Source organism: Sabethes cyaneus, chromosome 2 (assembly GCF_943734655.1).
Source record: "Sabethes cyaneus chromosome 2, idSabCyanKW18_F2, whole genome shotgun sequence".
Classification (NCBI taxonomy): Eukaryota; Metazoa; Arthropoda; class Insecta; order Diptera; family Culicidae; genus Sabethes; species Sabethes cyaneus.
In genome coordinates this window covers 9,829,994-9,902,082 of record NC_071354.1, presented here as the reverse complement: position 1 = coordinate 9,902,082, position 72,089 = coordinate 9,829,994, and the positions used below count along the sequence as shown (strand labels likewise).

Below are 72,089 nucleotides of genomic sequence, written 5' to 3'. Positions count from 1 at the left end.
CCCGCACACCAGGATGAGAAGCAGAATGTAGTTTGCGAATAATCTGTGTACGGAACTCTTTCGGGACAAATGGCCGGATTGAATTTGTCGAAATATCACAATAAATTGGAATCGGGCAGAGTGGGGATTTTAGCGATTTCAGTTTCACTCCTGTGTTGAGCGGTGGTGCATCTAGGAATGACTGAAGATCGGGATCACCTTGTTGGTGTTTGGCCAAAAGCTCGAAATCAATGACGTCATCGGTGTTGGTGATCGCTTCGATGCGGCTCAGCATGTCGGCTACTTTATTCGCTTCACCGGGCACATGCCGAATATCGGTTGTATATTCACTTATGAAAGCAAGTCGACGCTGTTGTGTAGGAGTGGCCTTTTCTGGACGTTGTTGGAAGGCCACGGCGAGAGGTTTGTGATCGGTGGAAATGCAAAAGGTACGGGCATCCAAAGCATACTTGAAATGTTTAACTGCTGCATACATTGCGTACAACTCTCTGTCATACGTGCTGGCTTTCCGGAGGCAATCACTTAATTTGCTGGAGAAAAATCCTAGTGGTTGACGTCCTTTTTCGACGAACTGGTGCAGAACTGCGCCGACGGCCGTGGCTGATGCGTCGACTTCCAAAGCAAGGGAAGCATTTGCACAAGGGTGTGCCAACATACTGGCGTTTGCTAAATCCAGTTTACACTTTTCGAAGGCAGCATATGTCGAATCATCCCAGGTGAGCGGTGTCTGGTCGTTTCGGATGTTTCCCGGAATCATGGACTGCAGAAGTTGTTGACTGTCGGCGGCATTCGGAATGAACCGCTGATAAAAAATTATGCTGCCCAAAAACCTTTTCAGTTCCTTGGAGACAGTAGGCCGAGGAATTCGCAAAATTGCCTCTACCTTGTCTGGTTTGGGCTTGATGCCATCTGAAGTGATGAGATGTCCCAGGAAATTGACCTCAGGTAAGCCAATCTGGCATTTGCCGACGTTGATCGTGAGGCCGTTCTCTCTAAGTCGTTGAAATACTGCGCGCAGGTGCTGTTCATGTTGGGTGATGTTTTCCGATGCGATGCATAAATCGTCGACATAAGGAAACACGTAGTCCAGGTCGCTCAAGATGTCATGAAGAAGTCTCTGCAACGTTTGACCGGCTTTCCGCAGACCAAACGTCATGAATTTGAACTCGAACAACCCGAAAGGCGTCGTAATAGCCGTTTTCGGGATGTCTTCCGGTGCCACGGGAATCTGATGATATGCACGTTGCAGATCAATACAGGAAAAAATTGTCTTACCGTGCAAGATACTAGAGAAGTCCTGTATATGTGGGACGGGATAGCGATCAGGAACAGTGATGGCGTTGAGGTTTCTATAATCACCGCACGGACGCCATTTTCCGTCTGGTTTTCTGACCATATGGAGCGGGCTGGCCCAGCAACTTTTTGAAGGCTGGCATATTCCCTGCTCCATGAGAAAACGAAATTCTGCTTTGGCTTCATTCAACTTGTCTACGGGAAGCCGGCGGGGGCGACAAAACACTGGCTGGCCTGTTGTGATTATCTGGTGCACGGTTTGCGTTCTTGTTGGTCGATGGTTCATGTCGAGGATAGTGATGTCCTTGAATTCCTTCAGGATACTTCAGGAAAGGTGAATTGACGTTGTACGTGGTTATAGCTGGTTCAGCAACTACCTGGATGTCGTTGATTTCAAAATTCGTTGTGTTGTCGATAAGCTTGTTTCTCCGCAGATCTACAAGCAAATCGTAGTGACGCAAAAAGTCTGCTCCGATGATCGGCGATTTGACGTCAGCGATGGTAAAAATCCAAACAAATGACCGACGAAGTCCAATATCGAGAGTCAAACGTTTAGTGCAGTATGTCCTAATAGAGCTGCCGTTAGCTGCAAAAAGCTGTTTCGCATTTGATGCATGAAGTTGTTCTCGGAGTGAGGGTGGAATAACCGAAATGTCCGCACCGGTGTCGATGAGAAACTTCGTAGATGTGTGGTGGTCATGAACGTGTATACGTAGGATGTTGGAGGGTTGGTTCAATTCGGTTCTGGTCGGCTTTTGTACTGGTTCAACAGGTGGTGTCGCTGGTGGTAAGGTGACTATGAATCCCTCGGTCGGGTGTACACCTGAATGTTCCCGTCGAAAAAAATACACGGGATGCTCGGGTTATCTCCTTTCTGCTTTTCGCACTTGCGGGCCTGGGCACCGTGGCGGTAATGAAACCAACAAATCCATCTACGCGGGGTGCGGGGCTGCGATGGTGTTGCTGAGCGCCGGCTAGATGAACGATGCCGAGATGGGTCCCTGGTTCGTTCGCGGCCGCGGAAGCTGCCTGACAAGACTTCATCCAGCCTACGGGAAAGAGCTTCTATGCGCTGTTTCAAACTTGAAACGGATGATCCGGATTCGGCACTACTAACTGCCGAGATGTCACTCCTTGGGGCTTCCATTATTTTATCAGCGACGCTGGCTTGTCCATCGAGAGATGCAGTTGGTATGACAGCGATAATCGAGCGAACGGTATCTGGTAATGCACGTAACCACAAATTGGAAAGGACGCTATCGCTGCAGCCAGCTCCTCCTAGGCGTCTCATTTCCGATAGAAGTACGCTGGGTTTTTGATCGCCTAATATCATCCCGGACAATAAGCTAGTGAGTCGCTGTGTCTCCGATGGCCGAAAATGAGCGATAACAGCGGCTTTAATTGTCTTATACTTGTCGTTGTTGGAAGACGCGTTGCAATTAGCGATGACGGTATGTACAAATTTGGCGCGCGAGCCGAGCGCAACGATGACAGCGTTGTACTTAAATTTGTCGTTTTTCACTGAATTCGCGCTGAACGCGGCTTCTAGACATAGAAACCACGTGTCTATGTCGTCTGGGTCGAAATCCGGGTAGTTAATTTTTGCAATGATGGCGGTTTCTTTACCCGCGCCATCTTCACTTTTCACAGGGCTATTGTTTTCCGTACGTGTGTCTTCCGTACGTGTATTTTCCGTAGCCATTGGGTAATGGTTTCACTTTGGCGTGGTTTTTTCGTACGAAACGGTGTTTTTTCGGGACAATTTTCTATAACGCGGTACGCGGATAACTTTTACGCGGTTTTGGAACTATTTTTGACCTGTTCGGTCGGAGTCACCAATATATGGGGGTACGTTTGTTCTCCAAAATGGATTTCGGATAGCGCTGTAACGATTGAACGCGGAGGCGACTATCGTGATCGAGTGTCTATATTAAACTAAAATTCTTTGTACAACTTTTTGTGGTAAATACCTATTGTGTCACTATATAGTATGATCGAGACGAGTGCCGAGTAGTGTGATCGGATTGAGTGCTTGCGTATGTGGTACAGATTGATTGTGGTCTAAGGGTAAAGTTGCCTGATGTCGCCACAATACCATAAACTCTGAGTTCTTAGCCAGCAGTTTGCCGTACAGCTTTCGAGCCCTCGGATTCACGAATTCAACATGTCTGATGCTTCGTTTTGGCTGTTTCTGCTGCTACGGGTCTACAGGCCCATTTTCCTTTTGGCACGCATATGGTTAATCGCTGAGGTTGTACCTAGTGTTTCGCTACATCTCGTATTGTTGCCGTAGGAAGGCGCTTGTACTAGTTCCATTACCTGTACATAGTAGGGCTGGCTAAACCAGATTTTCTACCACACCTCGGGGAATCTTCGAAAGTGCACTATTTTTCATACTTCCTCAACGCGGTTTGAACAGCTCCAATGCTCACACCTTCGTCCCAAGCTAGTTTTTTTGATCGAAGGACCACTCACGGTTCCCCATTTTTGCACAATCTGTTTTCCAGGCTTCCGCATGGGTGTAAAAAACAGGACTCAGCCAAAATTTGGCTGAAAACTGCACGATATTATTTTACTTTTTCTTCTTCTTCAGCAGCATAGAGCCGGGGTGGCTCGTGCTGTTTCAAGCACTCGTCTCCATTCAACTCGGTCTTGGGCCACTCGTCGCCAATTTCCTAGTCGTCTCAGAAGTCGCAAATCGCTTTCGACCTGGTCGAGCCATCGTGCACGTTGGGCCCCCCTGTTCCTGGTGCCGGTGGGGTTGTTGAAGAGGACCGTTTTCGTCGCACTGTCGTCCGGCATCCTTACGACGTGTCCGGCCCACCGTAGCCTGCTAACTTTCGCTAGATGTACGATGGGAGTCTCCCCAAGCAGTGCCTGTAGCTCGTGATTCATACGCCTCCGCCACTCTCCGCTTTCAGTTTGTACTCCGCCAAATATCGTCCGCAGCACTTTCCGCTCAAACACGGCAAGGGCGCGTATGTCCTCCGTAAGCAGCGTCACGGCTTCAAGTCCATAAAGAACTACCGGTCTAATAATGGTTTTGTACATTGTTAGCTTCGTGCGGCGGCGTATGCTTCCTGATCGTAGCGTTTTACGAAGGGCAAAGTAGGCCCGATTTCCCGCTTGGATGCGCCGCTGGATCTCCTTACTAGTGTTGTTGTCCGCGGTCACCAGCGATCCCAAATACACGAACTCTTCTACCACTTCTAGTTCGTCGCCGTCAACGGTTACCGTCCGTGGGAGGCGCGCATTTGTTTCCTTTGAGCCTCTTCCTTTCATGTATTTGGTCTTCGACGCATTTATTTTTAGCCCAATTCTCCTAGACTCCGCTTTCAGTCTGGCGTAGATTGCCTCCGCCGTCGCAAAGTTCCTGGCTATGATATCGAAGTCATCTGCAAAGCCTAGAAGTTGGCTACTCTTGGTAAAAATCGTGCCTCTCGTTTCAATGCCCGCTCGTCGGATCACCCCCTCAAGAGCGATGTTGAACAGCATGCAGGATAGACCGTCACCTTGTCTCAACCCTCGTCGCGTCTCGAAGGGACTCGAGAGTGTCCCAGAGATGCGTACGAAACACATCACTCGATCCAATGTAGCTCTGATCAGTCGCGTCAGTTTGTCCGGAAAACCGTATTCGTGCATTATCTGCCATAGCTTGTCTCGATCGACTGTGTCGTATGCTGCTTTGAAATCGATAAAGATGTGATGCGTGGGCACGTTGTACTCCCGACATTTCTGCAAGATCTGTCGGATAGTAAATATTTGGTCCGTAGTTGCGCGAGCCCCCATGAAACCCGCCTGATAATTCCCTACGAAACCTTGTGCTATCGGTGACAGCCGGCGTAACAGGATCTGGGAGAGTACCTTGTAGGCGGCGTTTACCAACGTAATACCACGATAGTTGCAGCAGTCTAGCCGATCACCCTTTTTGTAGATGGGACAAACCACTCCTTCCATCCATTCCTCCGGTAGCTTTTCCTCCTCCCAAATCCTCGAAATAACCCAGTGTAGAGCCTTTGCTAGCGTTTCCCCGCCATGTTTATAAAGCTCTGCCGGTAGGCGGTCCTTCCCAGCGGCTTTATTGGTCTTCAGCAACCTGATTTCTCGTTTGACTTCTTGGAGATCAGGTGCTAGGACATCACTATCTTCCATGGGCGCTCCTAGGTTAATTTCCGTTCCGCCTCCTTCTGCGACTTCGCCATTGAGGTGTTCATCGAAGAACTGCTTCCACCTGTCGACCACCTCGCGCTCGTTTGTAATTAGATTCCCTCCCTCGTCCCTACACATGTCAGGTTTCGGTGTGTAGCCCTTCCGAGTTTGGTTCACCTTCTCATAAAACTTGCGCGTGTCATTAGCTCGGAATAGTTGTTCTAATTCTTCACGATCTCTGTCCTCCTTTTGGCGCTTTTTTCTCCTCAGGATCGTGGTCAACTGGTTCCTAGCTCGTCGGTACTTGGCCAGGTTCTCTCTAGTGGCAATACTTAGATAATTTTTCCAAGCGTTTTTTTTCTCCTCCACCGCTTGTTGGCATTCCCCATCAAACCAATCATTTTGTGTACTCCGAGGCTCAATACCTAGTGCCGCGGTAGCGGCCTCTCCGATGGCCGAGCGTATTCTGCCCCAACCGTCTTCGAGGTTTGAAGCACCTAACTCTTCGGAAGAAGGCAGTGCCTCATTCAGTACTCGCGCGTAGTTCTCGGCAACTTGTGGGTTATCTAGCTGCCTGATGTTCAGCCGAGGAGGGCGGGTTTGACGTGTCCGATATACGGTGGACAGCTTTGAGCGCACATGTACTGCTACTAGGTAATGGTCAGAATCAATATCCGCACCCCGACGGGAGCGTACGTTCGTGATGTTAGAGAAGAACCGGCCCTCTATGAGAACGTGGTCAATTTGGTTCATTGTACGTTGGTCAGGTGATCTCCAGGTGGCTTTGTGGATATCCTTGCGCGGGAAAAAGGTACTTCGGATCACCAGGCCTCGGGAAGCTGCGAAGTTTATACATCGTTGGCCGTTATCGTTTGTGTCGGTGTGCAGGCTATGGGGTCCTACCACCGGTCTATACATTTCTTCCCTACCGACCTGGGCGTTCATATCCCCGATGACGATCTTGATGTCCCGTGACGAGCAGCTGTCGTACGTAGCCTCCAGCCTCGCGTAGAACGCTTCTTTCTCATCGTCGGGTCTACCTTCGTGCGGGCAGTGCACGTTAATGATGCTATAATTGAAGAAACGGCCCTTTATCCTCAATACACACATTCTCTCGTTGATCGCCTTCCAATCTATCACGCGATCCTGCATTCCGCCCAGCACTACAAAGCCCGTTCCCAGTTCGTTGGTAGCGCCACCGCTCTGGTAAAACTGGGCCTTTCCGCCACGTATCTTCCATACCTTCTCTCCTTTGCGACAGATTTCCTGCAGAGCTACGATGCCGAGTTTGCGGGGTTCCAGCTGTTCAATCAGCACCCGCTCGCAACCTGCGAAATTTAGCGATCTGCAGTTCCAAGTCCCGAGTCTCCATTCGTCGTCCTTATTTCGTCGCCTAGGTCGATGCCGAATATTCCGCTCCGAATATGCTTGAATGTTGTTAGTTTGTGTTGTTTAGGTGTGTAGCCGTACTGGGGCAACACAACCGAGTCTCGTGATGGGGCTGCCATCTTATAGTGCCGAGACTCACTACCTCCTTCCCGGTTAGTATACGACCTTAGTTTCCACCGGGGTTGGTTACCCGATCTCCGCTAAGGTTGCTCGTATTCCGGCTGGTACCACGAGGAGGTCGGGATCGGAGTTGCTGGATAAGAGGCTAACGACCACTATGGGGTCTATATTCCGCATTATCTAGCCGTTTACCAACCATTTTTTACTTTTTATTGGTTACTTTTTATTGTATCTATAATAATCGGAACGGTCTATAAAATTTGTTCCACAGAACATGAAACCCCCTAATTATCAGTTAATTCGACCATTTGAAGAATTTTGCGCAATCACAAAGGCACATTTTAGGACACATGCCTTGGGTGTAAACGTCCTGTTGAGAACTTGACCCTTCATTATCGACTTTCTCCGCAGCCGGTTATTAAAGTACAGGACAATTACGGGGCTAGTGCAACGATCCTACTGACTCTATAGCAGCACCTCCCAGCCGAGATTGGAAGATACGACGACTGGCTTGTTAAGCCAGTATCGTACCCCGAAGCAAAGTGGGCGGACCCTTAAGAAATTAATAATTTGAAAAAAAAAAAAACTCAAAAAAAGTATCAAAACTTATCATTAAGAAGTCTGTGCTGAACTTTGTAAAGAACGTTCGCAAGAATGTGCGGCAGCTTGCATACAATCGATAGATTAGAAATTAACCATCAACTGAGAATACTGACCTGTTGTTTTAATCTTATTTTGATTATTAATATAAACTGAATTTCTAGCTATTTAGTTTTATTTTTACTAAAAACTTAGTGCGTCCATACTTTCTGGGATAGTCTTTATTACTCAACTAGTCAACTTTGGAATGGATCGGAGTCATAGTCCAAAGCTTTATTAAGTACTCCACCGAAGTGTGACCAACTTTAATTGAAAGTTGTTGGATCCACACAGTCGATGTGCATATATTTGGAATATGGTATAATCTAAATTTCGTGAAATTAGTGCTCGCAGATCGTCCAGAATAGAAATTCCTCACCATTATTATTATTCAAGAGATCGAGAGATTCAAGAGATGTTTTAAATTTCGGATTGATTCGAAAGTAACAAAAAATGAACGAAGCTGGGCAGATTTACATTGTGATTGCATGTTTCGTCATTCTCAAACAAACCTTAGAAAGAATGCCAGTTTTGTTTATTTGTCGTAAACATGTTATACTAAAATTTTATAATGCTTTCTTAATAGTTTTATCACAAGCGCTCCTCTACTGTTTATTTATAGGGGAAAAACAGAAATTAGGCGTAGACCATTTTCCTACTCAGCATAATCGATGCACACAAATCAAAGTGTGCCTGGCGTTTCCTCGTACGCGTACATCAGCATTTGGGTTGTGGAATCAAAACCGCTTCCGTCATGGTTTGGCGATAAACGCCAGACACACACGCACAGTGTGCCAGTGTTGGTTGGACAAAATTGACGAAAATAGAATTTGCATGAACATATAATTTGAAAGTTGATTTTTGCGTTAGTCAATTTAAATGATATTTTCAGCAGATATTATTAAAGGTGTTCACAGGATTGTATAACATTTTGCCGAATGCGATTTCGTGGAAACCTAATTCGTGGCTGTATACTGTTGGGAATATACTATTTCAGGGAAAGTTTCCGTTTCCAGGAAAAATATTTTCGCGGAAAAAACTTTTTAGTGGAAAACAAACCTGAGGTGGTTTCTGCGTGAGGACTAACAACGGCCGAAAGAAGAGCGACCTAAGTTTTCAAACGAAACTGTAACCTTTCCTCCAGAGATGTTGGAATAAAATTGGGAATATCACGTAAAACAATGTAAGGAGAGCCACCAGTCGAGCCGGACTGTCAGCATTAATTAAAGAGCGCGTAAGTTGTACGTAGCACTATTGACAAAGTATGATGGCGTAATAATGGGTAATGAACCATATGCCAGGGTGAATTTCCCAGAACTCCCAAGACAGGTCCAGAGTTTTACATCGCTACCACAAAAGGAAAAATTGGAGATAATTCATTTTGTTTATCAATTCCTCCTCAGTTTTCGCGACAAAATTGTTGGAGTAGATCTTAGGCTTCAGGTTTGTCCAGAAATTCTCGATAGGACGCAGCTGGGGGACGTTGGGCGGGTTTGCCGACTTCGATGTTCAACCGCTCCATCTCCTCCAACAATCGCTTCGAATACCGTGGACCCCCGTTCGTTTGACCGTTTTTAATCTGAACACTTTTTAATTTGAACCCCGTTGGTTTGCACGACGTGCAAATTAAAAATGGTTCAAACGTCATTCTCAATATGACATCATTTGCTTATGCAGACAATGCACATAAACATGATTCTTTTGTGCTGATCTACGTGCTTAATCTGTTTCACATTGCTTTTTCCCAACGATTATGGTAGAAATCCGATCGGAGAATGAAATATTCGCTGCTTGCAATTGCCAACTGAATCAAACCACCAAACAATAACAAAGAGTAGGGCAGCCAGTTTACACAAGTTCCAGCATATTTAGGGCTACCAGTTGTTCAAATTAAAAACTAACCCCGTTAGTTTGCATGAGGAATCGTTCAAACGAACGGGGGTCCACTGTAGTGGGCCAACACCAGATCTGGCCAGAACACCGCGTCTTCGCCCTTATGGTATTTCTTGATGAACGACGCAACTTCCGGCAGGCACTTCGTACTATAAATTTCCCCGTTCACGGCCAGTCCGGAGCGAAAGAAGCGCGGCTTTCACATCCCCTACTCGCTGATTGTTAGCCACAGTAGCACCTCCTTGGGGAACTGGGTGTGTGAAACGAATTTCACATCGGAGCTTACTTCCTTCGGGGGGGAAGTAAAATACGAATTGCCCTGCCAGCCGTTGCCATCCAGGGTGAGAGAGGTCTCGTCATCCATCGCCACCGCCACGTCGCGATTCGCCGGGAAAATCGTCTGTCTGTCCTAGTGGCCTTTTAGCCTAATACCCTTCTGGCGTACAAAAAACACACACAATGCAATAGGTTCATTTCGCCCAAACTCAATACGATGAAAACATTATTTTTTTTCAGATCGCGACTCTCTAAGGTTCTCTAGCCGTAGCGTGGGGTTGGCCAGACTGGCCCCCGCCAAGGGCGCAAGCTCTTAGGGGCGCCAAAAAGGGTCTGCATTTCAGTAAAGCATTAGCAATAACGTATGCATTAAAAACTACACTAAGTTTAGCACGTTATCAGTTGATTTGCAGTTAATTTGGCTACTGCAGTAGCCACGATGAAAACCGTCAAACAACTACGCTCGATGCTTTGTTCGTATTTCCAGCTCCACCCCGTCGCGAAGAAGTAACATGATGAAGCACTTCGTATCCGCCGAATAAAGCGGTCTAACATTCGCAACATCTTCTCCCGCGGGAAAGGCGAAAGTGCTTTCGCAACATCTTCTTCCGTGCCTTGGGCCGGGAGGTCGGAGAAACCGGCTAAACGGTGAAGAAGTACCGTCAAACGGGGTAACTTGCAACACTTCTCAAATATGAGTGCAAGTGAAAACTTATCTGTAGTACATTTGAGGACATTTAATTAATACATAGTTATTAGGTCTAGCATAGAACAATTTCACATATTGAGAAAAAATATGCTATCAATATTGGCTGTTGTAGAATTTTTTAACTAATTTGTTACTGGTAACCCCTTAAACGGGGTAACTTGCAACAAGCAACATTTTTTGGAAATTGAACGAATTTAAAGATTTGTATGAGTTTCTTTTGACTTGGATATGCAAATGATAATCGAACTTGCGATTTTTAATGCTTTTGCTACGAATATACGCTTAAATGTCCTATGTGACGTTGGTGAAAAAAAATTATGAGTCCCGTAACGGAAATTACAGAAATAACTTTTTGTATTATTCATGCAGTTAATATTCCTTGCCTGGATCCTTTAGAGCTGCCTTCTTTAAGGACCTTTCACATATTACGTAACGCACTTAAGCTAGCGGGAGTTGTGTGACGCATTACACGTCGTACATCCACTATGCAAAATTGCGTCATGAAGTGGAGCGGGAGAGTTAAAAATCATCGATATCTTGGTTATGTAATATATGAATGTTCATTACGTTACGAGTGATCGTAATTAGACACAGTCATATTGCTGGTCGATTCTCTCAGTGAGGTTATTTTCTTTTTGGCCTCTTCTATGGCCATTTTAGGTATATCCAGAGAAAAACTGGCATATTTCCGGCTTACCTAAAGTATCTTACACACTTCAGGTGTGCTTTAGTATTGTTTGATGCAAAATTAAATGTTAACTTGCCTCTTGAAGCTAACGGAACCTAGCTTTTTATATCTACCAGCTGTTGCAAGTTACCCCGTTTACGTACTTGTTTTACGAATAATGTGGTAACAAGTAAGGTAATCAAAACTAGTCATCATAAATCGATTATTTTGTTTCCTTATTGCTCATTTTGTCATAAAAAATGTATGTTAGGCTTTTTTTATTTAAAGTGCCTGTAGGCGACACAAACGTTTTACTGACGAAAAATTGATGCTGAATTAGACACCATCTTGTGGATTTTTTTAAAAATCACCAAAACAGCAGAAAATCAACATAACAGTATATATGGCTTCTTTGAACTGTTAACAACAAGATTCAGTGACTGATATAGATTAAAAATTGAAGTAATAGATCAAAAAGTACAGTAAATTGGATGGATATAGTGTTGTTGCATGTTACCCCGCTGTTGCAAGTTACCGCGTTTGACGGTACTTGGCCAAAATAGACCATTTTATGCGGAAGCGTCAGTCGAGGCTGGCCGGGTCTGAGTAGCAGGCAATCACCCGCCTAGGCGTAAGATTTTGTTGAGCAGTATGCGATGATTGATGCGGTCAAATTCGGCTTTTAAAATATCTAAATATTATTGGAAATTGTTTTAAATAACTGGTTTCTTCATCTTCTGCACGGTTTTGTGTTATGAAATGCATATTTATATTTTTCGACCTAGAATTAATTTCCAATCGACTGTCGAAATGTGGTCATTTCCTTGAATAAGTCGCCAGTACCGTCTAAGCCCATTTTGGAATGACCGAAACTATACCACCGTGGATGTGGAATTTTAAAGTTTTACAATCATACAATTTGACACCAATATTGGTATGATTTCGGAAATATCCTTAAATGAGCACTTCCGCTGGGGTACTTACCGTGTGGCCATAGCAAATCGTAGTTTGACACCCATTCTGATATAGTTTTGGTCATGTGCAAAATAAGAGATAGAGGTTACTGATTTCAAGTAAATTGCCTTTGTGATTAAGCTTTCTGTAACTAAATGTTCATGGAAAGAACCGATCCGTTTATTTTTACGATGCTGCCTGTTAGAGGGTTAAAAAACCTATATTTTCAATGGCAACCTGATTTTACATTTTTATATATCATGACGGATTAGTCATTTCAAACTCATAAAATACCTACATATGAAAACGAAATCGTTTGAAATGTCTAAACTGGCTGTATAAACCATAAACAATAATTTAAATATTTTGTCCGCGTGTGCAGAGCACACACCGCACTGTGCACCGTCACCAGCATGAAAACATGCCGACGGTGTGATGGATGGGTTGTCGTGGTTTCCCCAATGCCTGCCCGGACGGACTACTGCGATGTTCGCTTATAATTTATTACCGTCAACCAAAATCACAAGAAATTCTTAGCTTGAATGTAGAACTAAGAGGTCAAATATATAAAAATAAGAATAAGCAATGTAAAACACTTTTCCCGACTCGTTCCTGCTGTGTGCTGTGCGGCTGAACTACTTTAGATGCTACTCGACAAAAGCCCTTGAGATCGGCAAACGGCTCAGGCGTTAGGAGGTAGCACTGCTTGGCAATCTAAATTTACTGCCCACTTCTCCTACCACTTAACTGCGTATAAATTTAATCACTCCCATCTTAATAGTGTTGTGATTCCTGCCACGTTCCAATCGGGTCGTAAATTTGGCAGCGTGTGAAGTGGGGAAAAAATCTGTTTCGAATTTCCCACCACAATTCACCGCCGCACTACCCGGCAGGGCACGGCAGGAATTGGATCCCAGAAGCCGAACATGTCACTTCATTGACAGACGTGTTAATTACCCGTCCCGTCGGTTGGGTGTACAGTTTAACCCGACACCCGGGTGGGAGCTGTCACTCATCTTTGAGCAGCTAAGGAAATAGATAATCTTTCCTTGCGAAGTGTTCCACCTGCTCAGTCAGCGTAATCTTGATGGTTGAGTAAGTGAAGTGAATGAATCCTGCGGCTAGCCTGCCAGCACGTCAGCTAATTAATTTATTCATATTATTTCCGTACATAAATTTTGCTCGGCTTGCTGCAATGTATACGCACTAGCTATACGGTACATGCCTGCTAAGCAGTTGGCGATAAATTTGAAGTCAAGTAACCATGCACCAAGCATGGCACGGCACGGGTTGAACGGGCCAAAATCTTACGCCTCAAAGGAATTCTGATTAATCGTGCACAATTTGATTAACAAATTTCTTGTCCTAACTGCTCGGTGCTGTCCAGCAGCCGACGTACGGGGCGACGAAAAACGTTTAATCGTGTGAGGCCGCTTTTGGTGTGCATCTCGCTGAGCGGGATCCCGGCCTGCTGTCATCGTCAGCATCAGAAGTGCGGTCGTCAATCGACACTGGTACGATAATTAGCATCGAAAGCGAACAATTCTCGTTGAACATGACAGCGGACAAGTATCCGGTGTTGGCAGCCAATTCGCTTGTCAAAACGTGGGTTTTTTTACAGTGGCACCTTCCTCACAAGTTTGCAACAAAATTTTTAATTAAATTTAATTTGAATATCCAGCAGAGTTTGCATTAGTGTCGATTTTTTTTTGCGCAAACGTTGACAACTTTCGTTGGTACAGTGCAGAATAAATGGATCACTTGGATGATTGTTGGTATTGGCATATGTCACACTTGAACTGCAGTTGACTGACAGGCCGCACAACGTTGCTATTCTAATGTTTGTAGCAATCTGATGATGATGATGGAATTTTCGACGACTGCACCCTCCGAACGTTCATATGCAAATAATTGCGCATGCACCGATTTCACGCTCACCCATCGGATGTGGGTTAGCGCGCGAACCTGCAACAATAAGGAGAAAATTAGATTTCGTGAATCATGTGGTCAAAAGTAGAACATTTGTAGTGTGTTCAGGATACACACAAAATGGGTTGAATCGCGATTTTGATTATTTTCAGCGTCCTCTCACCAGTTATGCCGTTTAAAAACAAATGTTTGGCGAGCTTACAGATGTGAATAGTTTTGCGTTGGAGTGTAATGTGGCGGGTGATGAAATATTAAAATCGCTGCCGGGAGATAGTATTGTGTCACGTGTTGTAAAATCTGCGCATGTCCTCCAGGGAAAAAGTTTTCCACAGCAGCATGGTGCCCTTTTCCTGTGCTGTGTTCCAGTTGCCGAAAACAACAACACGTGATGGTATGTACGCCAATATGGACAGAGAAATAATCTCATCTATCATGTATGGGAGGTGGTACTATCTTGGGATCAAATAAGGTTAAATCAAATAATATTTTTTTTATCAAAATAATGTAAATTCAAACCCAAAAATAGATTATAAGCTATTCATAGCTTAGTTTTCATTGTACAAGTGGAAACAGTTTAAAGAGACCCGTTAAATCTTTACTTTCAATTTGATTTTTTTTATTTTTCAACTTTTGTGAATAAGTTTACTATGATAAAAATCTGGTCGAGGGAAGTCACTTAAACTGAGAATCTGTGCATCACTTAAATGAACCAGAGTATGAACTACAAGCCAAATTAATTAAAAAACCTTTCTGCCGTGACATAGGTCATGGAAGCAATTGTTCTACTCTGAAATCGTTCTGGGAATCAACTTGATATTGAACAACTCATCGTCAATTTCCCATTCATCTCAGAAGTCACCATTCGCATTCGACCTGGTTGAGTCACCTCACCCGTTGGTACTAAGGGGGAGGAGGCCATTTTCGCCGAGCTGTCGTTCGGAATCTTTACGACATGTCCAGCCCACGGTAACCTACCTGCTTGCATTAGATTTACGCTGGGAATCTCTCCAAGTACTGCTTTAGCTGAACTCCACTTTCAGTTTGTACTCCCCTAAAAATCATTCGCAGTACCTTCCGTTTGAATACTCGAAAGCAGGTGTGTTTTCTGTGCGTAAGTCTATAAAAACTACTGGTGTAATAAGGGTTTTGTACATATTTCCGCCTGTTTTCCGAACAAACTGACTCGGCCGGTCGCTATTGAAGGTGTGATCCAGCGAGCGGGCAACGAAACGAGTGGAACGACCTTCAGCAAGCGTAGCCAACTCCCACCTCCTAACCTTTGCAGACGACCTCGACATCATTACTAGAAACCTTGGGACGGCGGAAGCAGTCTACGCCAGACAATAATTTTGTCTAGGAAGATTGGGTTACAAGTCAATGTGTCGAAAGCCAAATGGTAGGAAGAGGTTCCAGAGAAAACCATGTTTGCCTCTCACGGAAAGTGACTATTAACGACGATGAACTGGAAGTGGTTGATGAGCATATTTAGGATCTCTGGTCATCGTCGACAATAATACAAGTAGGGGAATTCAATGACGCATTCAAACTGGAAGTCGAGCCTATTTTCCCCTCCGTAAGATGATTCAATCAAGGAGCATACGCTGCTGCACAAAACTGACGATGTACAAAACGCTAGTAGTCCTCTACAGACTTGAGAAAGTAATTTTGCTTGCGAAAAACATACCTGCACTTGCCGTATTTGAATAAAAGGTGTTGCAGACTGTCTTTGGTGAAGCATAAATGAAACGGATAGCGAACGGCCTCCAGATATGGAGGTTTGGTGTGAATAGACTGAATAAGCATTCCCGGACAAGCAGCAGGAGCTCGTTAGGGCCGGGTGAGGCATAGTGGGCTCTACAAGTCTCCCCTGACAGCTTCTTAAAAGCGAATAAGTGCCGCCATAAGCGCGCTTGTTCTCCAGCGGCCCAAACAGCGTCTGTACTTCAGAGAGAAGCGGCTGAGTTTCGAAACGCTGTTTCTCGTCGCTGTTACACACCAGGTAGCGCAGCCTTGGTAAGGCGGCTCATTGAATAACCACCAAACAACTCAAAAAAGTGAAATTAGGAAATTCACCTCGCGTCAAGTCCTTGACAAGGATGGTAAATCGCTGAATAATGCGCTCCAGAACCACCGAGAGATTCCACAGCCTCTTATTCAGCAACTCCTATCTCGACCTTCTCGTGGTACCATCCGGGTACGTTCCTTAGTGGAAATCGGGCAACCGGTGGAAACTAGGGTCGTATGCGGACAGAGAAGGGGGCACTCATGCGAAGGCTGAAGTGCAGGACGGTTCTCTTGACTCCCAGGAACCATGGGATGGTTGTAATAGCTGTAATCCATGGCTATTATGTAAAAACTTGAATGGATAAACCCCTAATCCTAGGTGTGACACGATCCGTGCCGAGGGATGAATGGTGGAGGGGGTTCTATAAATTCTCTCGCCGCAACGGAGCCTGTAGAGCACCAGGGCGCCCTTCACAGCAATTTGCCCTTGCTACATCAAGCCGGTCGCTGATGCAGTGGACGATTTCTTACCGTGCAAGCTCTCTCTGCCGAAAAACAAAGAAACGAATAAGAGGAGAGTAGGGGAGGAGCAGGACTTGAACGATGCGCTAGCAGAGGTTCAGCCCTGATTCTCGCCTATCCTCAACACGCCGACTCGTGGTGAGTCGACAAACGAAGATGTGGCTCCAACTCTCTACTCACGGGTCGAGATTCACTCTGCCAGGATCTCTGACTGTGTGCTGGAGGGTGGGCTGAAACAAAAGGAGAGCCGAACAGTTATGGCCAGTAGGATGGCTGTACAATCGCTCAAACAATCTATAAAAAAATATATAACGTCGATCTACCCCTAGGTTACTCAAAAGCTGCTGAGTCTCAATAAGAGAGATCTCAGCAAGCTTACCGGTCTTGTGACAGGACATTATACGAGTAAATGTCATCTTCGGAATCTCAGTTTCGTACAAGATGATCTTTAACTTCGGAACACTTGCTCTGCTATCGTGGAGCAGAAACAGTACGCAGATTGCAGTATCTCAAAAAGGGGATATCTGGTTGGCGTCGCCGATCAGGCTACTAGGTTCATAAACCTAGTCATCTCTGATTGGCACATGTCTCGCTCCAGCTACCAGCCTGTCCCTTCCTCAATAAGTGATAGGTAACCTTGAAGCGTACAGTAAAATAATAAAACGGGGCATACCAGAATAGTTGAAAATAATGGACGCAGTGGTAAGAGTACCCAACAGAGGAGAAGAATCCTTGACACATTTCGTGAATACAACTTGCGGACTCACCATCTGTTTGTGGATTTTAAGGCAGCGTACGATTTAGTGAAAAGAACACGGCTTTCCGATCAAGCTAATAAACCTGTGTCGTACAACGCTAGACAATACAAAATCAAGCGTCAGAATAGCTGTGAAATATCAGATGCTTTAGTGACGTTAGATAGATTGAAACAAGCCGACGCACTCTCTAACCTACTGTTTAATACAGCATTTGATGGGGGGGGGATACAAAGAGCAGGCGTGCAAAGTAATGGAACCATCATCGCTAAAGCGCACATGCTTCTAGGCTTTGCGGATGATATCGACATTGTTGGCGTTGTTGGATCTGAGGTGGAAATAGATGGGGAACGGAGAATGGCGTAGACGCATGAACCACGAGTTGTACGAGGGGTATAAATATGATGACATTGTGAAGCTGATCAGGCGCCGGTGGTTACAGTGGGCTGGACATGTAGCCCGAATGCCAGAAGAAAGGTCAGCGAAAATAGTGTTTAGCAGAGATCCTGGGTGCGGTTCTCGGCTTCTAGGTAGTCCACGCACTCGCTGGGAAATATTCGGATAGGATCCCCTAATATAGATTGTCGGCCATTAAAGTAGAGTAAGCAACTTTATCGTATGCTGCTTTGAAACCGATGAACAGGTGATGCGGGGCCAAAAAAATATTTCTTATGCTTTTGAAACATCTATCAGATGGTGAAAATTAGCACAGTAGTTTTTTTTATTAAAGTACAGGAGCGTTTAGTACGAAGAATGTTAGACTGAATGTAACTGGGAAAAATGTTCGATATGAGGCTAAAAATATTGGGCTGTTGGTACCCGAGTGCTTTATGCAAATCAACTATACCATACCCATGTAGGGGAGTGTCGTCGTGGTTGGGCCACGTTTTGAAATTCGCCCATAACTTTCGTTTCAAAAGGAATTTTGGAAATCTAAATTCATCGTTGCAAAGGTTTGAAAATAAGGTATATTTCCGGAAAGTTTTGAACTGATTGCTTGAAAAATATAAAAGTTATAAGTATTTACGTGAAGACAAAAAATATTTTCATAGTCGGCCCATGTTGTACAGGTTGGGCCACCGCAGAAAATATAGAGACATGAAAAGAATGAATTCCATCAACATCGGCTCATATAGTTACAAATACCCTATTTTTAATTGCATTTTTGCGAAATTTTTGGCGATCTTGTAAAATCAATATTGCTACAATCGCCTTTTCCGAAGTCTATAACCACAACAAAAAAACAACAAAAATCTAAGTTTTTGTCGTATTAATTTTGCTTTATTTCATCACATTTTACGTGACTGATCTTCTGTAGCGATTAGTGCCCTTCCGCGCTTAAAATTATGGTGGCCCAACCATGACTACTCAAGTGGCCCGACCTTTACAAATAGCGCTTTTTTAGTATTTCACCTTAACCTTCCCTAACACCTTACTGGAGGGGATTTTTCTATAGTCTTCGTGTGTAGCACAACACACTTCATACATTTTCAAAATTTATCTCGATAATTGCATTTCATGAATCATTTCTTGAAGAAAAGTTCATTGCGCTTGGAAAACTTTTTTTGTAAGATTTAGTCACTGAATTCAGTACGGGCGTTTTGAATACACGATTGAAACTCACAATATTGTGAAAAGTTAGCTATCACAGTAAGAAGTTTTACAATGGTTGTATCATAGATATCATGAGTTACTAAAACTGTAAAATCGTGATGGCCCAACCATAACAGTGGCCCGACGATAACGACAATACCCTACTAATTAGTCTCAGATCTAGTTTTGTCCCTCCAGTCAGTCTGACCATTCCATTTTTCCCGCAGGCATACGCTACCCCATCAGTCCCCGTTGCAGTCGATAATCGGCTATCTTCTCGGTGGTAGAAGCAAAGAACAATAATAAACAAATAACTACCGTTAACGTGGAAGCGTATGAGTGCGGGAAAAAATGGAATGGTCAGACTGGAGGGACAAAACTAGATCTAAGACTAAATAATGCTTTGGTATGGTATAGTTTAATTGCATAAAGCACTCGGGTACCAAGCGAGGAATTGTGGAGTCCCACTACAACTAAACCACCTAATATTTTTAGCCTCATATCGAAATTTTCCAGTTACATTCAGTCTAACATTCTTCGCACCAAACGTTCCTCTACTTTAATCAAAATAGAGTTTACGTTTGATCGCGAAAAAGTCAGAGACAAGTAAAACGGAAACAGCACAGTAGATCTGAGAGAGTACTTTGTAGACGGCGATTATCAGCCTTATGCCGCGATAGTTGCAGTTGCAGTCCGACTACACTTTTTGTAAATAGGTCTCCTGCATCCACTCCTCTGGTAGCTCCTTCGCTTATCAAATCTTGGAAATAATCCGCCTAGACCCATTGCTAGCATTACTCGGCCATGTTTGTCAAGCTCTGATGGTAGACGGCCCTAACCGCGACTTTGTTGGTCTTCAGTAACCCGGTTTCACATTTAATTTCCAGGAGGTCAGATGCTGGGACACTACCTTCTTCCATGTGCATGTTACATCTTTCATGTGCGCTTGCTCAAAACTTTTCGAGATAATTGTTAATGAAGCTTTGTTTGCTTGCTGTAAATTCTACATTGATGCTGACCTGAGCAGCATTCCAGAAAGATCAGTAACCACAAATTTGATGCAGTTTGTTACCCGCTGTATGCAAAGCTTGGACTCTAGCATGCAACCGATGCTATCTTTCAAGACCTGAAAGCTGCTTTCGACCGTGTAGACCACGGAATACTGCTAGGAAAAATGGAGCGACTGGGTGTATCTACGGACGCCATCTGCTGATCTTACTTAACGAAACGAAATTTATCCAAGTAGGATCTACTGTTTCCAACTGCTTCTCCAATCGATCAGGAGTTCCACAAGGCAGCAACCTGGGCCCGCTTCTTTTCTCGATTTTCATAAACGATGTCGCGCTTTTTCTTCCGCAGGACTGTCAGTTGTTTTATGCTGACGATGCAAAAATCATTAGAGTCATCACGTGCCAAAGCGACTGCGGGGAACTACAGGAATACCTGAATGCTTTTGTGAACTGGTGCGCAACAAACTGTCTAACAGTAAGTATAGGCAAGTGCAACATAATTTCGTTTCACCGAAAGCGTGCGCTAATCGAACATAACTACACTATTTCGGGTCACTGCCTCCTCCGAGTGCAATGTGTCAAAGACCTGGGAGTGCTGCTAGATAACGAGCTAACATTCAGAAACCACTATGAAAGTAACATCTCAAGAGCTAACCGCCAGCTAGGATTTATTTTCAAAATTACCGACGAGTTGCGTGATCCTCTCTGCCTTCGCTCGCTCTATTGCTCTCTTGTTTGTGATATCGAACCTAGAAACTAATTCTGTTGTTTGGAGCCCATTTCACGCCAACTGGTGCAACAGATTAGAAACTGCCAACGTTTCAATGAAGTGCTTGAGTTATTTGACTACAATGTTCCAGTTCATGTTTTTCGAGAGCGACTAGTCAATGTTTTCAAAAGAAGCCAGGATTATTTTATTCATTAAGACTAACAGTAAGATGGATTTTTTGTAATAAATAATAAATAATAATAAATAATGTTCGCTTCCAAGTGGCTGAGGTTTCAACCACTATTCTGGTGCATTCAGCTCTAGCATTATCAGCCACAGCTCATTTCGTTCGACTGAATCAATCACCGCCTGAAAGTTTATGAACAGATGATGAGTCTGCAAGTTCCCGAGCAAGAGCGAAGAGCAAAATGATATAAAAACAATATCAAACTGTGTTATAATGTTATATTTTGTGGTGGTTGTAAGATGAGTTTAATAACTGATTTTGTGATCACATCTTATTATGACCTTAAAATGACATTTGATATATTTCATAAACATTTTTTTATTGATTAACGAGATTTTAGATTATAAATATTTTATAAAATGATTTTTTAATATTTCATATGCTACTGGATTTGTTATTCAATACCTTAATAATACTAAAATATGTTATTCCAAACTCTGAATACAATCATGTTATTGCTTTGTTGTTCAAATAGCACAAGTAGTTATTCTTTTGGCCTTTAAGGAGCAAAATTTTGATATTAGTTTCGATTCTTCTCTACATGTTTCTGATATTATATGTCTTCAATATTTGCAGTTTTTCTGCTCTTCTATTTGAACTACAAATCTTGTACTATAGCACGACTGCTATTTTTGTTCATTATTACGCGACTTACACATTCTGAAATTTTTTTTTTTTTTGGAATTTATTGTATAAATTACTGATGATTATTTTCCTCATTTGTTCTATATTGTCAGTTTTTATCTAAATTCCCTCAGATATTTTGAAGTTTCGCATAAACTTCACACAGAGTTTAATCAAAGTGCGCCGTAATGACTCAAGTGGCACGTTCTCTACTACCGGGAGGGATTGAATTCACCATCCGCCCTCCATGGTAGATTGTTATCGCGCCTAAGCCCAATATGGGGTCAGCCACTACGTTGAGTTTTCCGGTTAGCCCTCACGCCGGTCGCTCCCCATCGCCACCCACCGACACCGTTGTTGTCGTTGTTGTTGATCCCCACTACTATCGACCGACCAAACAACAATCGTGAAATTGTCGATTCTTGTAGGGCGTTGGTCGCATATTGTCGCATCCGAGCAGCCGAATAGTTGGCGCCGGCGGCGACGGTATTTGCCCAGAGATTGGGATGAGTTTTTGGATGCTAATAATAATTTCCCGGCCAGATTTCCATCACCAGTGGAACATGTTCGGCCGGGGATTCCCCCGAGGGGAACCCGTCGTGACATCATCTTAAACAGAATCTAGTTCATACAGCTTGTTTTGACCACTTTTTACTATATTTACTATATGTATTAGTGGTTAATTATGTGCTATATGATAATCTTCTAATGTAAAATGTTTTTTGTAAAGACCTTTCAGCAGCAGAGAATTCAATTTCCTCGTGAAAGGCTGATAAAAGTGCAAAAATTCCACCGGAAGTGTTTCACCTGATATAAACTCACTTCAGCATGTAGCAAAACACTTGGTTAATATATAATGAGCAAAATGAAACAAAAAGTACACTTCATCAGTTGGTAAACATTATCCTGTGTGCAGAAGTTTTATTTCAATTGCCCAGTTGTAGTCCAGTGGAAAGATAAAACCCGATAATCCTTTGCTTACCAGATTACTGACTTTTGTTTGACGTGCGTCTTGCATGGTTACGGTTGCCTGTTCCTAGTAACCGTGAAGCGCCACAGAAGGAAAAATCGATACCGATGCGCTTGTGCCGATAAGGGTGCCCCATTCGATCGCAGTGTCACCGTCGGTCGGACGTTGTTTTGTTCCAACTTTCTACGCTAGCGCAGCAAAATTGCACTGACGCAAAAGAGAACCGTTCCGTCGGTAGGATAAAGCAACAGGTGGTCCTTTTCCCGTGTACAGATACATGGTGCTTGTATCACACAAGTGGGACCGACCGCAGTGTCTCTTTTGCTTTTGAATGGCTTTTCTTTCGTTTTCAATCGCCACGTAGAAGAGGCGAGAGCCCCATACATAAATGTTTACAATCCGTGCTGCGGTGATAGCGTGTGAAAAGGCTAGACGGCAGCGATAAAAAGGTCCCCAACACAATCGGATCACGCCCGGAAGGGTTTCGGGTGATATCTGGCGTGTCAGTAGGGTGATAAAATTAATGAACCATTTACACGTGTGTATCACTAATGACTAATTAAATCGTGCTTTCGTGTTTGACGTGAGCGAAATTGTTGATTAGAGGTACGATGCGGTCAAGACACGTACGTGGAAAATTGTCCATTTGCCTGTTTTGCCCCAGAGAATGACTATATTTTTACTTTAAGATTTAATTGATTAGGTAAATGCAAGTGAATGGCCTTTCCGTATATTTAGTAAGGAGCGATGGAATTTAAACTATTAATTTTTCTTTTGCAAAATAATAAGTTTTCCCTTTATGTTCAACCACAACATCCATCCATCCATCAGTCAATTAGAAAATCCATAACTCAATCGACTAAAACTTCCACTAATCAATCCAAATATTCTAACGGCGGCGGCAGCAGCTTAGTGAGTGAAACATTCGGGTACCAACCGAAAGAGCGCGGGAGACAAGCCCCTGCAATTGCACAACCCAATGATACTTTGGTCTAAATCGAAATTTTCCAGTTCATCCAATTAATAATTCTTTGCATCAGTCGCTTCCTCCCTTTTCAAAAAAGGTAAAGTCATGACCGCGTGTAGATTCATATGCGAGAAAAAAAAATTATCACCCCTAAAATTCGTTTATTCTTCGACCGGCAAATTTTTCCATCTGTCGTCCACAAAATTTACTTATTCTTTGCCCAATTTTTTTTATTGCCTAGAAAATCCATCCTTTTATCTAGCAAGTAATTTATCCATGCATCCATTAAAAAATTGATTAATCACATCTAATTCTTTACCATCGCAACCGTTTCACGTTTAAAAAGGCCGGTAAAAACTTACGCAAGTCTTTTTAAAGCCTACAGTGAAACGTAGTTCTACATCTATAAAAATAATTACCTTTCGATGCTTTTCTCAACTACAAAGTTTATTGTGAACACTCACTTACTTACTCACTCACTCACTCACTCACTCACTCACTCACTCACTCACTCACTCACTCACTCACTCACTCACTCACTCACTCACTCACTCACTCACTCACTCACTCACTCACTCACTCACTCACTCACTCACTCACTCACTCACTCACTCACTCACTTACTCACTCACTCACTCACTCACTCACTCACTCACTCACTCACTCACTCACTCACTCACTCACTCACTCACTCACTCACTCACTCACTCACTCACTCACTCACTCACTCACTCACTCACTCACTCACTCACTCACTCACTCACTCACTCACTCACTCACTCACTCACTCACTCACTCACTCACTCACTCACTCACTCACTCACTCACTCTTTCACTCATTATCCATCTATCTATCTGTCTCTCTCAGCCATCCTCTCTTTTCATGTCTTTTTCTCATTTTCTCATTTCATTTTCTTCTCATTTTTCTGTAAAATAACAGCTTATACAAGATGAGTAGTAAAAACTGTCAGTAGAGTAAATGGTCACAAATATAACACGCTTGCTTGCTTTGCTTTGCTTTTTCGGCGTCAATCCGTTTATCGAATCCGTGCCGACTCCAGAATCCTCGTCAACAGCGCTCCTCCAACGGGGTCTGCCTCGAGGTCGTCGGCCCGACAATTCTCTGCTGAACATTGTTTGGTCTCCAATCAGGCATCCTTGCTACGTGGTCAGCCCATCACAGGCTGCCGTGTTTTAGTCGCCTCACAATATCCACATCTTTGTATAGTTGGAATATTTCATGGTTCACGCACCTGCGCCACACTCCTTCTAATATGCGGCTAAAAATTGATCGCATGATATTACGCTCAAAAACACCAAGAGCCTATCGGTCCGGAAGAATTAGCGTCTTATAGAGTGCGAGTTTTGTGCGGAGTTGCGGACTACGGGACCTCAGCTGGCTACGTAATCCGTAGAAGTCCCCATTGGCAGCCGCAATCTGCCTTTTTATTTCACAGCTCACATCGTTGTCACATGCCACTAACGTACGAAAGTAAACAAATTCGTCAACCACTTCAAAAGTATCTCTATCTTTCTCCACTATCTTCTTATCAGGTCCAGCATCCGAAGGGCTGCAACGCTTTCTATCAGCCACCATATACTTTCATAGCTTCCTCCTTAAGATGCGAGTACGCTTCTTGCACAGCTCTACGGTTAACACTGGTAATATTGATGTCGTCCGCAAACCCTAGGTGCACATGAGATTTCGTGATGATAGTACCGCTTCTCTGCACGTCTGCCCTCCGAATAGCAGCTTCCAATGCAATGTTAAACAGCAAATTCGAGAGTCCGTCACCTTGCTTCAAACCATCTAACGTCACAAACGAGTGCGATGTCGCACGCTCGATTTTGAACCATCAAAGGTAGCACATATCAACATAATCTGCCACATCTCAATTCGTTTAACCGAATCGTACGCCGCCTTAAAGTCTACAAACAAATGGTGAGTTTGCAAGTTGTATTCCCGGAATTTATCGAGGATTCGTGGCAAGATGAGTACATTCGGTACAATTTTGAGTACATTTCGTGTAAAGTATATTCATAACATTCGTCTTAAATTAGTTCATTTCAAATTTTTCTCGCTTTGCTTTAATTACCAGCCGCGATCGTTACTGAAAAGCGTTGCAGCCGGCACGCACGATATCATGAGGCATTTTAACCCAGATCTTCTCCAAACGTTGCTTGAAAGTATATCCACAGTCAATCCTTTTGTGCTCTCTAGTTTGCCCAAATTGTCCTCACACCAAGCCTGTGTAGCTTTCGCCTGGTGAGACGGTGTAGAATCTTGTTGGAAGCAGTATGGTGCATTCTTGTAATGTTTTTACCTTTGTTATAGGGGAGTGTCGTCGTGGTTGGGCCACGTTTTGGAATACGCCCATAACTTTCGTTTAAAAAGGAATTTTTTAAATGTAAATACATCGCTGCAAGGGTCTAAGAATAAGATATATTCCCGAAAAGTTTTGAACTGATTGTTTGAAAAATAAAAAAGTTATAGGCATTTACGTGAAGATAAAAAATGTTGCCATAGTCGGGCCATGTTGTACAGGTTGGGCCACCGCAGGAAATCTAAGACATACGTATTGAAATTCTAATAGAGTCATGAAAGGAATGAATTCCGTGAACAACGGCTCATATAAGTACAAATACCCTGTTTTTAATTGCATTTTTGCGGAATTTTGGCGATCTTGTAAAATCAATAGTACTACAATCGTCTTTTCCGAAGTGTACAACTACAATGAAAAAAACAACAAAAATCTAGGTTTTTATCGTTGTAATTTTGCTTTATTTCATCACATTTTACGTGACTGACATTTTCTAGCGATTATGCACTTCTGCGCTTAGAATTATGGTGGCCCAACCATGACTACTCAAGTGGCCCGACCTTTACAAATAGCGCTTTTCTATAGTATTTCACCTTAGCCGTCCCAAGCATCTTATTGGGGGGCATTTTTCTATAGTCTTCGTGTGCAGCACAACACACTTCATACATTTTCAAAATTTATCTCGATAATTGCATTTCATGAATCATTTCTTGAAGAAAAGTTCATTGCGCCTGGAAATCTTTTTTTGTAAGATTTAGTCACTGAATTCAGTATGGGTTTTTTGAATACACGATTGAAACTCACAATATTGTGAAAAGTTAGTTATCACAGTAAGAAGTTTTACAATAGTTGTATCATAGATATCATGAGTTACTAAAACTGTAAAATCGTGATGGCCCGACCATAACAGTGGCCCGACGATAACGACAATACCCTACTATATAACAAAGGTTTAGAAATTGGTCGAAAAACGCGAAATAGAACCAAGGCCCGGAGGGCCAAGTGTCATATACCAATCGATAGGGTTCGACGAATTGAGCAATGTCTGTATGTGTGTGTGTGTGTGTGTGTGTGTATGTATGTGTGTGCAGCTCATTTTCTATCGCCTGTTTCTCGGAGATGGCTAAACCGATTCATCCGCTATTACTTTTGTTTGAAAGGTATTTATGCCTAGTATATCACCATTCAGTTGTTTCGTGGTACGACGCTTCGTTTAAAAGTTATAGGCAAAAATGTGAAAACTACGTGACACGGTTTTTTCCGGAACTACACAACGATTTTAATGATCTTAGTACCAAATGAAAGCTCTTGCTATCTCTAAACTTTTTACCAAGTTTCATCGAAAACAAATATGTAGTTTAAAAGTTACGCTTAAAAAACCAGTTTTGACAAGGTCCAAATGATCGCCTGTTTCTCAGAGATGGCCAAACCGATTTATGCGCTATTAGTCTCATTTGAAAGGTAATATAGCCGGATAGATCACTATTGAATTATTTTTTGATTGGACGTTTAGTTTGAAAGTTATAAACAACCGTATACACCACACCAAAATTAACTATAATTTATAATGATTTTAACCAAGTTAATTTGCCTAATTTCAATTATTTTAATTTCAAACGAGAGGTTTTGACACTACGAATATATATGAAAAATTTCACAAGAATTGGTTTTTCCGGTCAAAAGATATTAACCCTCGAACACTCGCGCTAACTTTTGTAACACAGTTACTCACGCGCACAATAGCCCAAAACCAAAGAAAACGTGCGCGCTAGATTTTTGACTAGGAAAACTTGGTTTTAAGTTTATCAAACCTTTGGAAGAGTTTTTTAAAATTGAATGCTCTATCGTCTAATAGCATTTAAATTTTGACTAATCCCCCTACAAGTAAAATAAAAAAATATTTTTCTTCAGTTTCAATATAACACATTGATGTGTTCTGCAAAGTTTTAGAGCATATTGTTACAAGAAATTTTGCTGAAGACAGTAACCTTCTATCTCTTCAGCGAAGATAGAGAAATCTCATTTATTGTAAATGCACTTGTAAAATCAGTTTTTCTTTTTCGGCTCTTTTTGTAATCGTTGTATAACTTTTTCATGTATTACAAAGTTGTACAAATAGTAAAAATACACAACTTTACTGAATGTAGTATACCTCTATGTCTGCTTGTTTAGGGTCCGTAGAACTTTGATTATAAAAAACACCCTAATTTTGACTCCGAATTATTCGACTACCAACAGACGACTACATTTTAAACATTTTACATTTGCTGATAGTTTTGCTGCATACAGATACCATTTTTCTATATGAAGAAACGAGATAAAATGCCAGTTGAGGCCAATTGCGGTACACCTCATATGCTGCTTGCTTCGTTTCTGTAATTTTCTGTCGGTTTATGCTGATCTGTTTTCCTAACAATTTAAAGTATTAATGCATCTAATAATTCTGACATTTTGCTCACAACAAGTTTATTGAAGAATATAAGTTGGTTGAACAATGATTTGTAACTATATAACAACACATGTTGTACAAAATACAGCAGCGTGAGTAACCGAAGGTTCCCGAGTAGGAGCGAATAGCAAAATAATATCAAAATGTGTTATTGGAAGTCGAATAACTCATATCAAAATTTGGTCTTGTTTTGACTGACATAGTTGGTAAAATAACAAAAAATAATATCAAAATTTTACTCCTTTAAGGCCAAAAGAATAACTACTTGTGTTATTTGAATAACAAAGCAATAACATGACTGTATTCAGAGTTTAGAATAACATATTTTAGTATTATTAAGGTATTGAATGAGATATTGAAAAATCCTTTTATAGAATATATTATAATCTAAAATTTCTTTAATCAATAAAAAAATTGTATGAAATATATCGAATGTCATTTTAAGGCCAAAATAAGATATGATAACAAAATCAGTTATTATACTCATCTTACAACCACCGTTTTAAATATCTACTCAATAACAAAATGTGTTATCAATGTATCTCCATATCTATTCAATAACAAAATATACCATTATAACACAGTTTGATATTGTTTTTGTATTATTTTGCTCTCGCTCCTGCTCGGGTTAATAAATATTGATGAAATTTATTCAAGAAAACTTTATTGACGTGAACCAAATAGAATGGCATTACAGGAAATTATGCATAGTTCAAAAACCTATAAACTAGACCTTTACTACGCAATGTATATGTTAAAGAATAATATTTCTTCTTACAACTTAATTTTACTTGCACTAACCCACATTAGTAACAACTTACTCAGCAATTTCATGAGAAAAGGAACTATCAAAATTTATAAGAGCTGCCAATAGATATTAATAGGAAAATAGAATTATTTTCCGAAGGCGGGTCGATTTCTATCTCAAATAGCAAGTAAGACCGTATAACAAAGGTTCCTTTCACCACTAGGTGGATTAAATCAGGTTTTTGACGATGGGAAGCAAATGGTTTTCCATAACATTATCGATGTAATATTTAGCGTTAATTTTAATACCAGATACAATGAACAGCAATGAAGTCTTTAAACGTTTGGCGAAACATCCCCATATCATCACCCTGGAAACATTCTGAAACCTTTGAATATCCAGTTTGTCCCGAGGAATATCAGAAAGATGCCCTGCATATATCTGCTCATTTTGTTGGTTGTGGTGATCCTGTAGCAGGAACATTTTTTCCTCCGAAAACAATTTCACAACCACCGCTTGAGCAACTACCGACATCTTTCGACTCTTCCAACCTTCAGGTTTTTAGTAAAACCGTAGAAACATTTCCCAGTGCCTTGGCCATCGTTATTTTATGCTTTGTTGCTTTCTAGCCTATTTTTTATTTATTTATTATTATTAATAGGAGAAGGAAAACCCCTGGGAATGAAGCAATAGTCTCTTTTCCCACAGGCACAAAACCTTTCCTTCATTTCCACATAATTACCATACAGGGTGTTCAATAAGTTCGAATACACTTCAAAAATGTGTTTGAAAAATAAAAATACAAGATATCCATTTCTTAGTCAATTTTTATTGAAGCAGTGTTTATTGAGAATCTTTACGACATATTTGGTGGAAGCAGACGACGCATATTTGGTCCCGTCCCAGATCTTGGAAATGAGCTTCATAAATTGGTCCATAGTGCTCACTTTATGTTCGCTCTGGTTGGCCAGCATGTACGACCATACATGAAAGTCCAGGGGATTAAGATCCGGGGAGCTGGGAGGCCACAAAGTCTTATCGAGAAAATCAGTTAAAATGTTCTCGACATCACGCTTGAACGATATTCGCCGTGTGGGCCGGTGCGCCGTCCTGTTGAAAGACGAAATGTTCTTTCCCGTAGAGATCACGAAGTGTCGTGGTCACAACCTTATAGTACGCGGCGTTGATTTTCACGTTTTTCTCGATAAACACAAGTGGAAGCTTCCCACGCTTGGCTACGGCCCCCCAAACTATCACCGACGCGGCGCTCTGGAACCGCGGGATGCTTATGTGAAACGAGGGGATGCTAGCCAACGTCGGCGCCCACAGCCGATTATTTTGGAAATTGTGCGGCTGTTGCCAGATGAAGAGTTTCTCATCAGAAAACACGAACTCCTGACCAGCGTGCCGCGAAAGTATCAGTTTTGCTCTGTCCAGTCTCTTCTTCGTTGTAGCCTCCGTTGCCCCGTGAAGCTTGCATTTCTTGAACGGCTTGCATCCCAGGTCTTTCGACATGACCGCCATGATCACTTATCACCTCACATTTTACCACACTTAGTGTGAGCCAGTTTCGTTTACACCAATCAACAAATATATCAAGTAATGCTTGCAGGCGGCGACAATCATCAGTTTTTCCAACAGGTAGAAACAGTTTCAAGTCATCAGCGTCACAGGTCTCCATCCGATATCCACATAAACAATACATACATACACAAGCCAACAAGAAAATCCCCCATCAATTCCTTATAAATCCATCCACCAACCGACCAGAAAATTTAGTTATCCATCCATCGCCGAAAAAAATATTGCTATCCTTCAACCAATAAATTCTTTCGTTTTTCGTCCAGAAAATCCATCCATTTTTTGACCAGTACTTGACTCCACTAATCAATCAAAAAATTCTAACGGGCGGCAGTAGTTGAGTGAGTAAAACATTAGGGTACCAACCGATAGAACGTGGGTGGGAGCCCCACCTGCCATTGCAAAACCAAACATATTTCTGGTCTATATCGTGTGCCTACAAACGAGAATAACATCTCGATCTGGATCTGGATCTGGATCTGGTGAGAAATCGGTCAGCTAAAAAATAATAGAGCCACCGGAAAGGACCGACGCCCGGCAGACCTCTACAAAAATGGCCATGAACCGCTAGTAAAGGCGACAGATTGTCAGTGTTCACTACCATAGACTTAGTATTCGCTACATTGACTGTGAGACCTGCTGCCTGGGAGCTCTCGGAGAGGTCATCTAACTTGCTCTGCATATCGTTTCGGCGTTGTGCGAGCAAGACAATGTCGTCGGCTAGGTCGAGGTCATTTAGCTGCTCCATCGCTAGAGGATTCCAAGGCAATCCTCGATTTGGTCTACTGTCAATTGCTCCAACTAATATCTCATCCATAACGATGAGAAACAGAAGCGGTGATAAAATGCAGCCCTGTCTCACGCCAGCGGTAACCCTTATGGGGTCGGACAAGACGCCGTCGTGCAAAACCTTGCACGAGAACGCCTCGTACTGAGCCTCGATGAGATGGACTAGCTTATCTGGAACTCCTCTACGCCTAAGTGCGCCCCAGATGTTTTCGTGATTGAGTCGGTCGAACGCCTTTTCGAAGTCAACGAACACCAGCAGAAGAGAGTCCTGGAATTCGTTGATCTGCTCCAATATAATGCGGAGCGTTGTGATGTGGTCTACACATGATCGGCCAGCACGGAATCCAGCTTGCTGCCGCCGGAGAGTAGCGTCGATCTTCTCCTGGATCCGGTTGAGGATTACCTTACAGAGTACTTTGAGAGTAATACAGAGCAATGTGATGCCACGCCAGTTACCGCATTCCGTTAGCTCTCCTTTCTTAGGGACTTTGACCAATATACTCTGCATCCAGTCCATCGGAAAAGTTGCGGCTTCCCAAATATTGCTGAAAAGCTGATGCATCATCTGGGCTGACAAAGATGGGTCAGCTTTGAGCATTTCGTCTGAAATAGATCTATCCCTGGTGCTCTATTGGATTTCATACTCTTGATGGCTGCTACAATTTCATCTATTCTATATTTTATATCCATGAGTTTTTATTTCGCTTTTGTATTCGACGTTTCATCAAGACTTTTACGAAAAGTTAATATTTCGAAAAAGGTAATCGACCAAATCCCCAATCGATTATCTATTTCCGAGAGTCCACTGTATTTATTTTTACGTTTATTTTATTTCAATCATAGAAAATAACTTCCGTTTGAATATAACGGATTTTTTCTTGCTTACAAGATTTGAACAATTTCCCATTCTAGCACCAACTTGGGTTCAATATCGAAAGAAATTGGTTCCACATTTTACGCAACCCAAAATGAATACGTCGTTGTTGAAGGGGAAACGAACTTCATGAACGGTTATGATTCCATCTAGTTCTAGGACCCACCGCCGAATAGAGAAACGGCGCTGTCTTCTACCCACCAAACGCACGTGCTCTGCAACTAACAAGCACACGCCCCCTGATGTCATCATACGCCCAGTCTTATTTAACTGCCGTTTGGTTTACTCTTGCTTGCTGGTTGCAGCTGAGGAATCTAACCCCCGTGTCAAGCAGTCCATCACCGGCGTTAATAGCGTCCAGCGGCAGGACATATTCATAGCAGGTTTGTTTCCCAACATTCCGACGGCACCGGATTCAATTTCCACAATCCGATAAATCTTGTCGCTCTCTATACGCACGGTCCGAAACAGACAGACGTTCGGCAGGGAAAATGTCAAACGACACCCTTGGGAGCTAATTTTCGCACAAACAACCGGTCGCCGCCTGCCGTGATTGACTATTTCGCCTAGTAGGCTAGTGCGATTTCTCAAGCAAACCAGCCAGCAAGAGCGTGGCTGTAGCGTGACACGAATATAGAATTTTTATGGCGTCGCACGACATTAAGCACCCGTCCGTTGGTTTCGTTCCGAAGTAGAGAGGGGTGATGATGAGAATGCTCACATTTAATCCTGATGCTTACCGGATGGCGTGCGGAACCGATTCCAAGTGGAACAGCAAACAAATTTAAGTTCATATCCCGTGGGACCTGTTGTGTTGTGTTGTGTAATGTTGTTTCCCTTCTTTCTGACTTGCTTCAAGGGTTTGTGTTTTTTTCTTCTGCTCATTATTTTGTCCAAAACCTATTGTATTCCGATTTAGTTACGTTCAATTATTTTTGTTTCTTCGGTTGTGACCCGGCCCATCACTTTCCTGGTAATGATTGCTGAAGTTGGGGTAGGTAACAATAATGTTCAAATTATGCAAATGTTTGCGCTTGATTCTTTCGATTCTTTTCTAATTATGTCCACAGGTTGGCAGCACTACTGGATGTGCTTCACGGTGGCTGGAAATGATAAACGATTTTTGGTTTCTATAACAGAATCTACAGTTTCGAGTTAGTCCAACCAAACAGATGCAATTTTTCAGCTTGTAACTCATCAAGTTTTCCATATTTTGTATATTTTTCTGTTAGAATAACTAATTTAATTTTCAACCTTTTAACTTTACAAGTTATAAGATTTTTAGTTTTTTTACTCATTATCTTTTTACCTTTTAACCTTTACCTTGCCGGTTTGTCAGTTTCTTATACTTTTTAATTGAACGTTAATTTGAACAATGAACTTCTTTCATTGTTCTTTTATCAATTTTTCAACAAATTTAACCTTAACAGTTTACCTTAATAATTTTTTCGTTTTCAAACTATTAACCTTTTACCCTTCAACCTTTATTATCTCTTTCACTAATAAACTTTTCAACATTATTTTCTGACTTGTCATACACAATACACTCCACCGAAATGCAAAATTGTTTTCCCACCCACCCAGTAGGATTTACACCCTCCTCGCCACGAACATTTTATCATCGTAAGAAGATTGTCGGTTTCGACTGGCAGAACGATCCGCCCTTTTCATGCTAAAGAACACCCCGCTGAAGAACAAACTTTTGAGCACTCTTACGCACTACCAGCAGCAACAGGCACAGACTGGCAGAAGACTAAACGAGGGAAACCACCTTGAGTAAACAATTAACTTAAGCTGATTGCATGGGAATTAAATACCTTGACATCCTCCCCCCCAGCCAGCACTCACCGGAGCGGATCGTATTGCACGGCGAGAGTCACAAACAGGGTCACACAATTTTCCCAATTAAACACTTCTTCACAAATATTTTGTTCCTACATCAAACATTGATCCACTCGTTTTTTTTTTGCCCGTTTGCATTTCATTTCATTCAGAACAGATTAAACTTAAAAGTGAATATCGTCCGGATCAATCTCCCAACTTACAAAGGCGGGCTTTGATGAGTTAAAAATGATAATTTATAATAATCATAATGAGCTGGGAGGTAACCAGGCGGTAAATCAACTCGAAGCATCTGCCTGTTATACCTATAGCACGTGCGGCTTTATACTGTGCGAGGTTGAATGATATTTAAAATATATGCCGTAGCTATGTGGTTACACGCGAACCGTTTTCGGTCACTGGGGAAGTGATATTTACCCACCCACACTCGGGCTCGGATACTGTTGACGTGATGATGTGCGAAGTGTCCTTTAAGGATTAAGTGGCATTTATTCAATTATGATGATTATACTGCTGGTGCTTATGGGAGTAATAATTTCATCACGGTGATTGCGTACTGGTCAGTTCAGTCTCTGATAGAAGGTGGGGTATCAAACTTTAGCAAGTAGATCACCAGATCCGCTTGATGTACTTCATTGTAGCCATAATTTCGACTGAGTTATTGTTTTATTTATTTGGCCTCATTTTGCTATTCGTTTCCTATTATATTTTACCTAATTTTTTGTCAATTCATTCATTCCTTTGTTAGTTTACTCAACATTTTTCTGCCTCCGGAAAGATAGCAAGCTCTTCTACAGGAACTCCTTTTAAAATAACTTTTTTGGTTCATGATTCCAAATGACTGTGAAATTCTTGACATTTTCGTCGTGCCTCTCGATTTCTAGTTCCGTTTGAAATGGACGGTTCCATTGGTCAAACTCGATTCTAGTCGCAAATTGTTGCAGAGGACAAGTTTGCACTTGATCCCAATGCTGTAACGCTACTTTTCCATATAGGACTTTCTTAAGCAACTCTACTCCTAATAATGTGGTCTGTAATACCAATTATTGCTTTCTGAATTATTGATGCTTCAGTACCGCCAACGGCTTTGTGAATCCATTGGTCGGTTGTTGTATCGTGCGAGATGTAATCCAGTTGGATGTTACCATTTTCAATCACGTCCTTCACGAAATGTTACCGGATGGATATGTGATTGGGGGGTTTGAGGGGTTGAATCCGTTTTTTCTAGCAATGCAGATTGCGGATTGTTTGATACTGGCACCGCCTTCTTCCGGTCGAATTGCTCCAGCAACTTCTACCACCTAAGCCCTTCTTGAATTGTAGTCGACGAAGCCATAGACTCTGCCTCGCAACACAATAAGGATCCTTCCAACATGGTAAAAATGTATCCACTGATAGATTTTCGGGTAACTATGTCTACTCCCCAATGCTTGCGGATTTCCTTCCACAGTGCATTCCTGGCGAGCACCAGCGGTTCTAGGCAGATCGCGAAAGATCCTCTTCACAGCTTTCCAATGACGCTGCCCTGGGTTGTTGCAAAATTAACTTACTATGTTGACCGCATACGCGATGTCCAGTCTGTGCCATTTACAGAAGGAAACCAACTGCCTCCTTTAAAGGATCCCCTGGCATCGATCCTCTTGCTTCCGGGGTGGTCAAGAACATGGTCTTCTGAAGCTTCAAACTCGGCTCCAGTAGGGTGGTCACGGGGTTAGTGTTCGCCATGTTGAAACTTTTCACGATGTTTTCAATGTAATTTTGTTGATCAATGAAAAGCTTGCCATTCCCTCGATCTCTTTGTGATCCTCAGGCTCAAGCACAGCTTTGTTTTTCCCAGATCCTGCATCTTGAAGCGATTATGCAGGAACGATTTCTGCTTTATTTTTATTTCAGCGTCGTCAATGAACACTACAAAATCATCCACTTATACAGTCACAAACATCATTTTTCTTCCTTGAATAATGAAATATAGGCAAGAATCCGGCTTGGACCTGGTCAAGCCGAAATCTCGCAATGCCTCGTTGAGTTGGTTGTTTCAAACCCTGCCCGATTGATTGAGTCCGTACAATACACCTTTTAACTTGCACACCTTTGTCCGATCACCAACTTTCCACCACATCACCAACACCAATGTTTCTTCCAGAAACTGTGCTGAAGCTAAATTAATCTGAATACTTGCCTGGGACTATGCGCTTCCGACCGCTGCTCCTCGAGCTCATCAGCTGGTCCTGTTTGTTGCAGTGGGAGCGCAAAATCAGGTTCGGCTTTGTGGGAGTAAACGACATCGACGTTTCGATCTACGTATTGATTACCGGCCTGATCGTCCGCTTCTGCGCCAATCTGCTCATTCGCTTGATCGGCGAAACAACTTCACCTTCGTTCACCATTACCATAGCTGAACAGATGAATACTTCTTTCAGCACTGGATTGTAGATCCTGTACTCTTTCGAGTTTTCCACAAATCCGATGAAAATACCTTCTTCGGACTTCGCATTGAATTTCTTGCGCTTCTGTTTCAGGACAAAACACATCGCTTTAGTCCCGAAAACCTTGAGATGCTACAGATCGGATTTCCGTTTGGACCACGTCTCTTCTGGCGTTACTGACTCCAGGAATCTCGTCGGACATTTGTTGACCAGCTTCTGCGGCTTATCTGATCAACAGATGTCCGACGAGATTCACTGGTAAACGAGCTTCATTTAGCAATGATCTCGCTTTCCCTACCAGGGTTCGATACATGCGTCCGGCTGTCCAATTTTTTCCCCGGAGTATTTACGGATTTTGGTAAATAACTTCGTGTTGTTTCGTGCTCCTTTTCTTGGCCGCATTCACGAACTCAGTTCCGTTATCGGTCTCCGATACTTTTAACTATCTTTCAGACTGTCGCTCGACCATTGCCTTAAAATCTTCGTATGCTTCATACATCGGCTCTTCGATTCTAAGTACGCGAACAGTTTCCAACGCCCACATACGTCCAAATGTACTAGATCCAAAAGGCCGTCCGTTCTCGAGAAACTCGACAACAACAAAAGATCTGTGAATTCAAATGTCCGAGCCGCTTGTGCCAAGTTCCAGCTTCGGCTGTCAAGAACGACTTTCGGCCGGTTTCACTGTTCGCCAGAAACCTTCTCGAATCAAAGTCGTCACCGTCGCGAAACCCCACGATGCGTAGTTTTGACATCCTCTCAACTTCAACATGCACACTTCCGCTAGAATGGCACGGCCAAGATGGGCAACACACAAATCTTTCACACGATTGTGAAAAACGTGCTGCTCTTGCCACAAGTGCTGATACGATACCTGATTGAAAAGTTGAATTTTAGTAGCATCCGCTACGATTGCTCTTCTGCCATCGATGATCAGACGTTTTCCAAATCGTTTCAGGACATTGATCGTGGATTTGTAATATTTTAACAGTCAGCGGTTATTTCGGGATTTTCATTGCAAGCGTGATGAAGATGATCTTCGAATGATTCCATACAAAGACAACGGTTTGACTAAAAAGCAGAAGGATGCAATAGTCGAAACAAGCGTTCAAGCGGCACGGTAATTGTGAAATTCTGTTTTAGGACGAAAAAATGCTTCCGCTACAGGATCACCATAACCAACAAAATGATCGGATATATGCAACACATCTTTCGGATGTTTCTCGGGACAAACCGGCTGTTCAAAGGTTGCAGAATGTTTCCAAAGTGATGGCAAGGGCATGTTTCTCTAAAAATTTAAAGTTTCCATTGCTGTTCTTTGTACATGGTGTTAAAATCAACACTTAATATTATATCAATAATGTTTTTAAAAACCATTTGCTTTCCATCGTCAAAAAATAATACAAGAATGCACCATACTGCTTCTGCTGGGGTTACATGTTAGGCCGCGAGGGAGGATCAAAGCATTCACTGTGGACTTACAAGACACGTTGGAAAAATTTGGGATGAAATGCTGTTACCGTTGGTTACAAGTTTTTGTATTGTCTCTGCTAATTTAGTATGCTATTTCAAACTACTCGAAAATCCTACATCCAAAGTCCACATTTGAGCTAATTATTGAGAGTAGGAGTAATAGCTCTCCACGTTTTTGGACGGGGCGGTCGCTCATGCGGGATGGCTTTACCAAAATGGAAAACGATAACTGCGTGAGTGGTAACACTCCACGTCTTCGGAAGGAGGGGTCACACAAACATACCCGCTAAACAGATACGTGGAAAATTTTCCCAAGGTATTCAATAGCACAAGGTGACATTGTCGAGGGAATTGTTACCAAAACCGGCCTATTGTTTGGAATCGGAAAACTTTCTGAAAGCCCTATTTAAAACATACAGAAGCTTTCAAAAGTCTCAACACAAATAATCGAACTCAATTCAATCTCGAAAATCTAACAAAGTTAGAAGTGCGCACGGTGGCTAATAAAAGTTTTGATTTAGGCCATTGCAAATCATTTCCAAAGTTTTTGTCACCCCCCCTTGGAAATTGGCTTGAAAAATCGGGGGGCAAAAAAATAATTTATAGGATATGAGTTAAATTTTTTTTATAAAATCAATTGTTTGTGGGCTCTACAGCCTGAAAAACTCGAAAAATGAGTGTACGAGTTGAGTTAACGCTTCTAGCACGAAATAGAAATGGAAGTTCAAATAATGGAATTTCCGAAGCTGGGACAAAAATTTTTTTTTTCGTTTTTGTCTTGTTGTTCGTAGATTTTTGCATGAAAAATAACAACGTATTTATTAAAAGCAAGAATAGATTTGGTTTTCACGTTTAAACTTTAAGTAAAAATGCCTAAAATCCATATTTTTTTTGCTCGGCTAAAAAATTCTCTTTGTTTTTTTTTCGCAACACCCCCCCCCCCCTTCAGTGGCCCAACACCGGAAGGACAAAAACTTTTTTAAGTATTTGTAATGGCCTTATTGTAATGTAAAAGCAAACGTAATGTTGTTTCATTGTGCAACTAAATTGTGTATAGTTTAAAGTGGAATAGGTAATTGTTCATTGTAAAAGAGCATTGTGGAACATGGTGTAGAATAGTAGCTAATTGTCAAGAATACGTTTAATAATAGTGCTATGATACAAAACTTTCTTCAAAGTAAAATATTCGAAAACATCTTTATTCTACCTCCATGAATGGTTCAATAGCATGACAATTTATTTATTTTCAAGGGGAAATTACAAAAATGAGGCTAAAATGTTAGTTTATAATGAAAAACACTAAAAAGTTACAGTTCGGTTTTGATTCAAATTTCGAACACTTTCATGGAGGACATTCAAAGCTCGAATATTTTAGTCTCAGATACCGAACACTTATATTACTTTCATAAGTATTAATATTTTTAGTGTCACTCAACTTAAATAAGTGAAATTACATCCTATTTCTAAACGCTATCTTTTTAAATCCACCTAACAGTGTGATTTAAATTTTTCACACAATAATTGGTTTCAATCCATATTTCTGAAGTTAATTGTTAATATTCTCGAATTCCATAAACCACATCAAAGGAAGTTTACTTTTGACAGGTTTATCAATGTAGACAATAATTTTTTCAATAAAATTAGTAAAATAATGCGAACGAAAAAACAGCTACTTGTGCACGAAACGCTAAGAGTAAGCGAGCCAAGTGAAAATCTGAGTTCTTACTTTTTTCCAGCGCCTGCTGATTTCTTACCAGGAGTCCTAAAGATCAATTAGCGATTAGCGATTAGCGATTATTAACGAGCATTTTATTCTGAAGTGCTCGAAGTTTGAGACGGTTCTAAGTTTGAATCAGAACGGTACCTTCGCTAACCGCCTCCGTATTGATTCTCTGTAGCGGCAAGAGCCGTAATTGGTAAATTAGTATGTGGCCTCGCCAGGTAGCGCAGAGAGCCTATATCAATCACACATCTTACCTCGTTGATGGTCGAGAGGCCGATTCTATGAAGGAATTTCGTAGCATGCTTTGATCCGTAGAATTATCAACACATTCTGCGATCCGCGGATGGTCGTGTCGGAGTTTTTTTATGTAGGACTACGTCTTACAGCAAGGTTTGGGATAGGGTGTCATTCCAAAAATTCAAAAAGTGCGAGCGTCACGAAAATATGAAAGATTTTGAACTCTAATAGCTCTGGCAATTATGAACGGATTTTCATGGTTTAGATACTGATCGACTCATAAAAGTTGTAGCAATAATGTGATTTCTATTATAACATTCGTGTTCAATCACTAATTAATCAAAATTAACGACAAGTTTCAAGGTCAAATATCCCCATACATTTTCTTCGTGATCTCCTTGCTTCACAGGCAGGGACGACAGTTGAATACACCATCTGTTTACGATTACTTTATGATTAGAATAAAAGCAACAAAACCCCCTCGTCCCAACAGGTCGAAGATTATTCACGACGTTCAGACTAATACTAATTTGATATCTGTGCTTGGGAAGTATGCCAAAAAGAGTAATAAAGACCTCTCGTCCTAACAAGATTTCTTAAAACCGGGACAAACGTAGTCCAGTTTGATGTCCTGAAAGTAAAATATTTTGGTAAAGTATAAAACCACCCCTTTCTTTCAACCCAGTTTATGTTTAAACATTGCATCTAGTCCAAATTGATCTGAAGCTGAAACGACATAGAAAACTGAGCGGTAATCCTTTCCTTTTGCCAGATATAAATCCGTATTTGCGACTACGAAGTTGTTGATATTTGTTTGGTTTTTGCGTGAGAAAAAAGGAAGAATTTTCGCTTTTGTTTTCACGCAAGTTTTGACAATACGGCATAGGTTTTCGTGTGAACAGTATTCAAAATCTCTTTGACTTTCGCAGTCGCGAATAGGCACTGCGAGAATTTGTTCGGAACTGTTGTCTTACAAGGAAACACGGCTGAAGGGATATTTGTACATGTGAAGTAACGCAAAAATTCTCAAAACAAGGAAAATCAGATTCTTTTATCCGGGAATAATTTAGAATGTTTCATCTGCTGCTTTGCGTTAGTTACTTGCCTGTAATTCTTTGCAAATTTGCAAACAAGTTTAACTTACTTAGTAGCCTTCAATCATGAAAATTAATAAAATGATCTAAAAAAATTATCGACTTGCAAAAATTTCGATTTTTAACCTGCAGCACAGTCAAGCCATTGCAACATAACAATTTTTTGATATCATCAAAATACATATATATGTGAACAGTGTTTGATATTGACGAGAGATTTGAGGCGCTATTACATTCATATAAAAATAATCGAATTTTCTCAACCTGCAGTACCAACAAACCCTATATATGCTGTATATTGCATGTATACATGAAGAATCGAATTATTAGATGCATGGATACATGCTACTATCGCAACAAAGAGACTTGCGCAGTCCTGAGTCACCTATGCGGTCGTGTCTTGTGCATTAAACCTCTGATTTTTTTGATAGATTATAGTCATTTTAACCAGCTTGGGTGTCATTCGTGACTTCTGCGGGGTTGGGATTTGAACCCGGGTCCTCGGCGTGAATGCTCACCACTATGCTGGGGCCGACCCCGTGTCGGAGTTGCTGTTAACTGATAACCACGCGTATACAGTATGCACCCCTTTGTTGGCGCATATTTTGTTCGCAGGTATTTTCCACCTGCCACACAATTGGTCATATTTTTCCTCTAGTAAGATTAACGCCTTTGATTAATGGTTTAATTCAGCGTTAGCTGTTTACGAGTGAAGTCACGTGGTGTATATTAATCTAGCCCAGGCACACACCCGCTTTACCTCAGGGTATCGTGCGTGCTAGCTGTAACGATTTTCAACAACGATTGTGACTGTTAAACCAAATGGAAAAGTATTTGAATTGGATTAATTAAAGACAAATGTTATGAATATATTTTACACGAAATACACTCAATTAAAATATATGCAAGCGTCTTATTTTTATGATCATTTACTGTACTGACAGTTATAATCACTCACCTTATGTATCCTTTGTGACGACAGATATCTAAAAAAAATCAGCCGAAGGAATTTGAATTCTTAACACCAAAGACAAACGACAAAGAACGGACAATATTGTATGCACCATCCAAGATAAAAAAATCCTTTACCTAACACGATACATTGCAGCAATCCTTAAAATAGACTTAAATACAAAGTCGTAACGTCGGAAAGAATTGAAAATGCTGTTGAATTTCGCGCGTGCCGGAAAGTGTTCCTCATTGATTGATTTTTCTATGGTACCAGTTGAGTAATGAAACCATCAGAGATGATGAGACAGAATTTTTCTGAAAATTGCGATGTTCCAGCGGGAGTTCGTGTTTCTGCACGGGAGTTTTTCGAGTTCGCGGAGAAACACCAAGAGGGCTTTTATTTTTTGAACAAATAGTGTAAAATATTAGTTTTCTTACGTCGTCTTTTCATCGATAAAGAAGAGAAACTCCGTAAATATTAATACCAAGTAGTAACTTGAGTGTAATTCGCAGCGAAGTTGGTTACATTTAAACAATACAATTTCAAACATGATCACAGACAATCTGTTAGGTGATATTTATTATAATATCATAAATGACTGTATATCACCTAATATTTTGTAATGCGTGTAACTGTTGGTGGCTTCATTATTTTATTTCTCTTCATGCCGTCTATTTCATCAAAATTGGTTCCAACATAAAATACCATACACGGAACTATGTTAAATTAGAGTTATCTTACAAATTACATCCAATTTCACGCTTCTTTCAAACTGTAATTGGATTCAATTTACCAACTAATAGTTTCAGTCAACTTTCCGTTGATAGTAGGATTTGAAGCGATTTATTCTAAATAAATTGAAACGTAAACTAAATTTAACCGTAGTATGCATACCTACCAACGCAACATTCGTCCCGTTTCACCCCAACCACTCCATTTTAGAGCCACAGTTGAAGCTATTCAAACGGATAAAGTTTATCCGATTTCCTAAATTGATTTTTTTCCTCTGCCACCACGGCTACATTGCATCGAGATCGAATAGGCGAGTGCAAAAAAGTTAATCACCGCTTTTGCGAATGGAAAAAGACTACACATTCATCGGGTTGAGGCCGCTGCTGTGCCGTCGGATCAACTCATTGCAATTTTAACAATTTGCAAAAGAAGAAAAAAACGTTGCGCTTTGCAATTTTCCGCTTGAAATTTTCATCGCACCGAACGGCGATTTCCGCTGCCTTGTTCCATATGCGGAATCGGTGTAATCCTTCTCCCATGGGAATCGAACTTTGTCAGCTATTCAGCTGGCAGGATAAGTTCAAGTGTGTTCTCCCTGCGTTGTAAAAGTAGGTAGGTCTGTTCTTGTGCTACTGGATGTAACAGCACCAGTGAGAGAAACATGATTGGATGGTGTTTTTGTTGGTCGTTTCGGGATTATTTGGCGGTTAGTTGACGAACGATATTGGCATATCAATGTAATCCGCTCAGCCGGGCGATGATGCCACACTTCAGTTGACCAATGGGTTCCTATGTGGCTAATGCTGTTGCGGTGAAAGGGATTTTCCCTGTGCTCGTCAAGTGGACGTATGTTTGAAAATTGATTGAGTATAAATGATAGCCGGTTTGATTTTCAATCGAAATTGGATTGGTCCGTGTGAGGAATTTAAGTTTGAATTGGTAGATTTGTTGGTGAACTCCACAACTACATTTTTTTTATGGTGTGATAGCTGATTGAGCTTTTGTTTGTCGATATGGCTCCATAACCTTATGTAGAGAATTGCAAGCTACTAACTGACGCAGTTCTTAGAATGATTCTTTAATTGTTAACTTTAAGAATTTTCGTTTCTACCTCGTTCCATATAAGACTTCAATTTCGAGTATATTCATACAATGGTGCTTATTACCAATCTCACTTCACGGTGAAATCAACGTGAAGTGAATTCGACCCTATTCCGAAAGTCACGCAAGTGAGATGAAAAGTGAGAAGACACACCTCCCGTGAAAACAGGGTTATTCCCAATGTCATGCGACCTGCGTGGAATCGAAAAAAATGACATTTCGCGTGAAAACATTCCACTTGGTTTTTAGATAGTGAAATGATTCCACGAAAAGAGGTAAGTTTTGTTTATCAATTATTTATCGATTTATTAGTCAGCAGAGGGCTGATTTTAGTATTTATAATACGGCAAAAACTAATTTCAACTAATTTTCTATTGCAGGACGGTTCTGGTTTACGGTAAACTGATGAATTATAACCAAATACGACGGATCGTTTTCAGTCAGCAAAAAATCTGCAACCGGTCGGTTCAATGCAGAATCGCCACGGTCCGGGTAATTTTAGTGCAAATTAGTTCCTACCAGCAGCAGCTTCGATCCGTACAGAGCGGAATACAAACAGGGATAGCTGTGTTAAACGGCACGGCATGCCAGCAGCGGTATAATGGGAAGAAAATTTACACCATTGTAACGAAGTTCAGCTCAACACATCAGGTGTACGGGTCGCTTGTCGAAAATGGACCGGAACTGTTCACTGTGCAATTACAAATAGCAGAAATATCTCTTAATGATCTCTTTCGCTGAAATATTTCTCCCCCAAACCAACTTTGGAAACAGCCTGCACCGCCCATTCTTCAGAAGACCAAGCTTCCCGTAGTCCGTCGTTTTTCTCCCAGCTACAGGCTACAGGACACGCTGGACCTTAACACGCATACCACCGACGATGGTGCGGTCAGTAGCAACAGTGACAACGGCGATCATTTCCTGGACAGCAACGGTGACATTAGTGAACCGAAGGAGGTACTCGAAGATCAACTTTATACGTACTACATCCAGGGACAACAACTAAGCAAACAGGACGTCGACGTACGTACTATCGAGTGATCGAAAAGCGACCGATTGACTAGAAACAGTTTCCCTGTGTTTATGAGTGGCGGATGACGATTCTGAAACTGCTGGCTGTGGAACCGTGAGGTGAGCAAAAACAACACTTCCGTTGTAGGTTACCATTGTTGACACTAATCAAATCTATTTTCCATCCATTTCAGTTTATCAATCAAATCGAACCGTCTGCGTTGGCGTGCAGCAAACAGCAAGTCATCACAAGGACTGTAAAATACTCCCCTCGTAGCTGGTGAATTGTGCGATGTATCGATAATGATGGCGGATAACGCTCTGGTCGATTCCGCTTCTCTACCGACCACACCGGTTAGTTAAAAAAATACCTCGCTTCGGATCAAGAGTAAGTACGCTGGTAGTAGCTGCGATAAACGGCAACGGTAGCAACGACAGCCTCAGTTCGCTGGATGACCAAGTGCACTACGGAGGATTTATAATTGGTATCAATCTGGAATTCTGTTTGGTGTCGTATATTGACTATTGAAACTTCAATACGGTAGCTGCAGTGCTTAAACGTGATGCATGTGCCGCTTTTCTCAACGAAGCAGAACGGCTACCGAACGGAAGTCATCGAACAGATCGCCAATAAGATCAAAGTAAGACGATTGCGGATACGTTTTTATTGTGGAAAAGAATAAGATAAACGGCCGTTACTGACTTTCTTGGAACAACCGCCGCTATCGTGTTCTATTTGGATGGTTTTCAAGTATGTTATTAAATTGTAAACGTATGTTTGCATAATCTTCAAATTATTTCTATTGTAGGAACTAAGGGCAGATAACCTCTCTATAACGCGGTTGGAAATGTTTACCAAAAATGAATATGGTCATCGCAAGCAGTTTCAATTATTCGTTGATGTTGTGAATGGAGGTTGCATTGTTAACCTGCTGGACAAGTCTCTTTCTCCAATGTTAATCGTACCAAAAATGTCGCTGAATTTGAGAAATCTTGCTAGATGTATCAAGGATTAACAGCAATAGTAATCAAATCCGCTACGGTCATTGAACCAACAATCCAACCAGCTCAGTCGATTCATGCACGGCGGCTGCCAGTACAAGTTACTGCTGTTTTCTCTCAACTCATTCTAGTCAAGTTGGTCTTTTTACGGAAATTTCTAATGTTTTCCAAACACCATGTATACCGCGAATGTCAATGTGTCAGGTGGTATATTTACAACAGACGACTAGTGATTACGGTACAGAACTACAGCAGTAGGAATTAATTACAGCTCTATCGTTTTGGACCCGCAAGCAATGCAAGCGGAATAATTACAACTCCAGTAGAGATAGACAGCAACATATCGGAGCGCTTCCAGTACCCGGACATTCCGCGTTTCAACAGGGAAAATGCACATGCAAAATTTTCGTTTATCAACAGTTCAGTGCAGGTTTTTGATAAGTTCAGTGATGATTGGGCTGAAATTGAATGCCACCTGTCTCAACGGTGAAGGCGGTTACTGATAGGAAATCATCAAATACATCTGCAACAAGGTCAACGCGAGACTACTTGATTACGGATACGTTACTACTGTGGAAAAGAATAAGATCCAACGCCTGTCACCGGCATTCATAGAACAACTCTCGCAAGCTATCCAGTACTGTTTGGATAGTTTTCAAGTATGTTATTAAATTGTAATCGTATGTTTGCATAATCTTCAAGTTATTTCTTTTGTAGGAACTAAGCAATGATAAACTCTCTACGATTCAGTTGGAAATGTTAGTCGAACACGAATATGGCTATCACAAGTAATTTAAATTGTTCGTCACAGCCATGCAATTGGAGTTTGAAATTGAATTGTTAATTTACTGCACGCGTCTTTTTTCCCCTGTCATGTCGAAAAGGTCGCTATAGTCAAGAAATTCTGCTAAATTTATTAAGTAATAACAGCAACAGTAATCAAATCAAAGACATTAGTAAATATCGGCTGCGATCGTTAAACCAACATTCCAAACTGCTCATCAGTCGATCCCAGCAGAGCGATCTCCAGTACAAGCTACTGCTGTTATGAGTCTCAACACATTCCATTCAAGTTGGCCCTTTTCGAAAATTTCTAATGTTCCCCAAACATCCATATCCCGAACGTTAGACTGCGAAGTAATACATTTTATCAAAAACGATTGGCAAACACAGTACCGAACGCCGGCAGCAGGAACTAATTACTATCGTACCAGCTATCGTTCCGGACCCGCAAGAAAGCAAAGCGCAATGTTCATAACTCCAGTCGAAATGGATATAGTTAACTTTGGCAGCCCGGACATTTCACGATTGTTTTGCATTCAATTGCAGAACTGGTCTAGCCCACGATAAACTTATAAATTGTGATCAAAACAGTAGTTTTCATTCGGTATCATGTATCAGCACAAAGGACTGGATAACTTTAGTCCGATATCCGAGTGTATTAATCCGTACCAGCAGCAGCTACTAATCCGTTCGTAGCAGAATATGAACTGATAGGTATGTTAAATGGCACGGCATGTCAGCAGCAGGAAATTTACTATTGTTACATTGTTCAGCTCAACACATCAAGTGTACATGTCGCTTGTAGAAAATTGACCGGAGCTGTTCACCGTGCAACTACAAGCAGCAGAAGAACCTCTCAAACAGCCTGCAACTTCAAGCCTGCTTCTAGTCCGCCGTTCTTCTCCCAGCTGCAGGACACGCTGGACCTTAGCACGCATTCCGCCGACGATGGTGCGACCAGTAACGACAGGGACAAAGGCGAATAATTTCTGGACAGCAACGTTGACATCAGTATACCGGAGAAGGAACTTGAACATCAACTTTACACGAACTACATCGAGAGAGAACAAGTAAGCAAACAGGACGTAGACGTACTACGACTGATCGAAAAGCGACCGAATGACCAGGAATAGTTTCTCTGTGTTTACGAGTGGCGAAGGGCGATGCTGAAGCTGCCGGCCGAACTGCGACAGCGGTGAGCATAAAACAAAACCCTTCCGTTGCTACGCTACTATTGTTGACACTAATCAAGGCAATATAGTCTAGTCACTCAGCCCTATCATAGATTTCAGTTTATCAATCAAATCAAACCGTCTGCGTTTTCGTGCAAGCAGTACGTCGTCACAGGGACTGGACAATACTCCCCTCGCCGCTGGCGATTTGAGTAGTGTATCGGTAACGTCGGCAGCTAACACTCTGGTCGGTTCCGTTTCTTCATCGATTACTCTGGTTAATTCGAAAAAAATGCTTCGCGATGAAAGTTCTTTTTTGGCTTGAAACTATGATGCTGCTCCCTGTGGAAATACACGTTTTTGCCATGTTCGAGTGTAAGGGGCTACGGACGATATTTGGTGGTATACCAACTGAAAACGAAGAATAACGGAGGCTGGGGAGAGGCGTATGAATCATGAACTACAGGCATTGCTTGGAGAGATTTCTGTCATACATCTGGCAAAGTCGGTAGGCTATGGGAGGTAAAACGAAACAAACCCATTGATGTGCCACGGCACCAGGAACAGAGCGACTCAACATATAAGATGGCTCGACCATGTCGAAAGCGACTTGTGACTTCTAGGACGCCGGAGAAAACGGCGACGAGTGACCCAAAATCGAGTTGAATGGAAACTACTGCTTGATTAGCTACCCTGGTTCTCTGATGCTGATGACGACGACAGGAAAACATATTGAATGGATTGTTTGCTAAATTGGATCAGTATTTATTTAGAGGCAAATACAAAATTACATAAATTTTTAAGTTAAATGAACTTACTTCAACAATAATTCGTATATAGAGAATCTTTTGAAAAGTTCGTATAACTCACAGTAGCGTTTCAATAATTTAACTGACACGATAAAGAAATTAATCAATGCGGGACAATTTCCGTGACGCATGGTAATCCGTCACAAACCAGAACCTTCCAAATCCGGTTCAGTCCCGCAAAATACAACTCGTCTGGACAATATAATTTCAAGTCCAATCTGATGTCTAAATTCAAGTCCCAGCTGGCCAGGCGAAAATCTAAATACAGATGGAAATATGGCACCAATGTGCGCACTGCTCTACTAGCACTAGCCGTCCGTCCGGAAATGGAAATAAGAAGGGCATCCCATTTATTTCACGGACCATTGATGAGAGACCTTAGATTTTATTGCATAAGTTCACATGAGTAGGCAAATGAAACAATCAGATGCTATTCCATCAATCTTGTCAATCTTGTGGTTATTATGCAACTCGTTTCACTGCCAATCTCACTTCACGAATGGAATTTTTTTCACTTCACTCTACGTGGAATCGGGAATAGGTCAAAAAAAGTGACGTGAGTGTGGAAGTGAAATTTATTTCACCGTGAAGTGAGATTGGTAATAAGCACCAATATTATTGTTATTGATATACCTATAATTGGTTGAGAGGAAGGAATGGTTGCTCTGTTCTACGTACTCATTTTACGTTCAAGACATCAATTTGTTTCAGCTTTAATGTTAAAATGATAATGCTGGTTAAAGATAGGGTATTTTAACACTTTCACACATTTGTTTCAACACATAGGGTACGGGACGGTATTTCCAGCCCATTAAGCGGTAGCCTGAACAATATTCAGGAATTACGTTGAAACTATATTTATTCGAGACAAGATTTTTATACCAGTTGATAGAATAATATTTACTGGATATCGGCGTGTATTTTGGTCTTAATGAAACGCTACTGTATTTGAGTTATAGTTATAGTTATAAATTGAGCCCATTTTCTACACTCAAAATATTCTGCACATAACTAATGGTAAATTTTCATATGAAATTCTAGATGATTATCGTGTGCCGCATATAAACACAATCCGCCAAGAAATACACATATAAATTATACTGATATGAATAGTATGTGCAATTATACACATAAAAAATATACGCATATGAATAGTATGTGCAAAAGTTTCGCGTACCCATAAATTATAACTGTGTGGCAAGTTCATTGACTAGGCACATTGCAAAAATCTATGTGTGGGACACATACAAACTATACGAAAAGTTTTCTCAGTGTATAGTGGTGTTTGTGTTTTTTAAATCCGACCGGCGGAAATAGCCAGCACAGGGATTAAATACTTTTCAAAAACGGATCAAAAGAGAGACCGATTGATAACGTGTCGGTATATATACCGACCTATATACCGGCTCTTTGAAGATAACTAGTTTTGCAGTGACATCAGCTTGCTGCTGGCGCTAGTATATCATTGAATCGTACATATACACTAGTACCAGAAGCAAGTGGTTGTCACTCAATTACTAGCTATGTCAACACGATAGAATACTTTCAGGAGCAACTGCCTCACACATTGGTAGTAGTGTAAATAGAGCTCCATATGCTGAAATTAAAAACAAAATGCTGCAAGTGCTAGTGAATGAAAATTGATTTATATTTTCATATCAGAAGGGAATTTTTATGTTCTTTTGTGATAAAAAGAAGTAGAATTGTTCTGTGATACCATATGGGTCATTCCACGTCAAGTGTCCGAGTCACCTGTAATCGACCTTCTCGGATTTTCACCAAACTCGGCCAGATTGTTCGTTTTGGGTCAAGAAGCAAAAATCCCAAGTTTGGTGCCGATTGGACTTTCCCTCGATTTTTGGGAACCCCCCCTTTTATTAGAAAAAGCATCATTTTCGTCAAATTCGCTTATTATCTTTTGCTTATATCTTCGTAAATATTCAATTTAGAAAACAACTCTGTTCTTCATTTTCGTGGGTAATAATCTGAGAAATCCGAAAAAATATTAGTTTTTTGCGGCAGTGCTGCCAAATACTTTTATTTTCGATCTGAAAACTAAATTTGTATTTTTCTCTCAATGAGTACAATTTGATTTTAAAAATTTCAACACCATCATGTTCCTCAGACTTTTTTACATAAGAATCACTCAAAACCACGAGGTGTTCCGTCCCGTTCTCGAGAAATAGCGTTTTGAAACAACCAATTCCCAATTTTTCAAGTAAAATCATGAACAAAATAAAATTTCCTTGCAATAAGCAAATAACAAAACAAAGCAAAGTTTGGTGAAATTCCGAGAAGGTCGATTACAAGTTTATACTTTTTCTCGGTCACTTGACGTGGAATGACCCATATTCATAGTTGTTTAGTTTCTACAATAAGTAAACGTGATCATAATTGTGTGTTTTCCAAACCATCACACATAGGAGTATTTGAGCCGAAAAGTCAGTCAAAAGTATTGTTAATCATTTTTATTAGAGTAAACAAGCGGTAATGAGTGAAAAATAGTATCATTAGTTCTATGAAGTAATTTTTTATAGAATTATGTTTGTATCTACCTAGAAGTGTAGCACAACTTTTCTGATATTGCTTTTACTGAAGTTGAAGAACGGAAACGTTTTTAGACATTGTGTGAATAAAGGGAGAGATATATATGAGAGAGGTAAGATAGAGAGAGAGAGAGAGAGAGAGAGGTGAGAGGGAGAGAGATGAGAAAGACAGGTGTGTATTAGAGAGAGGTAAGAAAGAGAGGTGTGTGTGTGTGTGTGTGTGTGTGAGAGAGAGAGATGTGTGAAGAGTTGTGGAGAGAGAGAGAGAGAGAGAGAGAGAGAGAGAGAGAGAGGTGAGTTCTTAAACACTTGCCTTCGTTTGCCTGCGCATGCTTCTCTCTCGGTCCATTATTGAATCCCTTCGATGGGTGACCGTCCGGAAATTATCACAGGAAAACCTAATCCAGATCCAGCATGTACTTATTCTTCTTATAAAGACTTTTGACTGATAACACGCTTTTCGAATGAATTGCGTAATGAAGAGACTCAAAGCATGCGCAAATTTGATAGAAATTAAAGAAATTTGACGAATTTCTCTTTTAATACCTAAAATTTCTTGTTCAATTACTTTATAGAGCATTCCTCTGGTGTCTCACAAGCACAATGACATAAAATTTATCTTTGAAATGCTTGAAATTTCTTGATAGTATAATTTATCATAAGAAAAATGCTGTGAAATTGAATATTTCATCATTTAGGAAAAAGTTTTTATTTCAAAATTGCAAAAAGTTGCAAAAATTTCACTTACAACGCTCTTCCTGGGACTCTAAGCTATCAAATGGCATCAAAGATTGTGATGAGAAAAGGTGAGAACATAAACAAATATCACTTTAAAGTAGCAACATATTTGTGCTAATTTGCTATAATAAATACTGCTCGCTTGTCATCATTATATTCATTGAAATGTAAAGTCTATATCAACAAATAATTGTAAAATCTTTGTGCTTCAAAAGCCATTTTACGGCTGGTCGATAGGATATATATAGCCTTACAAATGTGAAAGGCAACATCCTTGCCTACATGAGCGAAAATATATGGCCCAGTTTTACTCGAAGTTTGACAGCTCTATGCAAGATGTAAACAAGACAAATGGTTTCAAAATTAACGTTACATTGTGTGATAGGTATCTGGGAAGATAACGAGGTTTAATTGAAGGGGATTGAACGAGTTTCAACTTTCCGCATTTTGACCAGCTTTTTGGTCCAAATACTCCTCTGTGCAGTAACAGCAATAAGGTTTTGCACGGGTCAGCATAACCTTTGACGTCTATCAGTGGTTTGTTTACATGGACTTGGAACATGGGTTAACATGTTGAAACTGAATATTGCTTAAGGCCTTAACGGCAAGTCAGAAAAGCACAAAAACTGCCATTCCGAGTAGTTAGGAGGGTGACACTGCTGGATAATACGCTTTTAGAACGTTTAACTCCAATTTATGCATATCGCGTTCGCCTAACAAATAGTAAACAAACCACGAGTGGATGTCAAATGGGTGAATTGAGCTCATTCCGGTTCATTCGTGACGTCACCTTGCAAAACCTTATATGGATGTACATATGCATTGCCACGCTCGCACACATCGTTTCCCACTAATACATGTGTACACACCTTCAACTGTTGTCGGGAGGAGTGCGCTGTTGTTTCTATTGCTTGTCATTTGTATGGGCGCGAGGAAGAGATACTAGTCTTCTTGATGGGATGTTTTTGTTTGTATACTGATTGATTTCGAAGATAAATAGTATTTTTGAAAATATTACTTTACTCATTTACTGTTTGTTGCAACTACAACATTTATTTCAGTTCTTGTTATGCTTTTGCACCAACCCTGACCTGATGGATGAACCCTTGATGAACGATTTTCTTTCAAACTGTCATCGCGAATGAACTGAAAATCACAGCAAAGCAAAATTGAATCGTCGTCGTCGTCGTTTTGCGTTTTGGTGTTTCGGTCGATAAAAGTGTTTTTCGCTGTTTTCCAGTGCAAATTTCTCGAAAAATAATCCACTATGCAGGAACACAACGGCAAGAAGGAAATCTCGGAGGAACCGCCAATGAGCCGGCTGTTCGTGATATGCGGCCGACAGATTACCAGAGACCAGTTGATGCAGCATTTTCGGGACGATGGAGAAATTGAAGAGTGTGTTGTTATCGTCGATAAGAAAACCGGCCAGGGCAAAGGTGTCGCCTATGTAAAGTTCACGAAAACGTCCTCTGCGGCCCGTGGGTTGCGGAAGAATGGATCCTATATTGATGGCGAAACTCGGCCGATTAAAGTGATGATTTCTGCCAGGTAGGTTCCAGTTCGATGGGTGATACTGTTTTGGAATGTTTTTTCAAAATGGCGGCAATTTGGGTGCATTTGATAAAGTAGTGCAAGCATTTTGAAATCCGGGTTTTCTATTTTAGCTATCAGAAAAAGAAGGAAGACGGTAGCCCGGAGGAAATTAACGAGTACAAGTTTCGTCGCTTGTTTGCGGTTTTGCCAAGTTCCAAGAACGAGGATACCATCAGGGATGAATTTGGAAAGTTTGGCAATGTAACGCAGATCCGTTTGGTGCCGGACAAAAAGAATCAAAGCCAATGTGCCGCATACATTACGTTTAGTTCATTCCTGGAGGCAGCACTGGCGATCGAGGGTTGCAACTCCAGCTACCGGGCCAAATTCTGTTTGCCACGGGAGAATCTCAAGAAACCTTCGGACGAGAAAGAAAGTGGTAGTGGTCGGTTTGGATCGAGCAACGGAAGCACTCGCAAGAGAACACATTCTCCGGAACCGGGACGTCCCGGGGGAGACGTTAAATTGGTTGTTATCTGCAGCAGCTGCTTGAATCAGGACCGTTTGTGGAGAGTTTTTGACATTGCACCGGGGATGAAGTATTGCAATATTGTTACACAGAGTAAGCTAAATTGGATTTCACCTAAATTTTATTACTTATATCTATCCTTTTAACAGACGATATTAACACCACTGCGTGTGTGGTCTACTCTAGCCGGGATGAAGCGCAGCGTGCTTTAGATAAAATCCACGGCCTTGAATATCCACTGGGAGAACGAATCATTGTCCGTTTCGAGGATGAATTCCGCGATGAAGTTTGCACAAATGACATTCTTTCACAGTTAGGTCCGCCGAAGCCGATGCTGAATCAGCAAACTTTCTGCGCCAAAAAAGCGTTTTTCATCTGTATGCCAGAGGCCGTTTCCGTAAAGTTGTTACAGGATGCCTTCTGTCGTTTTGGTGATTTAATTAATGTTTACCTGATTCCTGGAAAACGTCACGGTTATGCCGCGTTTGGCAGTGAAGTTGCAGCCGATAGAGCTATACAACAATTACATGGTTTCCAGCTGGGCGATTGTCGCCTGAAGGTGCTCGAATGTATGGAACAAAATGAGTCCGCAAAGAGGCAACGACCGATGGATCGCTAAATCGTTTTAAGTCCGGTAAGTTACGTTCTTCGGTCAAGCCCAATTACCGCCGAAGAAGTGTTTTATTTTCGTTTCAGATCTGCTGTCGGGAAAATGGTTCGTTTCTGGTGCTGTTTTTTTTTTCTTTTCGACATGTTTCTTTCGTTTCAGAGATGTCAATCTTCGTTCGTGTAATCTAACATGTAAACTATTCTCAATTTGTATCGTTCACAGAAAATTTAACAGAACGTCACAGAAAGAAAACGAAAATTACGGAAAGAAAACGTCAGAAGTGAAATTTGAAGCAAGTTCATGAATTAACGATATTGTTTCCGAACAACAAAACACAAACAGAAAGCAAAGAAACCATCATCATCAGTACGGAGTAAAAAGTTGTCTGAATCAATTGAACGATAATTTAAATGCATAAAAACTAACATTAGTAGAATTGTAGAGAACAAATCAATAAAAACATTAGTATTACTAGTAGGATCGTAGAAACGGAACGAAGAACAATTCGTAATGGTCAAATAACTGGAAATGAAAATTTTTATTTGGTGTGCAACAGAATATTGAACTGCTGGAGGCAAAACTAAAATGTTGAAGCTAAATGCCAGTTTACTCTACAAAATAAAATAAATCATAACCGTCTTATCTCTAAGTAATCGTCTATAATAGCAGCAAAAACTGAAATGGGAAAGAGTTGAATAAAAAGGTAAATGAATAATTTTGAAACTTTTGTCAGTACATCCGAACGTCTAAATTTTTGAAAGAAAAATAGTAAATGAATAGTTTGGAAATTAGAAATGAAAGAAAATAAGCTGAAAATTTAGAAATGAAAGAAATTTACGAGCAAAAAAAATTTTACTCCCCGACGGGGAATCGAACCCCGGTCTCCCGCGTGACAGGCGGGGATACTGACCACTATACTATCGAGGACAGATACTCGAGAGCTTACAAAAGCCGACTCTGTCAACTGTAGCAGCAGCCATCACCCATATAGTGATAGCCGGCTCACTGACGCCGGCCGGCGACTATTTCTCACACCAGCAGCGTGTGTTCATTCATAATGCGATTCTCGCATGATCTAAAAACAGACGGCAGCTTGATCGGCTGCTTTTGCGCAGCAGACCGGCTCATCGAAGCATCGGTGGTTCAGTGGTAGAATGCTCGCCTGCCACGCGGGCGGCCCGGGTTCGATTCCCGGCCGATGCAACGAAACTTTTTTTTTCTTGTGTTCTATCTAAACACCGTATCTTTGTACTGTTTTGTTTAGTATTTTATTATGATGTAATATAGAAACAAAGTAATAATTTAATGGCAACTCGTTTATTTTTCTGTTTGAATATCATACGTACAACGCTGTATGTTTTGTATTGAAGCGTGCTACTGTAACTCATTCATTAAACGTTGAAGCTAGGTAAGCGAACATCGATGATTGACTAATTTTATCAATAGCGAAGATGCAGTTTTTAAGATTATTATGTTTATGTCTTAACAATTAGATTTTTGTTTTAAAAATTGCTGTTAGTTTACCGTCCTACTGATAGGTTTCCATTTAATTTATTATTTCAATTACACCCAATAAGTTGGTTCAATATGCTAAACACTCTCCTTAGTTTTTCTTTTACGATAGACAACTTTGATCTACTTGTGTGGTATCCATATTAGTAACTGTAATAGCAGCGCTTTACAATCGTTCCGGTCTGTCATCTGGTGGCCGTTTGCAGAAGCAATCCGGCGGACAAGCAGTCGGACTGCTGTCGGTGGGACAGTACGTGCAACGCTGCTGGTATTCGTCGCTAAAGGAAAGATAAAAAAAATTGTTTAAAAATTTTTTCCATAAAACAATGCCAACCATTTCAATTTGTTGCAGCATTTTGCTTGACAGCGCATAAAATGGTTTGCAGTGAGAGCTCTTGATTTGAAAACTGGAAATCAATCGGTGTTAGTTAGTTGGTTAGTTGACACTGCGAACGGTTTGCTTGAAACGATTTAAACTACTAGTGGAGAGAAATTAAACTCATTTATTATTAACCACATTAATTAAAACTCGATTACGACTCATTATAGCAATCAAGTCGGTAATTGAATAAATAATCACACTTGATTGTTAAAAGAAGAAGATACCTTCGCTTTTCGGCGGCAGTTTCTCATTAAGCCAAGGGTTGCTGCGATTTGTTTCCTTTGGAGATGAACGAAGCATACAATGGAAGCGAGTTGCCTCACATCAGCAGCAGCAGCAGCAGCGCCGACCTGAAAGCAAGCGAAAACAACTTTTCAACAAAGCGTGACCCGTAGGAAGTTAAACAACGGTGCCTGCAGAGAAGGAAGGGATAATGGGTTGTTTAACGAGCTGTACCGGTCGAAGGGACTGCGCTGCTTTATTCCCGGAACGTGTCCTTAATTTAGCAGAACAGTTTCCTCCGAGATTGTTGTGCTCTCGCACTTAATCTTGGAGGATGCCCCCTTCTTTTCTTATACATTGGACCATCTGATCCGATCAGTATCTTGTTGTTTTGGGAAAATATTAGATACGGGAAGGACGAACTATTTTCAAATAACGACAACCTGTCTGTATGAAGGGTGTAATTGAATTGCTCGGATTATGTTCTCGCTTGAGAGGGATTTGTTTTCGTGTTGCGTTTAGAATCTGTTCGGCAATTTTTGTCCAACTGGCAGTGGTAATAATTATGTGATAAGCCTTCGTAAGCGGATCTGCTAGAAAAACGTTATATGTATTCGAAAAACTAAGGTGCCTTACCATTATTATAACAATAAAATTTGCTTGTAATGCAGCATTGAAAATGGTATGGCATCTATTGGTAAAACGGCAAATATTATTACAAAATTGTATTAGCTAACCTGAACTTAATGATATGTAGAAGAAAATGAGCTATCCAATATAATTCCTAGGACGCGAACAGTATTTTTGCGGGGCAGGACAAATCCATTGTAAGAGTGTTTTCCGAGGAAAAACTCATTACCGAACATTTGTCAGGGTTGATATCCGCTATCCAAGCAAAAGGTTTCAAAGTTTTGAATGTCGCGTTGTAGTTTGAGACAGTCAGCGTCAGTCTGGTAAGGTAAAAATATTCTTGCATCGTCTGCATATATCAAAATAATAGTATCGGATAACTGTAATATTTAATGTAAGACAAAGTCCGCAATTTTTATTTAATCGGCAATTGTAAATTAGTTACGTAAAAATAGTTCCAGTTTCATGTCCTATTTTAAGTCCAGTTATAAATTGAACTTCAAGTTTAGTTTCAAACCTAATTTAGGATCCAAACTCAATTCTGATTTTTTGCCCAATTTTCACACCGATTTCAAGTTAAATTTTTAGTCCAGTTTCCAGTCCAATTCCAAACAGGATTTCAAGTGCAATTCAAATCCAATTTATATGCAATTTCTTACTCTGATCTCTCTTCAATTGTCGAAATATGCAATTTCTTAAGCTACCTTAAGTTCAATTTTAAGTCTAATTTCGAATCCAATTTCAACTGATTTTAAATCAAATTTTAAGCAAAAATTTAAGTTAAGTGACGGTGGTTTTCCTGAATATACACCAAATTCTAAAGTTTATATCTCATGAGCCAAAAAGTCTTTTAAGAAAATGTTAGTAAATATTCATAGCATATTTACAGACGGATTACCAATTGATCTAGAGGTAGGCCGTCTCCCACTGCTCTCCAGAAGAAGAAGCAAAAACGGAAAAATACGACCGAAGGAGAAAAAACCGAAAGGAGCATGGAAAACGTGACAAAAACTGGATAGAAAAAGAGGAGACATGCATGAGGAACACTGGCATAAAAAAATAAAAAACGAAATAAAAATAGTAACAGAATAGGAGCGAGAAAGGAACATGAAAAGAAAAAAAAATACGTGAAAAAGAAGAAAATAATATAGGAAAAGTGGGAAAACGAGATTGGACAGAAAAAGATGAAAAACGACGAGAAAACTGGAAGAACTCTAAAGAAAACGAAGAAAATGAGAAAAGGAAAATGTGATAAAAATGGAGAAAAACGGAAAAGAATGAAAAAACAAAAACAGGAAAACCGGGACAGAAAATAAAATTGAGAGAATAAAATAAAAACGGAAGACAAAAGTGATGAAACGAAAAACAAAAAGGAAACGTGATAGAAAAGAAGTAAAAACACAGGACGAACAAACAAAAAACATAACATAGAAAAGGCGTTATTAAGCGGAAAAACAAACCCGAAACTAAATAATAGAAAAAACTCAAAACGGAACGAAAAACGACCGAAAATAAGACCGGAAAAGAACAGAAATAGGCCTGAATACGGGAAAAAACGATAAAAGAGAGTCGAAAAACGGAACGGAGGAAATTGAGGACATAGGATAAACGGGAAAGGAAAAGAAGAGAAAAAGAACAAAGAAAGAAGAAACTGCGGGCAGAAAAGAGGAACAGTGAGAGAAAAAATTAACAATAGAGGAGGGAATACGGAACAGAAAACAAGAGAAACCAAAAATAAAAAGAAGAATAACGAGAGAAATAAAATGATAGAGCAATAGAGCAAAGCGGGAATCTATGGGTTAGAATAAGAAGAAAACAAACGGTAAAGCGGAAGAGAAAAAGGCGATAAACGACAGATTAAAAAGGAAAGCCGGATAGGAAAGGGTAAATAGGAAGCATCAAAAAGAGGAACAGACGAAGACGGAAAACGTGAGTTTTCCTCACGAGATAAAAAGAGTTAGAAAAAAACTGGAAAGGAACAAAAGGGAACCAGAGGACGAATAGACCGAAAACGTGAAAGAAAATAACAAAAACGATGGCGAACATGGGGAAAACAGGATTAAAAAAATGGAACGGAGCAAAACGAAAAAATGAAACAAAAAACGGTGCAGAAAAAAAGAGGAAAAAAACCAAACAAAAAACAGTACAGAAACAGAGAAGAAACAAAACAAAAAGTGTACAAACGGAACTGGAAAAGAACAAAAGCAAGACGCAAAAGAGGTAATCCGTGTGAGAGAATAAGACGAAAAATGTCAATTTTAATTTCAAGTGAAACTTCGTGTCTGATGATTTTTTGTCCATGTCCAGTTTGAAGTAAAGTTTGAGTTTAAATCAATTTAAACTAGCTGATTGCCCGATCTCACTCGGGGCCCCTTGTCTCTTGTCACTTGTCATTTGTACATCTGTTTGTGTAACGAAAACTCTCATAATGTAAGAAACAAAAACCTTTTTACCTTATAGTATATAAGAAAGGTTTAGAAATTGGTCGAAAAACACAAAGTCGATCCGAGGCCCGGAGGGCCGAGTCACATATACCAATCGATAGAGCTCGACGAACTGAGCAATGTCTGTGTGTGTGCAGCTCATTTTCTATCGCCTGTTTCTCGGATATGGCTGAACCGATTTACCGCTTTTAACCGCTATTGGTCTTATTTGAAAGGTATTATTGTCTAGTATATCACTATTGAATTGTTTCGTGGTCCGATATTTCGTTTAAAAGTTATAAGCAAAAATATGAAAACTACGTGACACGATTTTCTTCGGAACCACCCAACCGATTTCGATGATCTTAGTACCAAATGAAAGCTCTTGCTACCATGAGCATTTTCAGGAAGTTTTATTGAAAACAAACAAGTAGTTTAAAAGTGATGCATAAAAACGTGTTTTGACAAGGTAATAATTATCGCCTGTTTCTCAGAGATGGCCAAACCGATTTATGCGCTATTAGTCTCATTTGAAAGGTAATATAGCCGGATAGATCACTACCGAATTGTTTTTTGATTGGAGCTTTAGTTTGAAAGTTATGATCAATTAAAGTTACATTGTAAAATTTACAATAATTTATAGCGATTTTAACCAAGATAATTTATTTAGTTTCAATTATTTCAGTACTAAACGAGAAGTCTTAATACTGTAAATGTATCTGCCAAATTTCATAATGATTGGTTCTATTGGTCAAAAGATATTTAAAAATGATTGATGAAATTTATTCAAGAAAACTTTAATGACAACCCTTAATTGGACTAAACCTTAAAAACGGAATATTAGTAAAAATGTGTAATTTTTCAACGGATGTTTCTTTGGAGCAGTTAATTATTTAAATATAGCTCATTTTCTAACACTTTTAAGGAGACCGTGAATCCACCTAAAGCGGTGACATAAATTTTTGTTTTTTAAACGCGCCCAAAAAACAGCGATTTCACAAAAATTGTAGAACACACTAAAATAAGCAACTTTACTGCATATAATAACTATCTATCCCTTACCTGTTGCGAAATTTAATAATTTGTTTAAAGAAACCACTTTAAAATCAAGCAAAGCAAAGCCATGGGTGTAAACGACCTTCAGAACTTGACCCTTCTTTATCGAAAATTACGGAGCTAGGGCAAAGATTCTATTAACTCTGTAGCGGCACCGATCAGTCGAGATTCGAACATACGAAGACTGGCTTGTTAGGCTAGCATTGTACCGCGAAGCTAACAGCCACTTTAAAATCAATTCTGCTCAAAAATTCTGTACACGATGTTTTCATTGCTTTTATACGTTCTATAAAGTTATTTAGTAGGTTAAAATACACTCCCCAGGTAACCAATAAGCATTTCCAATGCAATTTAAATGCAAACCAATTAGCATTTAAGTTGCCCTAAATGCTACTTAAATGTTATTTTGGCAAAATATGCGGCTAATTTACTGCTAGTCCTCTCTTATAGTGCTGACAATGCTTATTTGTAGCTAATTACCGACAAGAAGAATTTAAATAGAATTGTAGATGCCAATTTACAACAGTTATACAGTCAAAAGGCTAATAAACAGCTACCTGCAGTATAAAACGCCAGGGATGCTAATAAACGATTGATTTACTGCTTATACTAATGCTTATTGGTTACCTGGGTCTGAAGATTGTTTATCGCTAGGATGCATATGGATGATAACTAGCACAACGTTACAAACAGTTGCATTTAGTTCCGAAGACGTGTCGATTTCTATATGATCATTTCCAGCTCAAAACGCTAAAAAAGCTATTTTTTACTCAACTATTTTCGATTGGAATTTGAATGTGAAAATAGTTTCTTTCTAAACCTAATATTTGACGAGCAACATTTCAAAAAGTCCAATGTGCAAATGAGAGATTCTCTTTGCATCTCCTCTCTTACGCTTACGGCGGCATAAATGCACTTGAATGCGTCTATTTTGCATGAAACGGTTGCTGGTGTTATTGGAAAGCTAATCATTTAGAAAAATTGGGTTGAAATGCATTTATGCCGCCGTAAGATAAGAGAGGAAACGTAAAGAGAATCTCTCATTTGCGCCTTGGTCCTTTTGACATGTTGGTCGAGATTTCTATGTTTATCTGTAAGTAAAAAATAAAAAGGTTTGTCAAAAGGGGTCTCTTCTTTTAAAGAGGAGGTATTACCACTAATCGTGGGGGTTCAATCGGCACAATCGGCAAATTTAAGATGTTCGCTTTCGGATCTAAAATGAACAATCTGACAAAATTTGGTTTAAATCCGTGAAGGTCGATTACACGGTTATCGGATACTTTGCATGTGTTGACTCTAATAGATAATTTTTAGATTTCACATCTGAATAACTTGAGAATGGCTGGGCCTAAGAAGCAGTTTATATAAGAATTTAGTTCAAAGTGATGCGTATAGAATTTGACTCTGTCAGTTTTATGAAATTTACAAATTCAAATACAAATCAAAAATAATATTTGAGCTGGAAATGCCCATATCAAATGACATATAAGATGGTACAACAAAGGTTCCTTTCACCACTAGGTGGATTAAATCGGGTTTTTTTATTTGAATATGTCTACTCCCTTTGTCAGTTCCTCTCACGTTGTCCCCCAACCACATTTAAATCTCTCTTCTTCTCGGTAATCCCTATAAATCGACACAAAGCCTTTTTTACGTTTTTGAGCCTCTTTAACCGTTATGTGTGCGACAAAAAAAACACCTTTAGCAGGGCGACAAGGGTACCCGGGTACCCAAAATTGATATTGTTATAACATCAACAATTTTAAACCGATTTCGACGAAATAGGTGTCATTTGAATCGTTTATTTATCTAGTTTTGAATCATTTGGCCATTTGGCCACTAAAAGACATACGGAGCCCGAAAATCCGGAATTCCGACAGAGTGTCCGCTGTGAGGAAGAGAAATGATTGTATTGCAGCAAAATCAGTCATGCGGATATAAAAACTCTAAAGATTCGTACAATGTACTATTTCATATAATGAGATGAATCAGGTTGGCCATTCCGAAGTAGGTTCCTGTGGGGTCATGGGTGGCCAGTCCAGGATTGGAGGTAAAACCTAGCAATATGGGTATCAAAGTTCTTGGAATTAGTTCGGTAGGTGATATTTTTTACATTTCGATGTATTTTGATTGGTTATTTCGAAAATGGTTTCTACGGGGTCACAGATGATACCGCAGGATTCAAGATAATGCTTAGCATTATCAGAACCGTTCAAAACGTAGAACCATCCGTTATACATTTGGTACCAGTTCCGAAATTATTAATCAGTACTAAACTGGCCATATCCGTTCAAAACATCTAAAAGATCCGCTAAACCAATTCTAATATTGGATTAGGCACCCAACTGGCCATCTGTAATCCTACAGGGACCCAATTCTGGAATGGCCAATGCGATCTAAAGTCACCAATTTATATAATAAGATGAAAAAAGGGTCCACAATGTCAAGCTCAAAACTAATAGCTTTACTGAAGGCTGATATTCTTTCAAAACAAGCGGCTTTCCACGTTTTACCGGACGTTGCTCCGGAATTACCGATTCCCGGTAACTACATGTCATTTGATGGCCAAATGCTTTATCTAATCAAAACTAGATAAATGTACGAATCAAATGCCACTGGTTTCAGCCAAATCGGTTCAAGATACCCAAAGTTATGAGCATTGCAAATCATGGGTACCCGGGTACCCTTGTCGCCCTCCTACGTAATAAAAAAATTCAAGTGACTCTCATTGCTAAACCCCTTTATGGATATGCACCAAAAAAACCTCAATTACTTAAGATCAACGAGTTTTACGATGTTGCAAAATTTCAATGACGTATGTTTTAAATTGAATGAGTTATAACTATTTTAAAACTGAAAAGGTACCCGGGTACCCTGTCGCACACATAACGGTTAATGACCACCCTATTCTCCCTTTCAGAAATAAAACAACTTGTTCGTTCCAAATGCAAGAGTAGCGTACCCCTATACCCATTTGAACCTTTCTCACTCCTCACAAGGAACCATCTCCCTCGTTTGTCAACCCCCCGGTGTTGACTCTTTTATGCCAAAAAAACATGTGTTGATGAAGTTCCGGAGCTATGTCGGAGCATACATTCAAACTCACGTTCCTCGTCCCTACATGCCAGTTTCTTCCCAGTTGGCTTCCCCTTCCGTCACGTAGCTAATTATGCACCGTTTTGCCCAATGAAAATCGCTATAATGGAAACGAAATATAGGTTTATTTACCTTATATTCCTCGGTGGAACCCCCCTCTTTTCTCAATGTCAGTTGCACAACTGCAATCGGTTTAACCCTCAATTGATCAACCAAAAAAACAACGCAATTTGATCAACCGGGTACAGGTGTACCCACTTAGTAATTCCACGACAAAAAGTGCTCCTATTTTGCTCAAATTTTGCATGATTGTTCGTTTGTTGAAAATTTATCACCTATATTTTTTATTTGGCGCTCAGGGATCCCCTTTCCGACTTAGGTTAGTTCCAAAAATCATCACCTTTGCCATGACACCTTTTCTTAAAAAAATCATAACTTTTGATTCATTCAACCGATTTGAATAATTTTTACAGCAAATGAAAGATGTTATGATGAACTTTTAACAAAAATTGTAACCTCAATTAACCTCAAGTAAGCTCAATTTACTTTTAAAATCATTGAATTTTTGTGTTTTCATGTTGTAATACCTAAAAAGATCCCAGTTTTTATATTTTTTTCTTACCCTCCCCCTCCTCCTAAAAAGATAAGGGGTCCTACTAATTCATCATAGAAAAAATTCTTGCCTCCAAAAACACCCACATGCCAAATATGGTTCCATTTGATTGATTAGTTCTCGAGTTATGCAAAAATTTGTGTTTCATTTGTATGGGAGCCCCCCCCCCTCTTAGTGAGGGAAGGGGACTCTAACCAACATAAGAACCTTCCCTGACCCCAAAAACCTCTACATGCAAATTTTCACGCCGATTGGCTCAGTAGTTTTCGATTCTATAAGGAACATCCCGACAGACAGTCAAAAATCCATTTTTATAGGTATAGATGTCTAATCCCTTTGTCAGTTCCTCACGTTGTCCCCCAACCACATGTAAATCTCTTCTCGGTAATCTATATAAATCGACACAAAGCCCCCGGTTAACCCCCCGGTGCTTAGTCTTTTATGCCAAAAAACGTGTTGATGAAGTTCCGGAGCTATGGCGGAACATACATTCATACTCACGTTCCCCGTCCCTACATGTTAGTTTCTTCCCAGTTGGCTCCCCCTTCCGTGACGTAGCTAATTATGCATCGGTTTAGTCAATATCATATCCGATTTCAAAGCTTTCCTCGACGTAGGGTATAACTATATTACACGACGCTCCGCCGGTTACAGTGTCTCGTGTCGAAGCTAAGAGAAAACGTTCATCGTCAGCTGGAGGAATGTGATAAGAAGGGTTATGCCCACCGGGAAACGGAAGCGGAGCTGACAATTGAAAATGCAGATTGAATCTAGTACTTGCCACTTGGTGCGGTGATAAACCCCAGAAAACCTAAGAAAGTTGTTCGACTCATATGGGACGAAGTGGTAAAGATAGGAAACATAGGAAATTTTCTCTGAATACGCTCCTACTCAAAGGACCGGATCAACTTACAGTTTTACCGGCGAACAAGAAAGAGATGTTCCACCTAATTCTCATTCAAAAGGAAGATCGCAACTCACGCGGGTTTCTTTGGCGGAAGGATCCTTCTAGTCCTCCAGACGTCTATCGAATGAACGTGGCAACCTTCGGGTCAACGTGTTCGCCGGCGTCCGCACTTTTCGTCAAAGGCGAAAGTGGCCCCGTTAAAGCCATCATCGATTCCTCGTGTAGAACTACGAGCTGCAGTATTGGTAGTTAGGTTGATGCAGTTTGTCGAAGCGATGAGCCATATCGTGAAGGTTCAACAGTGATGGAGCGATTTAACAATCGTTCTAGCTTTGCTGCGCAGATACAAGCAGTTCGTTGCATGTTATGTTGGATTGAAGCATTGCCATTGAAGGGTGTCATGTTAACTCAATTCAGCTGATATGAAAACCAAGTGGGTAAAGGGACCCTGTGTGACCGGCGGGTGGTTGGTTCAAGGGCCCGCAATACCTGAAATATCCGCAATCCGATTGGCCTTGGCAAAGGTCAACAACGCTGTCTATGAAAAAGAGCTACGGCCATGTGCACCATCATGTTTTCGTGCAAGAAATGGGACTCAACTGGATACTGGACTCAATCGACAACTGGAGGCGAAGTACAACCGGAATAGCGCCGATCAATGGTTATTTGAAATCGAAAGAACTTCAAAAGGGTTAAATGACACTGATATGTTTGACGCGACGGGAGCAACTGAAATGGTGCTTCTAACGCGGAATCAGCAGAGTTAATTACATCAACCATTACAGCTCGAGAAACCTAGTAGCCTGTACAGACTGTCGCCGTATCGTAGCTGCTCCAAACTGGGCCGAAAGTACCAAGCATCCTGTTATACTACGTGTCTCAGAGTTGCCGTGAAACATTATGAGATTTATAAAGCAGATAACCAAGGATTCTCCGGATCACAGCTAGACTATTGTACAAACTGCGAGGGGGTTGGTTCGTTGGTCCGTGTCAGTCTTGCGAGGTAACAGATGGAGGTAAAACTGAGGCTTAAGGGATTCGCAGATCGAACCAAACTATAATGAGAGCCAATTATAAAATTGACACAAAAAATTTAATGTCATCCATGCCATTTAATCTTTCTCGAAAACGGCTGAACCGAACCACTTCAAATTTTAACACTAGTTTTCTAAGAATTTTTGCTAGAAATGAATTGAAGGGTTTTTCTTTCTTTTTCTAGCGGCGTTCCAAGATAATAACTGTTGCAGCTGGTTGGACACCTATTTTTGCAAATAAAATATCTCAAAATTCAGTTGAAAGTTACCATATATTGTACACAAAGTTTCACTTTAATCAGCTGAAGGGTTTTCTCTAGATAAATTTCAGAAAAGTCGACCTATCTTAGGATGCTTGATTACTGTATATAACTTCTTAACGGCATTAGGGGATAGGTATGTCAAAACACTTAGTTTATGAATTTTAATTATTTTTATATTTAAACTTTAAGCAATTTTTTGCATTGAATTTTGTAATTTTTGTTATTTATGGCGTCGATCAAAATGAGGTTAATAAGTTGGGTAATCTGAAGTGTCTAAATCACACTGAGGTCTCCCTATGCGTTCTATCGTATGAATATCGCAATTATTTTCATGGTAATCCCTGTATAAACTCTTACATGGTTTTACCTGTAAAAATATTGGATTTAGCTTAAACCATTCAAAATAGCCTTGAAGTATACAAATTCACATTCTGAGTAGTTTTTCAACCAAAAAGCTGGTAGTAGAAATACAAAATTATGTTATTTTTCACAGCGAATAATCCAGTTATCGGTAGAAAGCAGTCAAAATTGATTAAATTTTCTACTCAAAATCCGAGTTACTACACTTTAGGGGCATTTTGAATAGTTTTAACCAAGTTTTAGCTAAATCCAACCTATTTACAGGTAAACTCATTTAAAAGTATCCATTTCATTTCACTTATTAGACACGTAAACTTCTTCACAAATTAAACTAATTGAATTCAGTACCCTAATGACCAATTAAACTTACAGCAATAGAGCTCATTGTCATCCTTCACGGACAAGTCAACTTTCACTTTCCTGGCTCACTAGTTCACAACGTTCGATCCAATTCCGAACGGCACAATCATCGGTTGATAAGCAAACTGCAAGCACCAAAACAATCAACTATCAAAAACAATCACCGAGCCTGATTTACATTTCACCTAGTAAGACCGTACGGCCTTTCTGTGCGGCCATCCTTGGCATTGAGCAACATTCTCCCGTCGTCCGTCATCCGTGGCTACCGTAGACTGCCCGTCACAGAACTGCAATGAAGAAATACAATGTATGATTCTCTGTCGTCGGAACAACACAATCTGCTAAATATTTCAACCGAACGATTCAAACCATCTGCCAGCTGTCCAGCGGAGGACACTTTCTCCGCCCTGCGGAGGCAGCCTACCTGTGGGTCGTTCCGAAAGCATGTGCTTATATAAAAGCACAAGAGTTTGCGCGCGGTTGCTATGGTTTGGGTAAGAAAAACAAACAAGCAACACGTGGTTGCTTTTCACGTGGATAGCAGCGCCACTTAATGCTGTGGTGGTCGGTTCAAAAGCTACGCAGCTGCAATGGAATGTGAAGTGGAAACCATTGCTCCTACTCCCCTCGCGTAGTGATAAACAGGTTTTGCTTCCTGCTTCCGATTCACCTCATTCCTTTCTCCGTGAACGCATGCCGTCACCCGATTGGCGCTCGGTGCCCCAAGAGGGGCGTGTTTATCAAGTCCAATTCAATTAAGTGTGTGTGAATAATTTGACGCTTTGTTATAATTCCCTTGCTCTTCGTGCTGAGTTTACCGAGTGATTGTATCACAGCTAGGCAGTGGCCCCACTCCAGCAGCAATTTGACTTTCGAAATCATCCTCTGCTGAAACAGGATGCATGAGACTACACCTTGTTTGCCTAATCACCTCTTCCGCCTTCGAGCCCCCGCTATTATCATCCATATGGACACGTCGTTACTCTTGTTATAATTGTTTTATAAGCTTCATCCAGCGTCGTCCTTTACCATCCTGCTGCTGCCTAGCCTTTGTCTGCGTTGTAATAGAATTTAAACAAGGTTATTGATTTTCCCGAGGGAGTTGCTCCCTCGTTCCCGGCTATTGTTGTTCTGATGTGTGTGAGGTAGGATCTACGAATTTGCCAGCAGACAGGTAGTGCTGCGCTGATGAGAGACAGAGCTACTAGAGCGGATTAAATAAATGATACAAAATGATTATCACGATGGCATCCCCGGAGGCAGTTCGGTGTCTGGGAGGTAGAGTTGTGCTCCGAGCCATTCCTGTAACAGTGCGACAGACACGGGGGGTAACGTAGTGATGGCGCTTTGCTCTCTTCATCTTCATTTCCGTAATTGAATGCTATTTGTGGTGTGAAAATTAATTAAATACAAATTGAGTTGATTATTCAATTATGTTTGCTGTTGTTCAGGATGAGAAGCAGGCTCTGATTTATATCTGGCAATAATGTATATATCCAGTTTCACTGATTTTAAGTAAAATCCAAGTGTTTTATGTTTCTAAAGGTGCGTTTAAACTGGGCAATTTTTCGGTAACATGTGGAATGCAACATTTGGTATGCGACATGCTGCTAGTTGTTACTCAATGCTGCTGCTGTTGCCACCTGAACATTTGTTATACGTTGCTATGTTGCTTGGAAACATTTGGCAACAGTTTGGAAAAAGTTGCATGCCACAAGTTGCCAATCTAAACGCACCTTAAGGGAGATATAAGTAAACTTGTTATCTGATTGTTAACTGCAATTGGATACACTTAATTTTCCAAATCTACAACAAAAGTGTAGTAATCATACATGTATTTTAAACTTGAAAACTTTTGTTTTGTCAAATCAAAACAACCAGATTTCAATTATTAAAAAAAATATTTATATAATATAATATTGGGAAAATTATTGTACAAATTTGGTCGAAAGGTCTTAAAATCTCATGAAATTTTGAACATGAGCATATTTAATCAAATTATAAACAAAATAAGTATTTAAAAATTCTCGTATTTGGCCAGAAAACGAAATTGAAACGATTTTTTCGATTTACTTGCACATCGCCTAATCACAAACTAACATACATAACACTCATTGTATCATTTTTCGCAAGGTATAACCACAGACAAACAGACATAACTCTTGGAAGAAAAATCAACAAAAATTATCGTACCTCACATGTAGCCTTAACACTAGCGCCATCTATGATCGACATTCCCAAATATCAATTTGCTTAACTTAACTCACTTAATTTGCTGCTTTGTCATTTGAACATTAACAATATCTCGATAATTATTAAATATGGACATCATTCTATATACTGGTTCGTTTATAGCATAGTTTTGGACTCTATTTGTCAATTGGAAAGGCCTAACCCGCCTCAACGAAGAACGTCCATCGTACACGGTTATCTGACTCAACAGATATGGCGAGTTATACCTGCCGCTGAGTAGATCCTTTAGGAAAAGAGCATCTGTGGTACGTCGTCTGCTCTCTAAGCTTTCCGTTCCAATCAACATGCATAACGACTTGTAATCGGGCATCTCTCCAGACCATCCTAAATTCCGAAGGGCATAGCGTATAATTTTTTTCTGAATTCGTTCGACTCGTTTCTTATGCACTTCATAGCATGGTTGCCAAATTATGCTCGCGTATTCAATACCACTGCGTACTAAGGAATTGTATAGAGTAATGATAGTATACGGGTCATTCAGTCATCTCCACTTAGGCGTTTGATTAAACCGAACAGTGAATTTGCCTTTGCTACTATCTTTTCCACATGACGAACAAAGTTGAGCTCATTATCTATTTCTACTCCAAGATCACATACACAATCCTTTCTAGGAATTACGTCACCTTCTATTCAGGGCTTCGACCGATCCTTTTTTTCTACCGCAGTCACACCAACGCGCATTCAAATTCACACCGTCCGTTTAGAGGTGGAATACGAACGCTATGCATAACACAACTGGCAGTTTGCTCAGTCAAACGCCGACTGCACGCAGCAGTACGAACGCGTTCTAAAACTTTTTGACATTTTCGTTTCGATCAAGTTGCCTTTACCGTTTGGAGCAGCGAATGACTGCAAAACAGTCAAATGACTGGCAATCACCACGCTAACGAAAAGCAATCGCACAATCGTATGATTCAATACTACAAAAAAACAACCACTACATGTGCATGGAAGAAGTCGGTCGGACTCCGTCCAATACAAACGAATATTTTGCTTGCGTCCGACCGACGTCCGGGTGACAAACTATTACTGTGAGCAGCCGATTTGGAGACAAAAAGAGAAACGAAAAAATACGTCACCGTATGCTTCCAGTCAGTTTGCAGTTTATATTCTCAAAGCGCAAAGCAAAACGGGAGATCGACTGTTTGTTTTTGCTGAGATGCCGCATGAATTGTAAGACGGCAGCAGCGCAAGCGGCAGATTGACTGGATTAAAAAAAACAGTCAAATGATCGTTCAAAAAGCGGAGTTTGAATGCAGAAAGTTCGCATTCACGGCAGTCACATTCAACTTGCGATCCCTTTTCAAGCCCTGCTTCTATTAGATACTCAGACAACAATTTGTTTGGTTTTCGAGTGAACGAAACCACGCTGCACTTCGTTGTATTCACTCTGAGACCAAACATTTCGCAAAAACCGCCGAACCGATCGACGCTATCTTGAAGTATGCGACAATCATTCATGCATTTTACTGGGAGAAAAATCTTAACATCGTCGGCATAAATTAGGATGTAAACATCGGGAAGTAGTTCCGGAAGCTCGTTCATGATAGTTACGAAAAGTAAAGGTACACCAGACCAAACGGGATACGACATTGATTTGCTTTTATCAATCTTGACATATTGCGATCGATTTCTTAAATAATCGTCTATCCACTGCAGATTCATTCCGCCTATTCCATATTTTGGTAACACAGTTGTAATCGCATCTATATTAATTACATCAAACGCCTTCGACATATCCGCGTAGATTGTATCCACCTGATAACCATTCATCATCCATTGCGCAGTTATCGAGACAAATTCTGCCAAATTCGTTACCGTTGAGCGTTTTTTAAGGAAACCATGTTGAAAACTTGAAATTTTTGGTTCAATTATAAGATACAATTGCTCATATACCAGAGATTCAAACATTTTAGGTATGGCCGAGAGAATGGCAATTCCTCTATATCCTCTATCCTCTATTAATGTCTCCGTATAAAACACTTGCTTGTTCGAGGGATACTCCTGTTGTAATTGGATACAGTTGAATTTCGAATTTGGCAACAAATGCGTGTCGCCTATGCTGCCAAAATCGAAACCGTGCCAAAATCGAGACCCTTTTTTGATATGAAAAAATTGAATGTAAATACGTTAGAAATTGACTAAATGTTAAATCAACGATTGCAACCTTTTTATGTTCACAAAATCCGCCAAGAGCTAAATGCGGTGCACTTAAGTTTTTGGCGACCTGCGGTAAGACGTAGTCCTACGTCAATAAAAAATATTGTTCAAAACATTCTATAACCGCGAACTTTTTTCATAAACACACTTACTGTGCTACCTGACTCATAACGAACCCCTATTTCCGAAATTCTAAAATCTCTCATGCTTTTAGCTATGGAGTAAACATGTAATTTCTTATGTTATATAGTTGATATTTTTATACTCTATTCGAATTTATGATCAATTAAACGAAAAACCACAAAGTTAGTGAGTTACGAG

At 40.7% G+C, this 72,089-nt stretch overlaps 1 protein-coding gene and 2 non-coding genes across 3 annotated transcripts; 2 read left to right on the top strand and 1 right to left on the bottom strand.

Moving 5' to 3' along the window:
* Nucleotides 1-53,004: 53,004 nt before the first annotated feature.
* Nucleotides 53,005-55,194, top strand: LOC128736879 (RNA-binding protein 45-like). The gene is made up of 4 exons (XM_053831377.1): nt 53,005-53,373; nt 53,490-53,980; nt 54,037-54,521; nt 54,720-55,194. Exons 1-3 carry the CDS (start codon nt 53,090-53,092, stop codon nt 54,504-54,506), a joined length of 1,245 nt encoding a protein of 414 aa, XP_053687352.1. The 5' UTR covers nt 53,005-53,089; the 3' UTR covers nt 54,507-54,521; nt 54,720-55,194.
* A 158-nt stretch (nt 55,195-55,352) lies between these two features.
* On the bottom strand, nt 55,353-55,424 carry Trnad-guc (transfer RNA aspartic acid (anticodon GUC)). Its single transcript has one exon. It is a non-coding gene; the product is annotated as a tRNA-Asp (tRNA).
* A 205-nt stretch (nt 55,425-55,629) lies between these two features.
* Trnag-gcc (transfer RNA glycine (anticodon GCC)) lies at nt 55,630-55,700 on the top strand. Its single transcript has one exon. It is a non-coding gene; the product is annotated as a tRNA-Gly (tRNA).
* The last annotated feature ends 16,389 nt before the right edge of the window (nt 55,701-72,089 follow it).

Excerpts from the sequence above, each read along its gene's own strand:
- LOC128736879 (XM_053831377.1), top strand. The coding sequence starts at position 53,090 with ATGCAGGAACACAACGGCAAGAAGGAAATCTCGGAGGAACCGCCAATG. Across the intron at positions 53,374-53,489 it reads AAAGTGATGATTTCTGCCAG|CTATCAGAAAAAGAAGGAAG; the intron begins GTAGGTTCCAGT and ends TTTCTATTTTAG. Across the intron at positions 53,981-54,036 it reads TTGCAATATTGTTACACAGA|ACGATATTAACACCACTGCG; the intron begins GTAAGCTAAATT and ends TCCTTTTAACAG.